At 43.3% G+C, this 72,089-nt stretch overlaps 1 protein-coding gene across 2 annotated transcripts; it reads right to left on the reverse strand.

Moving 5' to 3' along the window:
• Positions 1–29,555: 29,555 nt before the first annotated feature.
• Positions 29,556–41,308, reverse strand: LOC139998531 (synaptotagmin-4-like). 2 transcript variants are annotated; one of them, XM_038169682.2, is made up of 4 exons: positions 40,831–41,308; positions 36,271–37,079; positions 34,686–34,806; positions 29,556–32,404 (listed from the first exon to the last, which is right to left on the reverse strand). In XM_038169682.2, the coding sequence occupies exons 1-4, from the start codon at positions 40,862–40,864 to the stop codon at positions 32,097–32,099; spliced, it is 1,272 nt and encodes a 423-aa protein (XP_038025610.1). In that variant the 5' UTR covers positions 40,865–41,308; the 3' UTR covers positions 29,556–32,096. The 2 variants fall into 2 exon arrangements, with proteins under 2 accessions (XP_038025610.1, XP_071886714.1); XM_072030613.1 differs by having other exon boundaries at positions 36,265–37,079.
• Between the last annotated feature and the right edge of the window lie 30,781 nt (positions 41,309–72,089).

The raw sequence follows: 72,089 nt of genomic DNA on the forward strand, positions 1-72,089 counted from the left end.
TTCCCACTGACTTCAGAGATGCCTACCTGATTAAAGAAGAGCTGATGAGTTGAAGGTTTCCCAGCTGCTAAGCTTAGCCACAAAGTCATTGATGACTCCAACAGATGGTCCTGCTTTTAGACCATTGAGAACTTTATGAGCCATTTATCCTTCAGGCAACTCATAATCTGAAATAAGAAACAGAATGTACTAATGTATTTTGTTACAAAATGCTCTGGGACATGTCTTCTCTGAGTGGCATCCAAACACCCTCAACTTGAACACAATTGCCGTAGTCAAAAAAATCAGCAGAGTTTAAGTTTTGTTTGGTTGTTTTTAAGGATTAGTGAAACAGTTTGAACAGTATTATAGAATGAGAACATTTGTCTTCTCACATGAAAAAGTCAGGTTTAGAAAGGTTTTATGGAAGGAGCATTATGGAGCTTGTAAGGAAGCCAGCTCTCCCTTTGCACCCTCCTTTTAATTCCAGAGCCACAACAGGGCTATTCAGTAAATAAAATCTTTCTTCAAAAAGCATTCACTGGGAGTCAGAGTCAGCCTGACTACAGTTGTTCTTGTCTAGAATCAAGTGATTCAACAGAAACATAAGAAAATCTTTCATGTATTTTTTTAAAGCACAATTTTTTGCTGACATAAGACAAAGTTAATGAGACAAAGAACAAACTCTTAAATAGTGTATACTTTACTGTAATAAATGCTTCTCTGTGAAGGATGTACTTTCTGGAAAAAAAATTAAATTATTAAATTAAATTATTAAAGTAATATCTGAACATGCATTCATAAGTATATATATGTACACTCTATCATAATTTGTGGGATCACATCTAGTCTTAATTCTACCAAAGAGTTCAGTGAGGTTCCCCAGGCATGGCATTTTAACCAACAACCTGTTTTTCTAAACTGTATGAGTAGTAAGTCTCTCCAGCACACATAAAGGAGGACTGTGATCTGGAACCATAGTGATTAGGGAGTTGTGCCTAAGGGTTACTGAAAGAGAATTGAAAGAAGGTGGGAAAATCTTATTTTTCCATTCACTCATTTGCCATTACCATTACTACTTCTTCAAACTGTAAGAGTTAAATAATGCAATCAGTTTATTCTCACACACTCACTCTTTCTGTATGAGCTACTTGGTAATTAGCTACTTGGTAATTAGCTACTTAGCTACAGGCAATAAAAAAAATATTCTATATCCTGTACAAGATACTTATACTTTAAATCAAGTCTTAATTCATCCTTTCTTGTTGTAAATTTACCTAAAATAATGATGTTGCAAGATGATGAGCAATACCACAGAATCTAACTTGCTTTGTGCTTCTTTTTATTTTCTTTCCCCAAGCACTTAAAATGTATTTATATTATGATTTTAGTTTAGAATGACTGTAATTCTATTGCAGAAACATGCATTGTAAGTGTCCAGTTCTATACCATCAGCTGTTTTGTTGTGCTCATTATGACCTCTGCTAAATCCATTGCAATAACTATGAGTTGATATAGAGGCATCAAGAACTCTCAACAGGAAGCCTGAAACTTTCAGTAAAACCACGGAAGCTTGTTAGTTGTTGGTGCTAAAGTTGCTGATTTTTAATGGTGTATTGAAGTTGCAGGTCAGCAAGTTTACAAGTTTGTGTTTTCATAATTCATTTTCTATTACCGAGCATTTATGAACAAAAGAAAAAAGAAATCAACAGGGATGGCAATGTGCTCCAGTCTTGTATGAAAAAATTGCAATTATTATTCTCCATCTCTAGAGTATGTTTGTAATAGTGCAACCCTAATCAAACTTGCTATGGGGTTTATGACAAGCTATTTATTGCTTAATTATTTTTCTTTTCTGCACCAATAAAATTTTTATTCTAAACATTTTCTATTGAATAATAGAAGCCTGCTGTGAGATCATTCCCACTGATTGAAGTCTGATTATTTTCATATAGCAGCTGTCACTAGGTATTCCACTTCCTTAAGCTCTATCATTAGAGAGGAATCACAGATCCATTTCTTACTGTAGATCATGTCATTTTGGTAACTGTGAGCCTGTTGAGCTAACTTTCTACAGAAGGGGAGTGGGAGTTCAGCTTAAATTAAAAAAATAAACAAACTTGTTTTAACATTATTTAAGTGAACAGACAGTTTTGCAGGGATATTGAAATGAAGACTTCATTGGGGGATCACACTCTTAGAAAGAGTGGGACAGATCTATCAACTTATTTTGGTGAAAGTCCAGTTTCATTCCATTTAGTATGATGGACAATGTTTAGTAGGTCTTCTGTTCTGTACTTATACTTTCTTGGCTTGGATTTCTTCCTGTATTTCATTAGCCTTGTTTTCATTAGCCTTGTAAACATTCTGGTATTAAAATGATCACTAATGACCTACTAATTAAATTTAAAGAGGTACTTTAACCATTGTATATGCAGACCCTAGTATATCTTTATATCTTAAAAGGCTATAAGATTCAAAAGCAGACTTCAGGTTACAATTCCTACAGTAAAGAATTTCTGGCTCAGTATAAGTATACACATTATAAATCCCCATGTAGGTTAAAAAAAAAAAAAGTGCTTCTGTGCAATTAACCTGATGCTGTTCTCTAGTAAAGTGTCAATATACCTCTTTGAAAAGGATTGAAGTGGACAACCTAGCATAGTCCATTTTAACAATGATAAATGGGTATATATGGGTATATACATACTATAGAATCATAGAATATCCCAAGTTGGAAGGGACCTATAAGGATCATTGAGTCCAACTCCTGGCATCACACAGGTCTACCCAAAAATTCAGACCATATGACTAAGTGCACAGTCCAAATGGTTCTTAAACTCCGACAGGCTTGGTGCAGTGACTACTTCCCTAGGGAGCCTGTTCCAGTATGCAACAACCCTCTCAGTGAAGAGCCTCTTCCTGATGTCTAGCCTAAACCTTCCCTGACTCAGCTTGACACCATTCCCACAGGTCCTATCACTGGTGACTAAAGAGAATACATTGGCGCCTTCCCCTCCACTGTCCTATGGTAAAAATATAAGTTATAAAGTCTATAAGATATTTGTGAGACAAAAATTTGGTAGGTCATAGGTTTATGATATAACAAACTGAAAAGCTTAAATTATATGTCAACCTCCTGACACTAACATCATTTCAGATAGAAAGCTATTTTCAAGGCCCAAAGGAAGAAGCAAACAAATGCATCATTTTTCAGAGAGGTTAGTTCAATTTATTTTGTCAGGGCAGATAAAGCTTACCAAATATGGCAGGATCTAGACCAGAAATCTTGACCCTATGTGACTGGTAACAACTGTTTGCTCAGCTGCAGCAAGTCATGGAGGCCATGACTTGCTGCAGCTGAGCAAACCAAGCTACCATGACGACTATGAGGAGTTGCCATAACAATGTTCCATTATTGCCCGATTGAGGAATAAAAATATTGTTGCCAGCAGCAGGCTTCAAGGATGGGATCTACATGACTGCTAATCACAAGGGGGTTGTTTTCTTGCAGTTGTTTGTCTGAGTGCTTTTGGCCAATAATCTTGTGTGAGACACTAGCCACCCCTGTTAAGTTTGCTATAAAAGCCAGGCTATTCAGGTAATAAAGTGAGAGCATGATCTGACCATACTGGTGTGTGTCATGACTTTGGTCGTTGTTCCTGCAACAGATGTCTTTGTATCTTCATCTTTACTGTGATTGCATCTCTCAGTGCAACTAGTATTTAGATTTGGCTTGTCTAACTTTCCTCCAGTTGAAACCACTTATCCAGTCTTTCTTTTTAAGCAGTGGAGAAATGTAGCAAGTTTTTCTTAGAAATGAACTTTAGGATAGCGTGAGTCCCCTTTGTCATCTATGTTTTGACTAAAGGAAGTCCATCGTACATAGTGCACTGAGGTTCAGGTGAGTTGTCTGAGTTGTTTGTCTGAGTGCTTTTGGCCAATAATCTTGTGTGAGACACTAGCCGCCCCTGTTAAGTTTGCTATAAAAGTCAGGCTATTCGGGTAATAAGAGAGAGCATGATCTGACCATACTAGTGTCTGTCGTGTTTACGGCCGTTCTTCCTGCAACATATGGCGCCCGAACAGGCTGAGACCCAGAGACAGAGAGACGCTGAGAGACACAGAGAGACACTGACAGACACAAAGATACGCAGATAGCCTAGGAACAGAGACGCGGTTACATGCGGGACACTGAGAGACTTGGAGCACAGACCCGGACAGACGAGGTGAGACGCAGAGAAAGAGGTATCGCGGTGAGACAGAGGGATCACGGTGAGATGCGGAAACAGAGGTATCCCGGTGAGACGCGGAGCAGAATCGTGGTGAGATGCAGGACATCCGGGGTCGAGTTGCTATGGAAGATTGGAGGCGTCAGTGGAAACGGCAGACGACCGCCACCATGTGGTGAATTGGCACATAGCAGAGGGGTGGAGATCACGACCCTGCGGCTCGTCTGACGTAACCACGGAGGAGGAAGCAGCTATCCAGCTTCTCTCTAGTATTCTCTCTAAGACAGGTGTATCTTGCAATGTAAAAAAGATCAAATCCTTGGTGCACTGGGCTCAGAAGGAGGGTTTTCTGAAGGAAATCCCTTTAATGTTTAGCCCAGATGAGTGGCAGCATGTAGGAGATTACTTATGGGATAAAGCCATCTCAAGTGGAAAGCTAGATAAAGATGCAAGTGGGACGTGGCACACAGTGATTAATGTGCTGTGCGGTATGAAAAGCGAACAGCAGCTCGCTATGGCGGTGGCACAATCTTTGTCAGTACTGTCTGGGACTGACAGAACGCCAAGTATGAAACCTGAGACCTCAGGAACATGGCTGGCATGATCTTTTTCGTCGGTTCCTGCACCCACCCGTTCGGGGTATGCCCTCTTCAATAAATCAATCAGCGACAGAAATAACTACGGGACTATCGGAGCAGAGTGCTGATGGGGAGTGGGGGCTGCCCTCCCCACCCCCTGCACCAGAAAATCTTGATGAAGCTGTGCTGCCAGCATCTGTGCCGCTGCCAGGCAGCAATAAATCCACTCGGGATGCTTTGCCAATGAGAGGTGCAGAAGCAGCTTGCGAAAATCTACCTTCAGTGGAGGAGTTGTTCCAAGAACTGCTAGTGAAATTGGAGAACTTAAAAATTGCATATTCGGAGGAGCTTCTTCTATCGTCTGCCCCACCGGAGCCGACTCGCTCATTGTCCATCCCTACACCACCGTCGGCACCAAGGAGGGACAGGTGCTCCGATGTCATATGTGATGCCATCATAGAAGGGCATTGGCATGCTACATCCTTGGCCTGCCCTATTAATATCGACCCTGTGCAAGGCACTGGGTCGTGGCAGCCGCATGATTGGAAGCTTTCACAACAAGCTCCAAAAACGGTTATGGACTATGGTTTACAATCCCAGGTGGCTCAACAGATATTTCAATGGATTTTCCAGGCAGAACTAATGTGTCCACTTGACTCTCAAAACTTGTCATGCTCATTGTTAACTCCTTCCCAATTGTTATTGTTTGAAAGGGAATGGTTGCAGTTACCGCAGGGGGAAGTGGGTCAACTGCATCAACCGTGGGACCCTCTGTATGGGATTACTGCAGAGATGTTAATGGGGATGGGTCCTTATCTCAATACCCAGGTTCAGCTGCAGTTCCCTGTGATTATTCACCAAACAGCTGCGCAGCTCGCACTGAGGGCTCTTCTTAGTCTCCCAGGGGAAAAGAAAGCACCTCCATTCTCATCACTAGAACAGGGCCCTGGGGAACCATATGATAATTTTATCGATCAGTTGTGGGCAGCAATTCCTGATCATCCTGATCTAACAGCGGAGTCTAAAAGCAGTGTGTTCAAAATGCTTGCATTTGATAATGCAAACCCAAAAACTCAAAACATCTTAGTTACACTGCTGAGAACTGTAGCAGTAGAGGACATGTTGGTACAGAGAGCTGATCAGTCGAGGCAACCAGATGTGGTGGCACAGGACTGTCAGAGATTTGCTTTTACGGTACCCTCCATTAACAAACAGGCCCCGGCAAAGCACTATGAATGGCTAGTGCTTCTACAGGGGATGAGGAATTCCCCTACATTATGTCAATTATATGTGACCTGGGCATTAGAACCAATTTGGACAGCGTGGTGTGACATAATTATTTACCATTATATGGATAACATTCGGTTTGGTAGGCCAGAATGCTTCCAGGATTCAGATTTAAAGTTTATTAAGGATACTTTGGAAGCAAAAGGGTTGAAGACAGCCCCAGAGAAGGTTCAACAGAAACAGCCATGGCTATACTTGGGATGGAAAATGTCAGACTCTACTATTCGTCCCCAGATAGGTGATATAACTATGCTGTTACATAATTTGACAGATGTACAAATGTTCCTGGATAACATTCAGAGGGGTTGCCACATTGTACGGACTACTAATGACGCCTTAGCTATATTACTACCTTTATTGCGGTGCAGGAGTGCAGAGCCACAGATTACGCTAACAAATGACCACCGGCAGGCTCTTTCGCAAATAGCTTCTAAGGTTGCAGCTGGCACTGCCTGCAGCCATATAGCAGACATTACACTCTCTTTCCTAATAAGCAATCATGCGTCTCATCCATTTGCGGTGAATGGTCAGTGGCAAAAAGAAAAGGGAGAGAGTAAGGGACGCCAAAGATAGAAACGGTATCAGGAAGATGCCACTGACATTAACAGCACTGGGAATAGGAATGACATAAATGAAACAGGTGATGGCAAGGGTGGAATGATAGGGCAGCGTTTTCGAGTTCTGGAATGGATTTTCCTACCAATTCAGCCAAAAACGAGTGTTCAAACATGGGTGGAAGCTATCGCAGAGTTAGTGTGTAAGGGTTACTCTCGGAGTATTGAGATCAGCGGGCAGGAACCAGGAGATATTAGTCTTCTGATGACTCAGGATCATTTGGAATGGTGCTAACAGCAATCCATACCACTACGAGAAGCTGTGTTAGGTTACCCGGGATTGGTACATTCCCGAACTCCAAAGGGGCCTCCATGGCAAGTTATAAGATCATATAAATGGCAGGATAGTACCACGGCTTTCGTCCCGACCAGTGGTGGGTCGCACTGTATACACTGATGCAGGTATGGCAAGTAGGAAGGCTGTGTGTGTGTGGTACGAGAACGGAAGTTGGGAGAAATACATAATTCCGGAGGAGACAGGGGATTCATTACAAACATTGGCATTGTCTGCAGTTGTTTGGGCTTGTTAGTGCTGGATGCATGAGCCGATTAATATCGTCTCAGACTCTCTGTATGTTGTCAACGTGGTAAAACGGATAGAGGATGCCTTGATACGGCAAACTAAGAGGGACAGATTATTTCTGCAGCTGCGAGATGCCATTCAGGGGAGAACTGCACCTTACTGTGTTATCCATATACGTAGTCATCAGTTCTCGATTGGGTTAACAGAAGGTAATTCACAAGCAGACAAGTTGGTGAGTATAGTCACAAAGAGGCCTTAGAGTGATTTTGCAAATGCGCGAGTGTTGCATGAAATGTTCCATCAGAATGCAAAGGGTCTTTGGAGAATGCTTGGACTTACTTGGACAGAGGCGAAAGGAATAGTAAGAGTGTGACCTTCCTGTAGTCATCATGGACCAGGGTTAGGTTTGGGTATTAATCCACAGGGTGTTAAGGCACTTGAGGTATGGCAAATGGATGTAACACATGTATCGGAATTTGATACTGAAAGATATGTGCGTGTGAGTATTGATACTTTTTCAAGATTCATATGGGCAACGGTGCAGGGGGGAGAAAAAGCACACCATGTGTTTAGACATCTGATGGTGTGTTTTGCCATTATGGGAGGGCCAAAGCAGAGCGAGATGGACAATGGTCCAGCGTATGTTAGCAAAAGGGTTAGAAGTTTATGAAAATGTGGGGAGTAAAGCCTGTCACAGGTGTTCCATATTCTCCCACGGGCCAAGCGATTGTTGAGCGATCACATCAGGTTTTAAAAGAACAATTAGCGATATTAAAAGAAATCAAGGACATTGATGAGCGAAGGCATTGTTTGTCTTGAATCACTTATGTTTGACTAGTGACCGAGAAGACACGGCCCTCCTGAGAGTATTAATTCTCAAACAATTGGAACAAGTTGGAACAATTGGAAGTTTGGAACAATCGTACAGCTATGGCCTTACCTCTTGATGTCTTTCTGATTTGTGGGGATAGGGCCTGGCAAGGTATCCCTGCAAATGCTATCGGAGGTCCATGTTACTTAGGTAAACTCACTATATTTGCTCCTAGCTTGTCGCAGTTGCGTGAGATCACCAGACATAAATGGGCATTGCTTGCACCGGATTGCAATGATAATGTGGAGTTGCTTGGTGTTGCGGCTAGAGTGGCATTGGCAATTTTTGTGCCAGGAGTGGCATCTGTCACCGCAGTTAATAATTTAGGAATATTGGCATGCTGAGCCGAGAAGCAAGCCCATGCCATGACAGAGATACTTGAGGAGATGTTACCAGATCAAAATAGTCTGCGACATGCATTCTTACAGGATCGAGCTGCTATTGACTTCTTGCTTTTGGCTCAAAGGCATGGGTGTGAGGACTTTGAGGGAATGTGCTGTATGAACCTTTCTGATCGTAATGAGTCAATTCACAAATCCATTACTTTCCTGAAAGAGCACATGAGAAAGATTCAATATGATATCAATCCTTTCGATCAATGGCTCACTGATTTGTTTGGGACGATGCATAGATGGTTTCTGGGATTAATCAAAGAGGGATTAAGGATTCTGTTTATTGTGGTGTTAATCATCATTGACATATCATTGCTGCAAGACTATAGCTTTGACATATTGTACTGGGTTTACGTGGCAAGGTTTTGGTAGCAGGGGGCCATAGGGGTGGTTTCTGTGAGGACGATCTAGAAGCTGCCCCATGTGTGGTAAGGGCCCCACTGCTGACCAGAGCCGAGACAATAAGCGATGTTGTTTTGCGCCTCTGTGAGAGCATATTTAAGACAGGGAAAAAAATGTTGCGCCACACAGCAGCTGGGAGAGTGAGAGGAGTGAGGAACGGCCTTGCAGGCACCAAGGTCAGTGAAGAAGGAGGGGGAGAGGTGCTCCAGGCGCCGGAGCAGAAGTCCCCTGCGGCCTGTGGTGAGGACCATGGTGAAGCAGGCTGTCCCCCTGCAGCCCTTGGAGTACCAATGTGGAGCAGGGTTCCATGCTGCAGCCCCTGGAAGAGACCACGGTGGAGCAGGTGGACCTGCATGGACGGAGGCTCGGAGGCTGCCTGTGGAAGACCTCTGCCCGAGCATATTCTGGGCCAGACCTGTAGCCCGTGGAGAGGAGACCATGCAGGTGAGGAAGACTACGAGCCTTCAGCATGAAAGACCCCTAGAGACCCCCAGAGGAGACTGATGCGCATGCTCCAGTAGGAGGGACTGGACCCCGGAAGCTAATTATAATAACCTGTTTTTTTTAGAAGTAGTAATGAATATGTATTAGTCTAGGAGCATAAAAATCAGCTGCTTGATGTAACTGGTGTGTGTCCTGGTGGAGCGGAGACTCCCGGTGCACCCAGCGCTGTTTGCTTACCTCTATTCTTTTATATTCTTTTAATAAATCCTATTTTTTATTTAATCCTATTTTGAAGACTGAGCCAATTCTAACAAACGGAAACAGCCATGGCTATACTTGGGATGGAAAATATCAGACTCTACTATTCTTCCACAGAAAGGTGATATAACTACAGTGTTACATACTTTGACAGATGTACAAATGTTCCTGGATAATATTCAGTGGGGTTGCCACATTGTACAGATTACTAATGACACCTTAGCTATATTACTACCTTTATTGCGGGGCATGACTGCAGAGCCGCAGATTACACTAACAGTTGCACTAACAATTGACCACCGGCAGGCTCTTTCACAAATAGTTTGCTATAAAAGTCAGGCTATTCGGGTAATAAAGAGAGAGCATGATCTGACCATACTAGTGTCTGTCGTGTTTTCAGACGTTCTTTCTGCAACACATTCCAATAAATACTTATTAGATAATCCTCCATGTTGTTTTTTTTGTTTGTTTGTTTTCTAGTATTAGACATTCTTTCCAAATCTCCATTGATTTCCTTGAGCTTTTTCTTTCAAAGTCATAATTACACTGTTGTCACTTCCTCTGAGGAATCTGGTTAAGCATGACTGAATGTCATGCCTGTTCTGTTTAAAGGGGCTTTAGATAGAGGCAACCCCAATGACACACTCAAAGGGAACAGAAGAGCTTCTAGATCAGGTCCTGTGGTGTAATTGCCTGAAGTAACTAGGAAAATAAAACTAACATTCACATTTTTTAAGGAAAATGTACTGCATTGAAGAGGCTTTCAGAGTAGGGCATAGCTGCATTACCTGAGCATTCCTAGGCTCCCAACCTTAGATGCTATTGTGCTGGGGAAACTTGGTGTGCTAGCCCTAAGAAACAGTACGGAGCATAGAGTGGAGTGGAGACACCACGGCTAGGCTCTGTAACCAGGTGGGTACTCGACTGGTCTTGTGCACACCGAGACCAATAAGCTGCACTTTTGCCACCCTGAGCCAAGGACCTGTCATGTTTTGACAAATGCTGTACCCTAGTGTACTTTTTGCTCATTATAATATCATTATAATACCAAAACACACCTCCATCCCAAAAGCTACCCACCTCCAAGGTGCAACCACCCCTCACTGAGCATGCGCTCTGAATTTCTCTGAGCCTGTTACTTTAAACGGAGATGGGAGAACTTTTCACCAATCATAACTAAGATATGCTTGACTAGAGTCACTCAAGCTCCACCTAAAAGATAGAAAATAATATAAATTGGCCCAAGAAAGAGGGGATGTCAGGGAAAATGAGGTTTTCTAATTAAAATACCGTGTTATTTCTCATACTGAATGGCACTCAGTGCATCTGATACCTGCCTAGTATATGAGTAAGAAGATTCATCTTTCACTTGCAGAAGTGAAAAGATTTCATGTTATTTTTGATGCCTTATGCAGACTACCCTAACTATTCTGTCTGATGTTGGTGGCTGGGTTACTGCAGAATTTCTTCTCTGAGCAGGGGGTAAAGAATGAATAAGCTTGTAAAGGCATTGGTTAGTCCCCTGTGATTACTGGGAACACTTCAAATGTATAGACACTCCTATAAATTCAGGCAGAATGCCAGCAGAGAAAGCTGAGAAGTTTCTAACTTCATTTTAATATTGTACTTGTGTTTAAGTGATGAGATGCAGAGAAAGAATATTATTATCATGAATGCTTTCCTCTTCTAAAGCTCAAAAATAGAAGGCTTCCTACACCCTTTGTCTCTAAATCCTAACTTTCAGGCTTACAATTGCCTAATGCATTATTCTTCCTAAGGATCTGTTCCAATGATTAAAGGAAAGCAGTGTCCACAGTGAACTTCAGTAATGCTATCTTTCAATAATTGAGAGCTAAAGTTTTAGATTTGCCAAAGACCAGCCCAAACCACACTCTTTTGCTCTGCAGTGATCTTTCTTCTGTTCAGCTCCTGTTATGAAATCTGTAAGTATGGTAATCAAGAATGTATACGTTTTGCTCCTTGTGTAATGTTTTGTATATTGTATTAAAAGCATTGATGCAGCAAATTGAGACTCTGGGCATACTATCAGAAGTAAGAGCATAATATTCCATAAGTAAGGATTGTTTTTGGCAATGTGTGGATCTTATGCACTGTATATTGAAAGTGCAAAGCCTGTGAAACAAAAGACTAGTCCTCCATTATAAACTCTAAATCAATGCAGAACACACATGACAATCTGAGAGCACCACCTCAAAAGTTCGTGGTTATATTGTCAGATATTCTTCTAGTATAGCTCTGACAACTTCTATTCACATATTTCTAGTCATATTTAATGAAGTAGATGTATATTACTGCCATATTATGGGGAGGAAAGCTGATCAACAATTTAATGTTAACTGGAGGCTCTGAGTCCTATTTCATCCTCATGTTACAGGCCTGAACAGAGGAACAACTGACATCTTGTTAGGCCACTGGGCTGCAAGTCGTCAAGAGCCTACATTCAGAAGTCCCTGAGAATTTTGCAGAGTAATTTATGTCTCAGACCCCTTTGCCCATAAAGCAAACTAAGAACGGTTATGTTTCTTAACCCTGACAGCAAAACAAATTTGTGTTCAGAGACACAAACAGCAGTGTTCCAGCCCTGACCTCTTCAAGGGATCTCTGTCACCCCAGGAAACACCCATCAAAAGAGAAGCCCATAGAGGAATGATCTGTAATCACTAGTAAAAATCTGACTTTACCCCAAAAATCTCTAATCCTGTTTTTATTACCTATAAAATGATAGAAAATAATGCATTTAATTTGAATGCCATTTTCTTCCTTTCTAGATCGCAGTGCATTAATATGGAAAAATACTCTCAGAAAAGCCCTGGAAGCTAAGAAGTTCCCCCAGGCTCATTTACATCTATAGCCTGGGATTAATTTGTGTTACTTTAAGCACATTAAATTTGCACAATATAATTCCTAAAACAAAGCTGCTTTTTCTTGTAAAACAAATTATATTCTGAACAGCATTTCAAAACTTATCATCTGAGAATTCAGACTGTGCTGTAGTTTCAAGTCTTTACATCAACATCACTGTTGCAACAAATAATTAGAAATGTAGTTCTATTCACAAATACGAAAACTATTTGTTTACATATTGTCTAAATGATATAAAGCATATTACTTACTTACTGTGGTACACAAACACAATATTGAAAATTATGTAAAACCTTGAACCAAAACAAAAAACAATGAAGTTGGAATCAAATACCAACATCTCCACATTCTCACTTTGACAACTCAAATATTTTCAATGTTATTTACAAAAAAATATTCAAATTCTGAAAGTGTCAAAATTATGTTTCCCCAAAACTGTTTTTCCTGTGAGAACTTCATCTTTTGACTAGCTTCAAATGCAGATTCTAGTAGAACTCTGCTTTTCAAGACAAAGCTTTTCAGCAGGGTCCTGCTCCCACTATCTCACAAAGCACAAAGCTAATCAGAGATCTCTTGCCCTCACTGGCCCCACTCATTAGGCAGAGCAAGTCTCTGAACACAGCTCTCCAAAGCACTGCAGAGGTTATGGCCTAAGCATCACAGCATTGCCTTGGGTGTGTGTGCTGGGCGTGCTCCCTGTTACTTGCTATTACTGCACTCCCATTTATCTGAGAAGATAATCATCATAACATGCTGTTTTAAGTCTTCTAGTTTATACTGAAGTTATATAATTGATAACCTAGTTACTAGACAATAAGTTTTCATAAAGATCTGGTAGAAGCAAATACATCCACTCCAACAATAGCACCTGTATTTTCATACAGCTGGAACTGTCTGCTCTCAAAATCCATAGCTTTCCCCCCTCAACACTAACCTCTTCCCACCAGCTACTAAACTAGCTAAACACATCTGATAGAGCATGACTTTCCATGCACGCACAGAAGATGAACCAAGAAAGCAGTACATCAGCAGAGCCAGGCAAGGCATTTGATCAAACACTGCAGGAGCAATGGGCAGAAGTTAATGGCTCCATTTGCAGTATGACACCTACACAGCTGCTGGAGAGGAAACTACCTTTCATCAAGTTTTCTGTGGTTTAGATTTTCCTGCACCCTGATCCAGCCAGGAATTCAGGCTGACCAACAGGGCTTCAGAAGCTCTGTAAGATATTTTCACATGTTTTTGATCAAAAGGGTTGTAGTGGGTTTACGTGGCAAGGTTTTGGTAGCAGGGGGCCATAGGGGTGGTTTCTGTGAGAAGGATCTAGAAGCTGCCCCATGTGTGGTAAGGGCCCCACTGCTGACCAGAGCCGAGACAATAAGCGATGTTGTTTTGCGCCTCTGTGAGAGCATATTTAAGACAGGGAAAAAAATGTTGCGCCACACAGCAGCTGGGAGAGTGAGAGGAGTGAGGAACGGCCTTGCAGGCACCAAGGTCAGTGAAGAAGGAGGGGGAGAGGTGCTCCAGGCGCCGGAGCAGAAGTCCCCTGCGGCCTGTGGTGAGGACCATGGTGAAGCAGGCTGTCCCCCTGCAGCCCATGGAGTACCACGGTGGAGCAGGGTTCCACGCTGCAGCCTGTGGAGGAGACCACGGTGGAGCAGGTGGCCCTGCACCGATGGAGGCTGCCGCCTGTGGAAGACCCCTGCCGGAGCAGATTCCAGGCCGGACCTGTAGCCCATGGAGAGGAGACCACGCAGGAGCAGGTGACCTGGCAGGAGCTGCTGCCCGTGGGGGAGCCAGGTTGGAGCAGTTTTCTCCTGAGGGATGGCCCCCATGGTACGGACCCATATCTGGAGCAGTTCTGGAAGAGCTGCTGCCTGTGGGATGCCCACGCCGGATCAGTTCATCAAGGACTGCATCCCGTGGGTGGGACCCCACAGCACAGGGGACGAGAGTGACCTAGAAGGAGCGGCAGAGAAGAAGCGCTGTAGACTGACCATAACCCCCATTCCCCCTTTCCCCTGCACGGCTCTTGGGGAGGAGGTGGAAGAGGGTGGATGGGGGGGGAGGTGCTTTTGGTTTCTTTCCTTTGTTTCTCACTTCTCTAGCTTGTTAGTAATAAGCAATAAATCTTACTATCTCCTTATGCCGAGTCTGTTTTGCTCGTTACAATAGTTACTGCATGATCTTCTCATCCTTATCTCAACCTTTGAGCCCTTTTCACATATTTTCTCCCCATTCCTCTTTGAGGAGGGGGAGTGAGAGAGCGGCTGTGGTGGAGCTCGGCTGCCCACTCGAGCGGAACCATGACAAGGTTAGGAAAATGACAAGTAGCTAACACAATGGGGCAACATAGCATGAGTATTATAGAAAAACGTTTTTCTTTTCAGCTCGGATAGCAAACATCATTTCAGATAATATATATTTCATTTAAATTTATTGCACTGAATAAAAGTGACATGAACACTATATACCTTACTACAATTCTTTAATTCATTACTATAGGCCAGTTTCAGCATTTCACATAAACAAAAGAGAAAAAAAAAAAGGTATTATAGGCCTAATGACTTATCATAAATATTTTAGTTGCATTGCCTTTATTCTTGTTTCATATCAATTTTACGGACTACATTTCAGAGAGGATTCATATTGAGCATTGTCTGGTTTATAAAGGTACTATATATTGTAGATTTAGGCAAAGCAGTCCAGGAGGTTTCTGGAGAGTGTGGAAGATAGCTTCCTGACACAGCTGGTTGGTGAGCCTACCAGGGAAGTACGCTGCTGGACCTTCTGTTCACAAACAGAGAAGGACTGGTGGGAGATGTGGTGGTTGGAAACTGTCTTGGGCAGAGTGACCATGAAATGGTGGAGTTCTCTATTCTTGGCCAAGTCAGAAAGGGGATCAGTAAAACTGCAGTCTTGGACTTCCGGAGGGCAGACTTTGAGCTATTCAGGACACTGGTTGGTAGAGTCCCTTGGGAGGCGGTTCTGAAGGGCAGAGGAGTCCTTTAGCGGCAAGACCAGTTGTTCTCTGGATGTCCAGTACCCTGAGCTGGTGGAAGGGGATGGGGAGCAGAATGTGGCCCTCACTATCCATGAGGAAATGGTTGGCGACCTCCTACGGTACTTGGATGTACGCAAGTCGATGGGGACAGATAGGATCCACCTGAGGGTACTGAGAGAACTAGCGGAAGAGCTGGCCAAGCCGCTTTCCATCATTTATCAGCAGTCCTGGCAGTCAGGACCTCAGTGCCAGGGAAGTTAATGGAGCAGAATATCTTGAGTGTCATCACGCAGCACTTACAGGGCAACCAGATGATCAGGCCCAGTCAGCATGGGTTTATGAAAGGCAGGTCCTGCTTGACGAACCTGATCTCCTTCTGTGCCAAAGTGACACACTTAGTGGATGAGGGAAAGGCTGTGGATGTGGTCTACCTTGACTTCAGCAAGGCTTTTGACACTGTTTCCCACAGCATTCTCCTCAAGAAACTGGCTGCTCGTGGCTTGGACTGGCATATGCTTCACTGGGTTAAAACCTGTCTGGATAGCCGGGCCCAAAGAGTCATGATTAATGGAGTTAAATCCAGTTGGAGACCGGTCACTAGTAGAGTCCCCCAGGTCTCAGTACTAGGGCCAGTTCTCTTTAATATCGTTATCAGTGATCTGGATGAGGGGATCAAGTGCACCCTCACTAAGTTTGCAGATGACACCAAGTTAGGTGCATGTGTCGATCTGCTCGAGGGTAGGAAGGCTCTGCAGGAGGATCTGGACAGGCTGGACTGATGGGCTGAGGCCAACTGCATGAAGTTCAACAAGGCCAAGTACCAGGTGCTGCACCTGGGGCACAATAACCCCAAGCAGAGCTATAGGCTGGGAGAGGAGTGGTTGGAAAGCTGCGTGGCGGAGAAGGACCTGGGAGTATTGGTGGATAGTCGGCTGAATATGAGCCAGCAGTGTGCTCAGGTGGCCAAGAAGGCCAACAGCATCCTGACTTGTATAAGAAACAGCGTGGCCAGCAGGTCTAAGGAAGTGATTGTCCCCTGTACTCGGCTCTGGTGAGGCCGCACCTCGAGTACTGTGTTCAGTTTTGGGCCCCTCGTTACAAGAAGGACATGGAAGTGCTTGAGTGAGTCCAGAGAAGGGCAACAAAGCTGGTGAGGGGTCTGGAGAACAAGTCCTATGAGGAGCGGCTGAGGGAGCTGGGTTTGTTCAGCCTGGAGAAAAGGAGGCTCAGGGGCAACCTTATAACTCTTTATAGGTATACTAAAGGATACTGTAGCAAGGTGGGTGCTGGTCTGTTCTCCCACGTGCCTGGTGATAGGACGAGGGGGAATGGGCTGAAGTTGCGCCAGGGGATGTGGGAGTGTGGCCATGGGGGTCGACATGCCCCATAGTTGGTGATAACATTGGACTCCTAAGGATGAGAACATCAGGAATGTAAAGAGTTTAGAGGGAACAAAGAAGGGTGATTCAGGAGAGGCCTTTCTGCAAAAAGGGTTGCTTGTTCTCCAGCCGTTAAGTCATGGAAGTTGCTGGGTATTTGCTGTTGCCAGGCAAAGTTGTTTGACCAATGAAAAGTTAGTGGAAAAGGACAGCCGAGGGGTGAATAGTATAAGAAAGGATCCTGTCCTCAAGATGAAAATGCAACACGATATAATGAAGCTATGTCATCAGTAAAGAAGTAGAAAAAAGAAGTGAATAGGGACAGGCTAGCAGAACAGGAACCAGGACAGGAACAGGCACACTGATTGCCTCACGAAGATAGGTTCGGCCAAACTCAGCTGTCGTGGTTTAGCCCAGCCAGCAGCTAAACACCACACAGCCGTTCGCTCACCCTCCCCCCTCCCTCTCTGGGACGGGGGAGAGAAATGGAAAGTGAAGCCCGTGAGTTGAGATAAAGACAGTTTAATAAGACAGGAAAATAATAATAACAATAATAATAAAATAATAACAATAATAATAGTAATAATACAATGGTGATAATAGTACTACTAATAGTACTACTAATAATATGTACAAACAAGTGATGCACAATGCAATTGCTCACCACCCGCTGACCGATGCCCAGCCTAACCCCGAGCAGTCCGGCCCCCTCCCCCCGGCTAGCCACCCCTATATATTGTTTAGCATGACGTCAAATGGTATGGAATACGCCTTTGGCTAGTTTGGGTCACCTGTCCTGGGTCTGTCCCCTCCCAGCTCTTACTGCACCCCCAGCCTGCTCGTTGGCAGGACAGAGCAAGAAACTGAGATGTCCTTGGCTTAGTATAAGCACTGCTCTGCAACAATTAAAACATCGGGGTGTTATCAGCACTCTTCTCATCCTAAGCCAAAACACAGCATTCCACCAGCTACTAGGAAGAAAATTAATTCTGTGCTAACTGAAACCAGGACATCTATCCACCCCTTATTCCATACCATTTATGTCATGCTCAGGTTACACTCTTTTCCATACATTCTAATTAGTCACCTATAGTAGTCATGGTAGTGATAACATACAGTATTATATAGTAATTAACATGGTACAATTCAGTTCATGGGCTATTCTCACCCAGTATTAAATCTCCTTGAGGTACACACCGGACCTCCCCATTCTTTTGCATCACCTACCAAGTGTATCCAGGTCCCTGAGCGAAAACAATTCCACAAATAGGTTTGCCTTTTCCTGAGGCAGGAGTAGCCCAGACTGTTTTACCCAGCATATTTCTTACGTGCACTACAGGGACTTTATCCCCTTCTACAGTAAGTAACAGGTTGGATTGGGCAGGTCCAGCTCGGTTGGTAGATCCCCTAGTATTGACTAACCAGGTGGCCTTTGCCAAATGAGTATCCCCATTTCTGAATGTCCCAGCGCCCATTGTTTTCAATGTAGTCTTTAACAGTCCATTGTATCTTTCAACTTTCCCCGAGGCTGGTGCATGATAGGGGATGTGATACACCCACTCAATACCATGCTCTTTGGCCCAAGTGTCTATAAGGTTGTTTCGGAAGTGAGTCCCATTGTGTGACTCTATTCTTTCTGGGGTACCATGTCGCCATAGGACTTGCTTTTCAAGTCCCAGGATAGTGTTCCGGGCAGTGGCATGAGGCACAGCATATGTTTCCAGCCATCCGGTGGTTACTTCCACCATTGTAAGTACGTGGCGCTTGCCATTGCGAGTTTGAGGGAGTGTGATGTAATCAATCTGCCAGGCCTCTCCATATTTATATTTCAGCCATCGTCCTCCATACCAAAGAGGCTTTGACCGTTTGGCTTGCTTGATTGCAGCACATCTTTCACATGAATCATGAATAATCTGTGCTATAGTGTGCATGGTCAGGTCCACCCCTTGATCACGAGCCCATCTGTATGTTGCATCTCTACCTTGATGGCCTGAGGTGTCATGGGCCCAGCGGGCTATAAATAATTCACCTTTATGCTGCCAATCCAGGTCCACCTGAGCTACTTCAACCTTAGCAGCCTGATCCACCTGCTGGTTGTTTTGATGTTCTTCAGTAGCCCGAATCTTGGGCACATGAGCATCTACGTGGCGTACCTTTACAGCCAGGTTCTCTACCCGAGCAGCAATATCTTGCCACAATGCAGCAGCCCAGATGGGTTTGCCCCTGTGCTGCCAGTTGTTTTGCTTCCATTGCTGTAACCACCCCCACAGGGCATTTGCTACCATCCATGAATCGGTGTAGAGATAGAGAACTGGCCATTTTTCTCGTTCAGCAATGTCTAAAGCCAGCTGAATGGCCTTCACTTCTGCAAACTGACTCGATTCACCTTCTCCCTCAGCAGCTTCTGCAACTCGTCGTGTAGGAATCCATAGAGCAGCTTTCCATCTCCGATGCTTCCCCACATTACGACAGGACCCATCAGTGAACAGGGCATATTTCTTTTCATTCTCTGGCAACTGGTTGTACAGTGGGGCTTCTTCAGCACGACCCACCTCCTCCTCTGATGATATCCTAAAGTATTTGCCTTCTGGCCAGTCCATAATCACTTCCAATATTCCTGGGCGACTGGGGTTTCCTATTCGAGCCCGCTGAGTAATCAGTGCAACCCACTTGCTCCATGTAGCATCAGTTGCATGATGCGTAGAGGGGACCCTTCCCTTGAACATCCAGCCTAGTACTGGCAATCGGGGTGCTAGGTGGAGCTGCGCTTCAGTACCGACCACCTCCGAAGCAGATCGAACTCCTTCATATGCTGCCAATATCTCCTTTTCAGTTGGAGTATAGCGGGCCTCAGATCCTCTGTATCCCCGACTCCAAAACCCCAGGGGCCGACCTCGAGTTTCCCCAGGTTCTTTCTGCCAGAGGCTCCAGGTGGGGCCGTTCTCCCTGGCTGCGGTGTAGAGCACATTCTTTACATCTGGTCCTGTTCGAACTGGCCCAAGGGCTACTGCATGGACTATTTCCTGCTTGATTTGTTCAAAGGCTTGTCGTTGTTCAGGGCCCCATTCAAACTCATTCTTCTTATGGGTTACTTGGTAGAGCGGGTTTACAATCAGACTGTAATTTGGGATGTGCATTCTCCAAAACCCCACAACACCTAGGAAAGTCTGTGTTTCTTTTTTGCTAGTTGGTGGAGACATAGCTGTTATTTTGTTGATCACATCCATTGGGATTTGACGACGTCCATCTTGCCATTTTATTCCTAAAAACTGGATCTCTCGTGCAGGTCCCTTGACTTTATTTTGTTTTATGGCAAAACCGGCTTTCAGAAGGATTTGGACTACTTTCTTTTCTTTCTCAAAAACTTCCTCTGCTGTGTCACCCCACACAATAATGTCATCGATGTACTGCAGGTGTTCAGGAGCTTCCCCCTGCTCTAGCGCAGACTGGATCAGCCCATGGCAAATGGTAGGGCTGTGTTTCCACCCCTGGGGCAGCCGATTCCAAGTGTATTGGACTCCCCTCCAAGTGAAAGCAAATTGTGGCCTGCACTCTGCTGCTAGAGGGATGGAGAAAAATGCATTAGCGATATCAATTGTGGCGTACCACTTGGCTGCCTTCGACTCAAGTTCGTACTGAAGTTCCAGCATGTCTGGCACTGCAGCACTCAGTGGTGGCGTGACTTCGTTCAGGCCACGATAGTCCACTGTTAGTCTCCACTCGCCATTAGACTTTCGCACTGGCCATATGGGACTATTGAAAGGTGAATGAGTCTTCCTGATCACACCTTGGCTCTCCAATTGACGAATTAGCTTATGGATGGGAATCAGGGAGTCTCGGTTAGTGCGATATTGCCGCCCGTGCACAGTTGTGGTAGCGATTGGCACTTGCTGTTCTTCGACCCTCAGCAACCCCACAACAGAGGGGTCCTCTGAGAGACCAGGCAAGGTAGATAATGGTTTAATGCCCTCTGTCTCTAAGGCAGCTATACCAAAAGCCCACCGGAACCCTTTTGGGTCCTTGCAATATCCTCTTCTAAGATAGTCTATGTCAAGGATACATGGTGCATCCGGGCCAGTCACAATGCGGTGCTTTTCCCACTCATTCCCAGTCAGACTCACTTCAGCCTCCAATACAGTCAACTGCTGAGATCCCCCTGTCACTCCACAAATACAGGTGGGCTCTGGTCCTTTATAGCTCGATGGCATTATAGTACATTGTGCACCGGTGTCTACTAAAGCCTTATACTTCTGTGCGCGTGATGTACCAGGCCATCGAATCCACACAGTCCAATAAACTCGATTGTCCCTTTCCTCCCCCTGGCTGGAGGCAGGGCCCCCCTAATCCTGGTCAGAATCTTCTTCGTTTCTGTGTTTGAAGGACTGCCTGCTGGAAGTTGGAGCAGCAAACTTTTCAGAGAATCCCTTTTTCCTGACTGTTTTCTTTTGCAACTCACGTACCCGTGCCTCTAGGGTCGCGGTAGATTTTCCATCCCATTTTCTCATGTCCTCTCCATGGTCTCGTAAGTAAAACCACAGGGTGGCACGGGGTGAGTACCCACCATTTTGTCTTCCTTGTGTGGGTGAACGCCTACCCCTGACAGCTGAGACACTGCTTTGTACAGGTACAGAGGATAATAATCTCTCTTCAAGTTGGTGGACCTTTTCAGAAAGTTTCTCCCAAGTGTTCTCTTTCGGTCGGTGGACACTGGTTGGTTCAGGTGGGGAGGAAGATAGATTCTCTTAAAGTTGGTGGAACTTTTCAGAAAGTTTCTCCCAAGTGTTCTCTTTCGGTCGGTGGACACTGCTTGGTTCAGGTGGGGAGGAAGATAGATTCTCTTAAAGTTGGTGAACCTTTTCAGAAAGTTTCTCCACAGCTGAGACACAGGCCTGTAAGGAAGAGGAGAGACTTTCTTCGTACTGCCGGAGTTGTTTAGCCGCTTCATCCACTGTGGGTTCCTCATCCTCTTTCCAGGCCATTATTGCCAATGAGCTGGCATATGATGATGGTGCACTCCGTACAAACTTCCGCCACATGGGTCGTGTACACTTGACTTCATCTGGATCTTTGGATGTTTGTCTGAGGTCTGGATCCTCATAAATCACTTCCCGTATGGCTAATTCCCTCAGGTACTGGATTCCCTTCTCCATAATGGTCCACTTGCCTGGTAGACATAAAATTCTTCCTTGAAGGGATACCTTTCCCTCACAGCTGAGAGGAGACGCCTCCAGAGGCTGTGAGATTGTGCTCCATCTGCAATTGCTTTGTCAATGCCAGCGTCTCGAGCAAGGGATCCCAGTCGCTTGGCTTCCCTGCCGTCTAATTCCACACAATTGGCTCCAGTGTCCCAGCATCGGAGCAGCCAGGTGACAAGCTGCTCACCTATACAATGACCAAAATCTTTTCGCACATCTCGTAACTCACGCTCGTATAGGCTTCGGGTAGTTACTGTTGATTTTTCGGCATCCTCATCTTCCTCCTCCTGAATCCTTGATGGCCCAGCATCGTCGTCATCTTCGTCATCTCTATACCTAGATTTGGCAGAAGACTCTGCGTTCTAAACGACCTGAATCTCTATACCATTTTTTCACCTTCTCTACAGGGGCAGCTTGCACTGCTACTGCTCGTTTCTCTGACCTTGTTACAGGATCTGCCACAGAGTTTGGAATACCCTCTTCAGGGTCAACTTGCACTGCTACCGCTCGTTTCTCTGACACAGCCACAGAAGCTGGAGCAGTTCCAGGAGCTGGGACTGGAGCAGCTGCAGGAACTGGAGCTGGAGCAGTTCCAGGAGCTGGGACTGGAGTGGCTGCAGGAGCTGGAGCTGGAGCGGCTGCAGGAACTGGAGCGGCTGCAGGAGCTGGGACTGGAGCGGCTGCAGGAGCTGGAGCGGCTTCAGGAGCTGGAGCGGCTGCAGGAGCGGGGACTGGAGTGGCCACGGGGTCTGTCACTAAGTTGATAGCAGTATCCATGGCAGCTCGATAGGCATGAGCCAGGCCCCAGCATGTTACAATGATTTGTGTCACTTTGGAACTGCCAGAATCATGACACCTTTTTTTCAAGCATTCTGCCAGTTTTTTAGGATTTTGCAATTGTTCAGGGGTGAATTTCCAAAACACTGGGGGTGCCAACTGCTCTAGATGCCTGCCCATATCCTCCCATACTCCCTGCCACCCACAACTATACTGCCTCCGGGCAGATCTCCGGATGAGCTTCCTAAGTAGTTGTTTAACTTTAAGCAGAATCTGAAGTGCATTCAGGAGGCAGAACAACAAGACTATGGTGGTCTGAGTATCCCAAGGATATTCAATATCTTGGAGAGCTATTGTAATAAGCTCGGAGGATAAGAGGGTGGTAAAGGAGGAAGGGAGAGTGATCCAGGAGGATACAGGGGTGGTGAAGGAGAAAGGGAAAATGATCAAGTAAGAAAAAATATCTTCCCCTTTCCCCTCCACAGATTGACTCCCTAATGAAAAAAGGCAACAGATATAATTGCTAATAGTTTCCAAAATACAGTTTCCAAAGTATATAGTCGAAGATGTTACTGAGTACAAATACCAGGTTAGAGTCATGGCCAGATATTTCATCATCTCATAAGCCACTGATACAACACTCAGTACCATAATGGTCTGAAATCAGGGCCCGGAGAGGACAAACAACATGACAGAGAGCAAATACGGAAAATAACGTGCTATAATACTCAATTTGGAAAACAGGCGCAGCAGAGTTGAGATTAAAGCAATCAGCATTATGACAAGTGACTATTAAGCAGGTCTAATACTTATACCAATTTTAGTTTAACACACTCTGGTCAGATCTGCCATTATCTCAACCTTTCATGCCCCACGTTGGGCGCCAAAAAGACTGTCGTGGTTTAGCCCGGCCGGCAGCTAAACACCACGCAGCCGTTCGCTCACCCTCCCCCCTCCCTCTGTGGGACGGGGGAGAGAAATGGAAAGTGAAGCCCGTGAGTTGAGATAAAGACAGTTTAATAAGACAGGAAAATAATAATAACAACAATAAAATAATAATAATAATAATAATAATAATAATAATAATAATAATAATAATACAATGGTGATAATAGTACTACTAATAATAATATGTACAAACAAGTGATGCACAATGCAATTGCTCACCACCCGCTGACCGATGCCCAGACTAACCCCGAGCAGTCCGGCCCCCTCCCCCCGGCTAGCCACCCCTATATATTGTTTAGCATGCACCCCCAGCCTGCCTGTTGGCCTGAGATGTCCTTGGCTTAGTATAAGCACTGCTCTGCAACAATTAAAGCATCGGGGTGTTATCAGCACTCTTCTCATCCTAAGCCAAAACACAGCATTCCACCATCTCCTAGGAAGAAAATTTATTCTGTTCTAACTGAAACCAGGACATCAGCAAACCACTCAAAGAAGCTTGTATAGAAAGTCGCTGGAAGTAGGTGCACCGGAGCTGGAAAGAAGCTCAAGCTGAGAGAAGCGGACCCAGCACACAACTGCCCCTCACTGGCCGAAGGTAAGCAGTTGCGCATTATGGGGAATCATACGTCCTTAGGAACAAAGACTGTCCTGGTAACCTTACAGCTTATTCCCTTTATTAACAATCAGACAGTTTATGATCCTGAAATATGGGACCAAACTGAGGTCAAGGTGTGGGACTCTGCTATGGGAAACAACAAGGTTGCGGCAGGATTGCTCGGCCCCTGGCGAGCAGTCTCTGAGGCTTTAAAGAGACATGTGGGACCACAGTCAGAAACATGTGGTTTACCAGATAGTGAGGGAACTGAGGGCTCATCCACCAATCCTTCTGCTACATCATCAGCCCCCCCACCTCTACTGTCATCGCAGGCCTTTGCTGTTATGCCCCCTGGTGACTTGAACGTTTCTTTTGATCTAGGCCCTATTGACCTTGAAAAGGAGATGGATATATTTCCCTTCGATCCAGGAGGAATAGAATACATAGGTCCCTAAGGCCGAGTTGCTTAACAACTGAAAGCGAGACATATTGTTTCCACGACTAGCCCTGGAATTCTCTGGTGTTTGTAATCAAGAAAAGGAATGGAAAATGGAGAATGTTATATGATCTGAGAAAAATTAATGAAGTCATGGAAGACATGGGAGCACTTCAACCAGGATTACCAACTCCAACTATGCTCCCCCAGTCATGGACATTAATAGTAATAGACTTAAAGGATTGTTTGTTAAACACTTGCCAGAATTGTCGTGGTTTAATCCGGCCGGCAGCTAAACACCACGCAGCTGTTCGCTCACCCTCCCCCCTCCCTCCCTGGGACGGGGGAGAGAAATGGAAAGTGAAGCCCGTGAGTTGAGATAAAGACAGTTTAATAAAACAGGAAAATAATAACAACAAAAATAATAATAACAATAATAATAATAATAATACAATGGTGATAATAGGAAAGTAATAATAATATGTACAAACAAGTGATGCACAATGCAATTGCTCACCACTCGTTGACCGATGCCCAGCCTAACCCTGAGCAGTCTGGCCCCCCTCCCCCAGCTAGCCACCCCTATATATTGTTTAGCATGACGTCAGATGGTATGGAATACCCCTTTGGCTAGTTTGGGTCAGCTGTCCTGGGTCTGTCCCCTCCCTGCTCTTGCTGCACCCCCAGCCTGCCCGCTGGCAGGACAGAGCAAGAAGCTGAGACATCCTTGGCTTAGTATAAGCACTGCTCTGCAACAATTAAAGCATCGGGGTGTTATCAGCACTCTTCTCATCCTAAGCCAAAACGTAGCATTCTACCAGCTACTAGGAAGAAAATTAACTCTGTTCTAACTGAAACCAGGACAGCTTGCCATGTAAACCCACTACATTCTACCCCTCGCCTTACTGAAAAGCATATTTAAGAATAATCACAATATACTCTTTACAATTATCACAATCTTCACAAACTTCACTTCCAACAAAAAGAAAAGGAATTCCCCACACAAAAATAAACATAACATCATCACAACACCGACAAGGTGGACAGTTTACACACACCCCACCCCTCGTCCCTTCACCACACTAATATGAAACATATTCCTCACATTTCCAAGGGATGTGGTTACAAAGCTTGTTAAAGATAGAATTAGTACGCCTGGTAGTTTTTCTCTGTGTTTTAGTTTGTGTTAGTCGTGCTTTTTTATGTTAATAAAGAAGGGGGCGATGTGGGAGCATGGCCATAGGGGTCGACAAGCCCCATGGTTGTTGATAACATCGGACTCTTAATGATGAGGCCATCAGGAATGTAAAGAGTTTAGAGGGAACAAAGAAGGGTGATTCAGGAGAGGCCTTGCCACCTTGGGTTGTTTGTTCTCCAGCCGTTTAAGGCATGGAAGTTGCTGGGTGTTTGGGGGTGCTGGACAAAGTTGACCAATGAATAGTTAGTGGAAAAGGACTGCTGAGGGGTGAACAGTAATAAGAAGGGAGCTTATCCTCAATATGATGATGCATCAGGATAATGAAGTTAAGCCCTCAGTAAGAGAGAAGGAAATTATGTCATCAATAAAGTAGCAGCAGTTTGATCCTGAAAGAACCCTGATGTCCATTCACCTTGCTGAGGCAATCGGCTCCGGGGCAGACGCTTTCTGCAGCGGAGCGGGGGATTGGGATAGGCAGGGCTATTTTTTCCGGCATCGAGCACACTTGAGGGAGCCACCAGGACCCAGTAGCCCTTGCGAGGGAGGCTGACGAGGCGTAGGCGGAGCCAGCAGCGCCCCACCCCTGGCCGTTCAAAAGCTGCCCCTAGGGAGCGCGAGCGACCAGGATGGGCAAACAGGGCGTGGCACCTCAGTAAGGAGTGGCACGGCAGTTCACGCAGGAAGGGCGAGCAGGAAGGGCAGAGCGTTTCCCCCCTCTGCCCATACGAACAACTCCTCTAATGGCAGTCTACCGCTAGCTCAACTGCAATGGTGTGCACCAGGCACAGTGCTCTCTCTAGGAAGTCTGTACACACCCAGACTGACTGCCTGCTCAAAAATGCAGCAGTTCAGGTCTCTGCATGCAGGGAGTGCCTGGGCCTTATGTTACCACCTGCAGGGGGGGCAGAGAGACTGTGTGCGTGAGGTGCAAGCAGGTGGCTGACCTGGTCCACCTTGTCCGGCTAGCAAACATGACGCCCATCTACAAGAAGGTCTGGAGGGCAGACCCGGGGAACTATAGGCCTGTCAGTTTGACTTCAGTGCCAGGGAAGCTCATGGTGTACGCTTTGTTGGGTTAAAAACTGGTTGGATAGCCAGGCCCAAAGAGTTGTGGTGGATGCAGTCAAATCCAGTTAGAGGCCAGTCACTAGTGACTGGGCCTGATAGCCTGCTTGCCCTGTAAGAGCTTATCAGGGTGACTGCAGAGTGTGGGGGGCAGAGGTAAGATTGACGTGCAGAAAACGGACTCCACAATCAGTAAGATTGTAAAGTAGGTATGTTTATTCAGCGCTGGGCGGCACGGGGGGGGGGTAGCCCCACTGAAACCGTGCGCACCTGACGCAGCAACTTTCATTGGTTTTATGCAGTAAAGAGTTACATATGCATGAAGTTTCACGCTATGCCTATACATATTCATAACCTGTCCCCGCTTCATAACCTGTCCCCGCTTCATAACCTGTCCCCGCTTCATATTAAAATTAGTTCCAAGGAGTCATTTCCATAAACTCCTCTGATCTGTGCTTGCACAGTGTATTCTGGTGGTGGTCTTCGGGGGTCATGGGGATGAAGATTGATGACTCTTCCTCATCACTGCTAGTTGACCTCTTGTCTCTGTGCAGACTCAGTTGCTCCTTGACTCTTGTCCATCCACAGGACCAGTTTCTTAAGATAGGCTCACACTCTTATTAGGAGACTGACCTTGGTAAAGGGGCCCAAGGCTTCTTGCTTTAATTAATTTGAGCATCCTAGTTTCATGCTATCACTCTATCTCTACTTGATAAGATTCCCCTAACTTCCTCTCTCAAGGTAAGGGGCCTACATGGTGTCTTCTCAGGCCTGCTGCTGTAAGTACAAATGTAAACTTTGTTACTGTCACCTCTAAGGTCTAGGCTCAAGCAGAAGTGGATTCATCAGTGGACACAATCACACCTGGTTGTGTCACTGTTGGTATAAGCACAGCTTTTGCTTCTATGACCAGCCATTTTCTGGTTAAGTATGAAAGGCTTTAAATGCACAAAAGCCAAAATAACATAATAATGTAAACATAACAATAGTATAGCGAAGAGACTAACTCCTCCAACTTCTTGTCTTCCATTCTTACTTCTGAACTAAAAGGTGCTGCCATGCTGTACCTATAATCACTGCTTCAAAGCCTCTGGACCCGAAGTCATGTTGCATCTGTGATAGAAGGTAAAAGATACTAAGGAAAAGTGTATGAGAACTAAGAGCTTCTTGAATAAAGATTGTTGCTCAGGAGTTACCAGCAGAGCAAAACTAGTCATAGCAGCTGTAAGAGCACTCTGACCTGTTCAGCAGCTTCAGACCTAACAAAGCAGAGAGCAGAGGCTGAAAGGTAGCAGCTTACACAGAACATATATGAATCTTTTTTTGAGGAAAAGAAGTATTGCTCATGTGGTTATGCATTGCTACTGTGTGTGCAGCATGTTGCTATCCATGATGCTGTGTAAATGCAAGGGGCTTACAAAATAGAGTTATACCTTAGGAATCAGACCTACTGCAAAGGGGAGGGCATCTGTAAGGTCTCTTGTGAGGCCTTACAGGACTTGTCTGTTGCAATAATTTGAGATCCAAATAGCAATCAGGACAGTAGCCTTGAAACTTTCCCTGAGGCTCAACAGCATTATAGTCAAAAAAAAGCTAAAGATATTCTCCATGTGTCCTGAAGAAAAGGTCTGAAATATGACTCATGAATCACCATTGTTTGAGGAGAACTGCACAATGCAGGGAAGAAAAAAGAAAAGTTGCTGCACAGAACAGAAGAGAGCAGTCTTTCAGACTTGATACCCTTCCCTTGGGGACAGATTTGGCAGGCAGGTTTTGCCAGCTTACATCCATATAATATGTTCTGTGCCATTTTTTTGACAGTGTATCCTGTCATAGTTTTCACGCATCAATTTATGTGACAAGGATCAGGGATCCATTCCAGGGAAGCAGTTGTAGGTTTACACTGGGAGTCACTAAATGGCAATGTGTATCCCATGTGCAACTTCCTTCCATTCCCTTGATTTAGGTTTGTGTTGGTAAAATACCCTAATATCTTAGAGGTGACAGTAACAAAGTTTGCATTTGTACTTAACATTTGAAGGAATGTGTTCTCTATCCATCTCATCTGATGAGAAAGTGCCTGACATGACTATAAAGGAAGTAAGAGTGTTACAGCATGATTGTCCAAGGGATATTTTTTACTTCTGGAAGACAAAATGGAATGTCATCAGGATTCCAACAGTAATGTGACTCGCATTTTACTTCTTTCACCTAATATTCTAGAATTCATCCTCATTTAGTAGGACTCAGATTTTCCAACATGGGCAATGCCTCAAGTTCTAGCCTGAGTGTATAGTAAAATTCAAGAAAAATACACCAAGAATCTGAGAATAAAGAATATGTGATAAGCCTGGGTAATATTTGGCAGAATAACTCTGATCCACCTCTGTGAGAAGAGGAAGATTTTTTAGGTCAATTTTTTTTTTTTTTTTTTTTTTTTGACAGAAGCATGAAAGAGTAAACTGTGAGCAGAAATAATAGCAGAAGTCTCTGGAAAAGACACATTGGTGGTATAATTATTTTGGGATGGGATGAACAAAAGCAGCAGTTTATTCTTGTCTTACACACATGGCACAACATACAGAACCAGAACAAATAACTTACAAAATCTCATACACCATGCTTTCTCTCGAACAGCTTCTATTAAGTTACAACACGATAACAAATCAGGTATTTAGTTATGACAGATTTCCATACATGGATAGCCTCCCATTCAAGGAGTTATTGTTTTTGTAAACTACTTAGACAAACATCATTTTTTACATGTTTAATACAATACAGTATCTTTAACAGAGTTCAAGATATTCACAATGAGAATTGAATACTTTATAAAACAGCAGCATTTCTCATCTCAAGACAGGTCTATATTCACTCCTGCCTTGTCTGGTTTACAGATGTGTTACGAGTCTTCTTTACTCAACTTTCCAAGCTAAACATTGCTTTAAATGAAAAAAAAAATCTATTTACAGTTTTTTCAATTTAATAAAAATTTATTTGCTTCCCTTTCCCATTCCTACCCCCTACCCCCATCAACGACTGCCATTTAGCTGGTAAAAATATTAACCCTCAGGCTGCTATATAATCTTTTAAACAGTTTTGATGTTTTGATGACAACTTGTTAGATGCAAAATGAACAATGGTCATCGCCCATCATTAACTTTAAAGGGTGGATTTTTTCTCCCGATGTCAAAATTTGTGTCCATTGGAGACAGATGACACTTGTCATCTGATTTTTAGATATAATGTGTTATTTATGGGCCAATATTCAAAACCTCCTTTCTTTCTTTTTTTTTTCTTTTTTTTTTTTTTTGTTTTTTAAATTGCAGGCAATACCACTCTACCACTCTATTTGGTGCAATCACTTTCATTATGAATTTTGTTATGTCCTTACTAGAAATAGTAACAACTCTGGCCGCATGGTGCTGCCTTAAACTCTCTCAGACAATATTAAATCAAAGAGTGTCTCCCCCTATCTATGGTGCCATTGTGCTGTTGTCTCACAAGAAGAGTTTTGCTTTGTGATTCCACTTCAAACCCCACTGAAGCCTGTGGGCATCTTTTCTTTGACTTAGTGTCCTTGAATTATATCTACTTGATATAATTGGATTGGCAAACTCTAGCCCTTGAGCAGTTCATCAGCTTTCTAAAGAAATAAGCAAAAAAGATTCCTCTCCTTTATACATACAATACGCATTTTTTTACATTGAGTGTTATCATAGACAGCTTGTTTATGTTATTTTGAAAATGAATTTTTACAAAATTTATAAACAGTGTTATATCAAACATTCTCAAAAACTGGAGAAATTACTGACACAAAACATGAAAGACCCTCAATAGAATTCTTCCAGTACTATTTCTCTACTTGCATATTTCATATTTCAGTGTCCTTTACTGCAAACATAATTTGGCCATATGGGAACAGAGAAAAGTCAACAAATCTCCAACAGTTTTGAATAAGACCTGCATCCGTTGTTTAATGAGCGTAACTGAACATCTAAAACATTTTTTTTTCCTGGTATGCCCATTCTGTTACCTTTACTCACATTGAGCAATACCTTAATTCCCAAATAGTTTCATTCATTGTAGTGGGATTACATGTGACAAAATTATATATGCAAAAATACTGAAAACTGTTTTCCACTTTTAAAATCATTATTCAGTTAACAACTAACATCATATTCTTCTTTATATATAATGTAAAAATGACATAGGAGTAGTATTTGCAAACTTCTGTATCAGAAATCAGTGTACAAACTTTAGGAAATAATCTTATAGTTGTGCTATAGTTCTGACAGCCTAAAAATGTATGAAGTGTGACCAAGAGTAAATTTCACAGGCCTAGATGCTTTGTTTATATACTTGGGTTTTGACACTTTATATTCCCCTAGCCTGGCACAATTTAAGTTTAAGCATACATATGTCACACTAACAAGACATTATAAAAATTTTTCTTACCACCACCAATTTTCAGTACAATCAGTAATGGACATTAATGCATATCAGCTAAGTGAAATGCACTTTTCAAGTAGTTTGTCTAACATAATACTGTATAAATTATAATGATAGTTTGTTTTCCTATCCTGCAAAAGTTAAAAAATGCATTAAACTTCGTATGTTGTGAGTAGTCTTATTGACTGTAATGATATAACTCACAGCTCAGGAAGCTAAATGGCTGAAAAAGGTTTTGTAATCTGTCTCACTATTTTCTTTGTTTTTCATTTAATGAAACAATCAAGAAGATAGACTTCCTTGTTGAAGTTTATACTGCTTCAGAAGTTTTAGGCTATGTAAACTGCAGAAGAATATAAATTTAATCAAATTAAGTTAAAGCCTAATGAAATAGAAATTCCTTTATTTACTCTGAAAATTTAGTTACCTTCTATTTTGATAATTCAATCCAGTTTTTACTCCCCCACCCCCACAAAAAAAAGTCTTGTAGTTACAAGCCTGTAATTATACATAGCAAAGAAAGAAAACTGCTCCTTGCCTATGGAAATTATATATAGTTTTTCAAGTTCCAACCCCTCTCTGAGCTGCTAACCATCACACAACATATGCCATTTGGCAATTTGTCTCCTAGGATATTCGCAAATTTCCTTCCAGTGTTCTCCACCTGTTCCTTCTGCTGAACATCCCAAGGTTAACTGGCCAATGACCTCATTTCTTGACCCTCTATCTGAATCTAAAACCAAAAATTCAATGCTGATATCATCAAGGCCCTCACAAGGAATGTCAAAGACAAACAATTCATTGAACACTGCATTGGGGGTACACTTCTTCACATGGGTTTTCTTTTTAGAAATTCTTTTCTTAGCATGGTACAGGTTCACTTTGACATAAGGATCTGCAATGAAAAGAAAGAACACAGATAAGCTATTGAATTGTCATTTAGAAATTCCTTGATCTAGTTGATGGTAAACTTTGTAATATACCAACAGAATTATGTCCCAGTGAGGGATAGTTACTAAAGATGATTTGTCTCATTCTTTTTTTTTTTTTTTTTTTTTTTGTATTTGCTTCTGAATTAGTCTCTTTAAGCTCCTTTTATGGTCACCAAATATGTAATCAAGACAGTCAGTAAAGTTTAGGGCATAATTCATCTAACCAAATGCTGGTGACTCCTCTATGAGATAAATTCTACCCTGTAGTTTGTTAACGCTCATGTTTACATGTCTACTACCTCTAAAACTGGTCTGAAAGAACATAAAATTGTAATGAATTCTGACAAATATATATCACTATATATTTACATGTAATAGAAATCTGCTTTTCACACATTTTAGAAGTAGGGGAAAATCATTAGTGTTAATAAGGCTCATGGAAAGCAAAGCCTCAAAACCAAGAGAATAATCCCATGCTGAGAGAATGGATGCGATTCATTTCAGTTGTGGATCTTTCTAAGTCAATTAATTTGATTAAATTTCTCCCACCGATTTTTATTGAACAAATTTAACATTAAACTTTAAATGTAAGACTACATTTCTTGATAGGATATGTACTTGACTTTATGTCTGTACTGTACTATTGAAAAAGGGAAGAGAAAATATCCATATTTTAGCTCTGTTAAACAATTTTGAGTGTTTGCAATCCTCAGAATTTTTCAACTGTTGCAAGATTCCTTCGCTATTGTCTTCAACAATAGCTATACTTCTTCAGAGCAATTCTAAAGAACACTTTAGAAATCATCCATTTCAAGTATATTTATTTTGCATTTATATTTACACGTATTTCAGTGCAAATATGTACCTGTTTCCAAAATCTCACGGTGCAGAGATGCAATGCAAATTCATTTCTATTAAGTGAAGTAGTCTATGCAAACAGTCAGCTAATAAACATCAAGAACAGTTGAACTTCTTCTCTTTTTTTTTAATTTATTTAAGTGAAATTAAATTGACCCATATTTAAAAATTCTATGCCAAAGCTATCAGACTGAAATGGTCAGATAATGAAAAATTTTTTGTTTCCTTGGATTGACAATGGTTTGACAGGAGTAAGGTATGATAGAATACATCTTCACTTTCATAATCTATCATCATAATAAACATTCTAAAAAATAGCTTTATATAATTAAAATGTTCATTAGCTTTGGAATGAGAATATGCTACACAAGCACTAAAAATATCAAAATCAGTATCCATCAGTGCTTTCATGCCATTGTTCATTTCTTTTTAAATGAACTTTTCTGTTATTTCTGGCTAATAGATAAGGCTGAAATGTTCCTCTTGATTTTATTAAGACTACTAGGAGACCTCAGCACCAATATTTCTTGGTGTTAGAAGTAGAAAGACTGTATTATTGGCTGTAGTAATTATGATTCAGTAGTTCCAAAGGGTACTTCCTCTTTCCTTCAAGAAAATCCTGTGTTGAAAGAGTTAAGTCTTACACAGAATCAATAGCAGATGTGCTATAATTTGTATAGTCCTCTGCTGTGTACTGTTCTTCTTGTGTGTTTGTCTTATTCTCAAGTGGTTAGTATATTGCATTTTAAATTTTATTATGTTATTATATTATCTAGGATTAACATGTATTTAAATGCAATTCTAGTACTGACTTCAAAGAAAGTTTCACTGAATGCAAAATGGCACAAGACCAGGAGAAGGGACTGCAAAAGCTTTAGTATACCCCCAAGCAGTGGGGTAGTTCACCTTTTCACCTTGCCAAATAAATGTTAATGCTCAGTGGGCCAAATTCAGCACAAATGAAACTGGTTGCCTTTTTGGATGCTAAGCTGAAATATACCATAATATACCCTATGAGGATCTCACTCAATATTGATCGTCATAAATAAACTGATCTTTTGTCATAAATAAAAGCTTTTAGTATCTGCAAACAACATCCCATACTTATGTCAGATGGATTCTGTTCAAGACAACGACAAAACTCATTGGCTTCCAGTGCTAACAGATGTCATAGTTTTTCTAATGTGTTTGAAGAACAAATTTCTAAAATATATACTCTGCAAAATAAAGCATTGACCTAGATATGAATGAAATTAATAGGCTGCAAATAATACAGACACCACTTCTGCATTTCTGGGCTATTTTTAATCTTTGAAATGTTACATTTCAACTGTCTTCTATGTTTACTGTACATTCTTTGGCCTTATTCATTAGTAAAACCATTACCTGATAATCCTGAAACATCAGATGTAGGTAGGTGCCTGGCTTTTAAAATAACAAGAGTTAGCGTGTTTGTTGCAGACTGATAACAGAGAGAGATCAGTAATTCTCCACACCCAGATGATTTCTAAGGAAATGAAAGGGAAAAAAAAAAAAAAGAAAGAAACAAAGAAATAAGACTATTTACGAGCAATTATATTGACCATGCTTGAAAGTAGAGCTAATAAGATTTCTAAAACGTCACATAACTGTGCATCCCAGACTAGTGTAGAAGTATATAACTTATGAAGCTATGCTGCTTTGTCTAGCAAATATAATTTTCCTGTACTATAGTTACATAACTCTTCTTATCATTAGCTATTAGACTGAACAAAAGTAAATAAGTAAATAAATAACTAAATGAAAATATGGGTTGACATGGCATCATTAGCTTCACAGATTAGAAATGAAATCCTACATCCTGAAAAAAAACTCTCAGTGAAAGAAAAACACCTTAAGAAAAACAAACTCCTGTGAAAGCTATGTTGAAAAAAAAAGAATAAAGGTAATATACAAAAAATCTTCCATAAAATCTTTTTAGCCATTAGCTATTCAAAAGCAATTAGTGAAATCTCATCCCTGACACTTTCTAATGTAGTATAATATAAATGGAATAAAGATAAGATCAAAGACTTTCTCTATGATTATTAGATATGAATTTGCAGGAGTAATTTAGTTCACAGAAAGGAGGAAGTCAAGGGAAGCAAGCAAAAAGAATACCTTATATACCAGAAAACCCAGTAAATTATCAACAAAATATCAGTGACATAGTTATAGTTGTAACATAGTGATAGAATTGCAAAATAATGATATTAGTTAAAGGTATGTGTCTGGTAGACATTTATTTGATTTGTCAGCATGCTTGCACTTTGAAAACAATCAGATTGAAAGCCAATATACAGTCCACTTCCTTAGCAGAGATTAAAAGACGTGTGTGAGACATGTGCATTTCTGTGGTTCAACTATGATTGTGGTCTTTACATTCTGAAATGAGACAATTATTTTACATATTTTTAGTTTAGTGAAGTTAATATGCTTTGTCATTGACTTCAGTGAGGTTTTGGCATCTCCCTCATATCTTACTGTCCTTAGAAGTGCTACAGCCTCTACCATGGTTGTTAAGAGAGAAAAGGTAGTAACAGCACTGAAGTGAAAGAACGTGCTACTGCACCACCAGTAGAGTCTCAAAGAGGTTCCAGTTCCTTCAGTAAAGACTACCTGTATTTTTTAAGAACCTGCTTATCAACCTCTGGATATGAAATGAAAGATGTGCATTGATTTCAATACACTTTGAGAAAACATGATTTCAAACAGAAAAGAGGAGTAGTAATAATAATAATAATAATGTATAAATCTTTGCATTCTTTCCTGTAATGTTCTTTTATTTCATTTGTATAGCTACCTCCTTATGCTGCCATTATGGAAACATCTCAATAGCTTACATGGTAAACTTGTACCCTTCTCTTTCCAATATGCTAGCAGCATTGCACAAGAATCAGCTAAAACTAGTACAACACTTCTAAATTTTAAATAAGAAATATGTTACCCTAACATTTCTTTTGATGATCTCTCTGTCCATTTGCATCCTTCCTTCTGACAATTCAGTTCCTTCAAGGGGGATGAGGACTTCTCCAATGACATCATCTCTGGAAAACCTGTCAAAGCTCAGGATCATAAAGTGAAGTGTTAAGTCTTGAATTTGGCTGTAGGGGATCCCATAGAATGTGAAAGTCTCATCAAAAGCTGGATCTAAGGTTTTTCTCAGCACTCTGGTTTTCACCTTGTGCTTTTTTTCAGGCAGGATTGTCATTTTGATATAGGGATCAGAAGTCATTGACTGTTCATCCATTGCTGGCAGCCCACGTGCTTCCTTGATGTTCACTACAAATGCCTTTTTCTCAAAGTTGTACTCTAAAGAGAAAAAGAGTATTCCTAGCTTGTCTTGTTTTTCTTCAGATGAAAGGGATGTGATGGACTTTAAACTATCAGGGGATACTGAATTTTTCTTACTTTCCGAAAAGTGTTTCGGAGACACATTTTCAAGATATGGAGAGCTCTGTATTTCAGAGGTTGTTTTGGGGAAATTGCCATTTAGATCTCTCTTCTCTAGGTCTAGATGGAGAGAATTCTTAGGCATTGCCAATTTGTTCTTTGCTTCACTTTTATCATCTGCTCCAAACTTCTTCTTACTATTGAGATTCTCAGGATAAATATCAACTCCCTTCAGAATATGGACAAACTCATATGGAGGGGTCTTGTTGGATTTGGAAGATTTGCGCTGGCAGCAGATCCAATCAAAAAGGGAGACAGAGAAGACAAGGCCAAATGCACTGAAGAGCCCAACCACTGTAGGAATTTCATCTGCAAATTAAATAAACAGCAACAAGCACATAAGCGGCAATGCCTTGGACTCTGTGTGATATTTAATAAAGTAATAATTTAGTAAAACAAACTGGTACAAGATGGTAATAACAGCAGTGTCAATGGACTAAAAGTTCTTTGCATTGTACATACCACTCGCCACGTTCAAGCATGAATGTGCAGTCCCATACAAAGACAATTGCTATGTTAGTATTTTTCCATTTATTGGGTGTCTGGAAGGAAAATACTGTTCTCATCCTAACAGCAATAATCATAAGTAATAGCTCAACTATTTCATCCCTCTAGGTGTAGTTTCTGTGTTTATATGTCAGTGAGTAAAACTACTTCAGGTTTCAGCTTTGAATTTATGCAGCTTTGTTGGTTAGGTAGTACAGATTCTGAAATATGTGTTACTTATAGATACATCATCTGCTTTTCACACCACTTCCTAGAACACTTTGTACACTCAATTAGCTCATTCTTATGGTCTGATCCCATAACTGCCTAGAGGTATCTCTTGACAAAAATCTGAGTTTAACACGAAGTTAAAACACTCAGTTTCAATGGGATTTTCAATACTTTGCAGGAAAAAGGCTACTAAGAAAATTTAGGATGATTATATACCAAGTGTATTATACAGATGGATGAGACTCTGGGTCACATGTGAGTCCAAAGCTGAAAAAATTGCTTAAGTGTATCACTGATACCCAGTAAGCTTTGAATTTAAAACACTATGAATTGAAGCCATAGAGAGTTTACAGGAAGGATCACAACTTTTTAGGAATATATAAGAAAAACATTAAACCAGAATTCTCCTCTAGCTTAATATGAATCCTATACTAAAATACTGAATGAAGAAAAAACTGAGCAAGCATTACAACCTCAATTGTCACGTGGGATACATTAGTTACATACAGAGTATCATTAGCCCTTCACAAGTATGCATTGAAAGGGCAAATGAGCACAACTAATTAGAAATCCAATTTTGCCCATAAGTGTAGTGGGTTTACGTGGCAAGGCTTTGGTAGCAGGGGGCCATAGGGGTGGTTTCTGTGAGAAAGATCTAGAAGCCGCCCCATGTTTGGGAAGGGCCCCATTGTTTTCCAGATCTGAGCCAATAAGCGATGTTGTTTTGCGCCTCTGTGAGAGCATATTTAAGACAGGGAAAAAAACTGCTGCGCCACACAGCAGCCGGGAGAGTGAAGGGAGTGAGAAACAGCCTTGCAGGTGCCAAGGTCAGTGTAGAAGGAGGGGGAGAGGTGCTCCAGGCGCCGGAGCAGAAGTCCCCTGTGGCCTGTGGTGAGGACCATGGTGAAGCAGGATGTCCCCCTGCAGCCCATGGAGTACCACGGTGGAGCAGGGTTCCACGCTGCAGCCCGTGGAGGAGACCACGGTGGAGCAGGTGGCCCTGCACCGACGGAGGCTGCCGCCTGTGGAAGACCCCTGCCGGAGCAGATTCCGGGCCGGACCTGTAGCCCGTGGAGAGGATACCACGCAGGAGCAGGTGATCTGGCAGGAGCTGCTGCCCGTAGGGGAGCCAGGTTGGAGCAGTTTTCTCCTGAGGGATGGACCCCGTGGTACGGACCCATATCTGGAGCAGTTCTGGAAGAGCTGCTGCCTGTGGGAAGCCCACGCCGGATCAGTTCGTCAAGGACTGCATCCCGTGGGTGGGACCCCACAGCACAGGGGACGAGAGTGACCGAGAAGGAGCGGCAGAGAAGAAGTGCTGTAGACTGACCATAACCCCCATTCCCCCGTTCCCCTGCGCCGCTCGGGGGGAGGAGGTGGAAGAGGGTGGATGGGGGGGAGGTGCTTTTGGTTTCTTTCCTTTGTTTCTCACTTCTCTAGCTTGTTAGTAATGAGCAATAAATCTTACTATCTGTCTTCTTATGCTGAGTCTGGTTTGCCCGTTACACTAATTATTGCGTGATTTTCTCGTCCTTATCTCAATCCTTGAGCCCCTTTCACATATTTTCTCCCCATTCCTCTTTGAGGAGGAGGAGTGAGAGAGCGGCTGTGGTGGAGCTCGGCTGCCCACTCGAGCGGAACCACGACAATAAGTAACACTACTAAGTGAGTTTAAACCTTCCACAATGTAAGAGCTTAATATTTATTCTTTGCAACAATGGAGACCAGTAGAATATTAATGGAATGATATTGTTGATGCATAAAGGCAATTGTGTAACAATTCTGGTTCCTCTAGCAAATAATTAGCAGATCCTCCTGGATGAGAGAAGCAAAACTATCTCCCTCTGTGAATTACTAAATCAAGTTCATCTAGGTAAAATCTGGACAAATAGATGTGCTACCACCATAACTTTGCTTTTCAGTGAGATGAGTCAAAAAAAAAAAGAAAAAAAACAAAAAAAAACACAATAACCATCACAATGAAGTAGGACATAATGTTCCAGCAAAGAAGGAATCAGGCCTGGCTATTAATTGCTTCTGACAATGCTCATGCCACTTCACCTTTGCTTACAAACCATATCAGTCTACATACTTAATTATAAGAATTTAATGAGATGACTGAAAAATATATACGTAATCAAAGTATTTTTCTAAGTTAAGCACGTGGCTCTGAGTTTCAAGAATTCTCTGGGCTGCAGAAATGTAAATGTACATGGTATAAAGGTAGAAAGCAAGGAGTAACTGAAAATTAATTATAATACTTTAAATAGCTTTTAAGAAAGATCTGCACATTTTCAATACTTTTTCATGAGATTACAATTAAAATTTTGATAGTAATGGAAATTATGCAATATTTTTATTCTACAAATACTGAAAGCAGTTGTAGAATCAATTTATTATTTAAAATATTAATTAACTGCCTTAAATAAGCAATTAGATGAGGATGATGTCACAAGCTTAGTTAGAAACATCAAGTGGGTAGGGTAGGCAGGAAAGGTAACGGTAACTAAAATGTTTTTACATCTACAGCTAATTATAATACAACCTGAATTTTTTGCTGTTGTCATAATGTAAATCATTTAGTTAGCATTCAAGGCAGTGTATTAATAGGAAACATCACTTATTGATCCTGGGAGAAATTCTTGTTTCAGTTATGTGATGCAAATCTGGAGCTACCTCACTTAAGTCAGTGGAGTGATCCTCTAATTAAACCACTGCTAAAGCAAATAACATCCAGGCTAGAGTCAATATTTGTAAAGCAGAGTTCAAAAACATTTTTACTCACAGCTTTTCTGAGTAAAGCTATTTAGTTACCTATTTCATAAGTGCACGTTATGACTTTTTCTGAAACTTGCAGTATCACAGTTATTCAATGTGTAGAAATGCCACAACTGAAAAGTTCATTGTTATCATTGCTATTCTCAGTGAACACAGATTAATCACAACAGAGCTGTTTAGCCAAAAACACTGGGATCCTGTATTTTCATTCTCCTAGCAATGTTCTTTACAGGACTACATTTCACTTTAACTAACGGTTGACAAGTCTTTCTCTATGACAAGTAAAAAGGAATGACAATTATTCCAAGAATGACAAAGATTTTCTCTGTGGCACAAGATGCATTTACATCATTTAACTCTGAAGCCGTGCTACTTTAACCGAGACAGAGAAAACAACATCAAACCGCCGTCATCCAAAAATGCACCTAGTCAAACCTCTCCAACACGCCGCGTACTGGGAGGCGCCAGGGTGGCTCAGCAGAGCCTGCCTGCATGCTCTTCTCCTGGGGAAGGGAGCAGTCCCCAGCAACTTCCAGCCCCTCTGCCGGGATGGGGATGCGCTTACCGAAGTGCTGGCGGCTGGCCGTGATCGGAGCCATGTTGGCGGCGTGCGCTGCCCGTGGTGCTGGGGATGCTGTCACTGGACCTGGGGATGCTGTCCGCGCTGTTGGGGATGTGGCCCGCGGTGCTGGAGCTTTCTGACGGGGAACAGGAGCCTCCCCCCCGGTGTCCAGAGACCTGCCCGGAGCTCTGAAGCCGTCTCCCTGTCTCTCAAACCACTCAGGCAGACGGCTTTTCCAACGTGGTTTAAAAATAATAATAATAATAAAAAAGTAAAAAAAAAAAAAAGTAAAAAAAAAGAAAAAAAATAAAGAAAAAAAAAGCGGTGGGGAAGGTGGAGGAAGAGTATGCGAGGGGACTGGAGGAGCGGGGGGAGGGGAAGCTTCGGTCCTCCCCTTTTGCACACTGATATACAACCTCCTTCCTGTTTTGGCTCTTCTGTGTAGCTCTGCTCCGAGACTGAAGACGTGGCTGAAACCCAAATTGACGCAATCCTGACGCTACAGGGCTGAAATCAGCACCTTTCCCATGTCCCATCCCCCTCCATCTCTTTGTGTGTCCATGTATCCCGTAGCCCCCCCCCCCCCCCCCCCCCCCCGTCTTTCTGGGGATTGAACACTCACTCATTGATTATTTTAACTGCCCTGCTGCAGGAGCTCCCACCCTCTGTCGGACACAGACAGGAATGCTAATGTCTGTGATTCAATGCATCTTGTGGAATACACGGGTGTGTCTGTTTTTCTGTGGTAACATCTATTTATCTGCTTATTTATCTATCAGCTGGACAGGCTACAATGATGTGAAGTAGATGCCAGCTGAGATGGTCCAGATGCCTTGGCTCCAACTGCAAGGCAGTTTTCTCCTATGACTAATGTGATACACTTACTGGATTTGAGTCACGAAAACTCCTGATGTGTTCTCCCTGTCCCTCCTCCCTGATTCTCCCCACCAGCCATTCCAACATAAAACCCCAAGCCCTTGTAATAAGTGGTCAGAACCAAAACGACTCTCAGAATAATCTTTATCAGAGTCAAATTTATTAAGCAAGCATTCAAGCAGGCAAAACAGCGCTGGGTGGCCGGGGAGTCTCCGCTCCACCAACGGCGCGCACCTCACCCCCACCAGAGTCCCCCTTTTATAGCTTGGTTGTTCCGGGTGTACATGGCATATCCTGGTATGTCCTGCGGTTGCGCGTACTGTTGCTAGGGGGTCGTCTCGGACCTCCCGGTGGTTGTGAGGATGAAGGCTGTAGTCTTCCTCTGCGTTGCGGGTTGTGATCTTGCTGAGAAAACACTATACATGTTCTTATCAGGATGGTCAGCTGGAAACTTTACAGCTATACAGGGTTGTCACAGCCCCCACAAGCTTTCCCACTGGTTTGATTAACAAACTTATTATATAGTATTTATTACAATCCCCCCTTTTTGTTTTCACCATTTTGTTCATCAAACCAGGCAACAGCTTCTCGTGCAAGTGGGAGGATGGGAGTTTCTTTACTAATAACCTGGTCTCCCTCTAAGTGTTCATATTGTTTTCTTATTAACATTAGGTGTGCTGCTTCCAATCTGCTCTTTACTATCCCAATCGCTTTATTCAGTATACAGGGTCCAAAGGTTAAAATGAGTGTTAGAAGTACCAAAGGCCCAGCTATTGTCGACAGCAAGGTAGTTAACCAGGGAGAATGACTAAACCAAGATTCATACCATCCTTGTTGAGCTTCTCTCTCCTTTTTATTCTTCTCGAGCCCTTCCCGTAGTTTAGCCATGGTGTCCCATACTACCCCTGTATGGTCAGCATAGAAACAACATTCTTCTCCCAATGCTGCACAGAGCCCACCTTGCTGTAGGAAAAGGATATCCATCCCCCTTCTGTTTTGTAATGCTACCTCCGATAATGAAGTTAGTGACTTTTCCAATGCTGTGATCGACTTTTCTATTCGATCTAAATTCTCATCTACTGCTGCTCTTAGAGAATTAAACCCTTGTTGTTGTTTTATGAGAGAAGTTATTCCAGTTCCTGCTGCCACTGCTCCAATACCCAGTAATGTGGCTATGGTAATTGCAGTTATAGGTTCCCTCTTTATCCTGTGATGTGCTCCAGTATCCCAATAATCATAAACCTCTCCTTCTGTATGGTATAATATCTTCGGAATGATAGTGACTTGTATACAGTATTCCTGAGAGGGTTTGAACACATTAAGAGCTACACACGGGGTAAGTCCTGTTTTAGAACATATCCATTGGGTTCCTTCCTGCGGAATGATCCATGCTTTACTAGTTTGGTTGATAGTGAGTTGGAGAGAGCTGCAAAGCAATCCTTTAGATTTGGGTATGTTGCCTATGCAGGCTCCTGTCCCAGTGACGTGTTGCATGGTTATCTCTTTTCTCCTATCTCCCCAAGAGCACTGGGAGGGTGCATCTTCAGTGCTCAAATTATATGTATTGTTGACTCCTACCACTTCATAAAAAGGGGGTTGTATATCGTAGCACAGCCAGAAATTCTCAGTCAGTTCAGGCCTAGTTCTATTCAGGGTATCGCAAGCAGCTTGCATTACTTCTGGCACGTTAAACATTCCCCTACAATTCTCTTAGCAATTTCGTAAATCCCAATACACATACACTTAGTCCCAAAGTGGTCCACAAGCGCCTGTACTCCCCAGTGGGTCTGCCTGTGGAATTCTTTCATTATTCTCCACGCCATGATTTTAGGAATAACCTCCCTCCCATCGGGGAGTGCCCACCTCCCTTCCTTCTCAACGATTCCCATTTGTTGCAGTTTTTCTGCCTCTCGGGCAGTAAAGCTCTTGCTACCTCCTGCTGTTTCTCTGACCTGTTCTGCTTCTTTCATTACCAATAGTGCAGCCCGTTTTGCTTCCTCATCAGCTACGTTGTTTCCTTTTATCTGGATAGAGGTACCCCTCTGATGGCCTTTTACATGTACAACAGCAATCTGCTTAGGTCCTCTCAAGGCCTTCAGAGTTTGCATTATCAGAGCCTCGTGTACCAGACCCTTCCCTTGAGAATTTATTAACCCCCGCTCTTCCCAGATTTTCCCAAAAGTATGCACCACTCCATATGCATATCTGGAGTCAGTAAATACAGATCCCATCTTTCCTTTCAGCAGCTGTAAAGCCCTTAATACTGCAAATAACTCACATGCATGGGCTGACCAGGTCGTATCCAAGGGACCAAATTCTTTTACCTCCATAGTGTTCCCGTCTATTATGGCATAACCTGATTTTCGTTTCCCATTTATTACCCTTGATGATCCATCTACAAATAATTTCTCCCCATTTGGTAATTCCTCTTCCTCCAAGTCTTCCCTTATTTTGGTCTGGGATTCGATTAATCGGACACAGTCGTGTCAATTCTTCACTTGGTTCCCCATATAAAAATTGAGCTGGATTCTGTAAACTAGTTGTTTCAAGTTCTAATTTGGGGGAGTGTATTAATACTTCATACTTCAATAGTCTGGCATCAGTAATCCACTTATCTGTTTTCTTTTGTAACACCCCTCTTATGTTATGAGGTGAGTATACCTTTAATTCTCCCCCCAGGGTGACTTTTCTGGCTTCCTCGACTAAGAGGGCTGTAGCCACTATAGCCTGTAAGCAGGTGGGTCAACCTCTACTAACTGGGTCCAACAATTTTGAAAAGTAACCTATGGGCTTCTTTCTTTCTGCCCACTTCTGTGTTAAAACTCCAAATGCTGTTCCCTCTTCTGTGTTTACAAACAGATAGAAGGGTCTCCTAGTATCAGGTAGGCTTAGCACCGGGGCATTTACTAAGTCTGTTTTTAAATCCTCAAAGCACTGTTCATCTGTCAAGCTCCATTTTATTAGCCCTTCCCCAATCAATTTCTGATATAAGAATTTTACTGCTGTAATTTTCTATCCATTGCCTACAATAACCAAGTAATCCCAGCAATTGCCTTACTTGTCTCTTACTCTTTGGTGCCCGTAGTGACAGGATGCCATTCACCTGTTCAGGGTCTAATTTCTTAGTCCCCTTACTTAGCTAATGTCCCAGGTATTTCACCTCTTCTTCAGTGAACTGTAACTTGGATTTGGATACTTTTAGTCCCTTTAAGCTTAAAAAGTTCAGTAACCTAATACATTCTTTCCTCACAGCTTCCTGACTCTCCCCTGCTAACAACAGGTCATCTACATATTGTACCAGCTTTACTTCTGGGTTTAGTTCATAGGTGCTTAATACCTGCTCCAGGGCCTGCCAAAACAAGTTCGGCGACTCCATAAATCCCTGCGGAAGCTCGGTCCACCTTAACTGCTGTTTCCAATGGGTCTCAGGATCCTCCCATTCAAAGGCAAAGTAATCTCTGCATTCTTCCTTAAAGGGACAAGTCCAAAAGGCATCCTTCGTCTATAACACTGTACCATTTCAGTTCTGGGGAAAGCTGGCTCAACAAGGTATACGGATTGGCTACCACTGGGAATCTGGTGACTGTTCTCTTATTTACCTCTCTTAGATCTTGGACTAAACGGTAAGAGCCATCTAACTTCTTAATGGGTAGTATAGGAGTGTTATGGGGAGACATGTAAGGTTCCAATAACCCTTGCTTCAATAGCCTTTCAATTTCCAGCTGCAACCCCTTTCTACCCTCTTGTGACATCGGATACTGCTTTACTCAAATGGGGATTTCAGGATTTCTAATGGCAATTTCAAAAGGAGTGATGTCCAATTTCCCCACTGACTCAGGAGTGTACCACACCTCAGGATTGATTTTTGCCTCGTCTTCCACAGTGAGGGTACACAGTTTAACTACGATTTCCTCATTTCTTACTTCTAAAGTAATTCCCAGTTCTACCATTAGATCCCTTCCTAATAGGTTATATTCTGCTTCGGGTACCAGTAAAAAGGATCCTACTATACACCAAGATAGGGTTTCTATTTTTACTCCTTTTATTATCGGGACCTTAAAAGGTTCTCCTTTTGCTCCTATTACTTGCAATTTCTCTGGGGAAAGCGAACACCCCTGGGGCACAGCCTTTACAGTAATTCTTTCGGCCCCTGAGTCCACAAGGAATTCCATTTCTTGGTTCTGAGGACCTAATTTTAATTTTATCAAGGGATCCGTTTTCTTACGGGTCCCCAGCAAATAGAGCCCCTGAACCCCCTAATCTTCCTTAAACATCTGCTCATCCTGCATGCGCTTCCTGCAATCCCTCTTCATGTGCCCTTTCTTCTGACAATAGAAACACTCAACCTGCCTCATGTCCCTCAAATCACTCTGACTCCTGTGGGACTTTTCCCTGGGTTTTGAAATACCCGCTCCCCCTTTACGGGTTGGAGCTGCCTTTTGTCCTTCTCGGACTGCCGCTACCAAAATCTTTGCCTGCCTCTTCTGAATCTCCTCCTCTCTCCACACGTACACCTTCTGTGCTTCCCTCAGTAATTCATCTAATCCCTTCTCCTGCCAATCCTCCAATTTTTCCAATTTCCTTCTAATATCCACCCACGATTTTGCCTCAAACTGAGTTTTCAATAGAGCCTGCCCTACGGGAGTGGCAGGGTCTAATCCCGAATACAGCTGCAGATTCTTCCGCAGTCTCTCTAGCCACTCAGTAGGGATTTCATCCTTCCTTTGGTGTTTGCTAAATGCTTTATTAATGTTCTGTCCTCTAGGAACAGATTCCTTAATCCCTCGAACAATTATAGTGTATATCTACCATATGGGTTCTATGTTCACAGTTTGGTTGTCTCAGTTCGGTCGTTGTAATGGCCATTTTATATCTGTGCCAGGACCATGTTGGTGTTGTTGGTCCCAAACTCTCATGCCTGCCCTCCGAATCATTTCCCTCTCTTCCATTGTGAAAAGTATACCTAAAATTGCCTGCAACTCTTCCCAGGTGTATACATTAGGACCCAGGAACTGGTCCAGCCTCTCAGACACTCCCAGGGAATCCTCCAAAAGATTCCCCATTTCCTTCTTAAATTCTCTCACGTCTCCTGAACTCAGGGGAACAGATACGAACCCCATTCCCAGCTGCGGCCCTCCCATAGCTATTTCTCTTAGGGGGTAAAGCCCTCCTTCTGACTGCCCCTTTTTTCTACTTTGACTCCTAGTTACTCTTCGATTTTCCCCAAGGGAACTGAGGGAGTCCGGGTCGAGGTCCGGAGGGTTTGGAAGGTGCGGGGGGGGGAGGAAGGAGGAGGGATAGGGTCTGGTGCAGGAGCGGGAGGGACATAGGGAGGAGGGGACAAGGGGGGGTCCTCAGGACTCTTAGTCTTCCTTGTGGGATTCTCTTGACCCTTTTCCTTTAGGGTAAATACATAAGTCCGGGTATCTGATCTTATCCATAAGCTGGCATATTCGCTTTCCTCTGAATTGAAAGGTTCCTTGGAATTCACATATATATTTAGAGCTTGGCAAACCCAATCCTCAAAGGACCCAAAAACGGGCCAGTATAGGTGATCTCCTCTTATTTGTTTCCCTCCCCACACCTGCATACAGTAATATACCATCTTTTCTCTCATCTTGCCTTGTCTCAAAGGCCAGTCATCCCAGCGGGCAATCATCAACCCTAAGGGACTTTCTGTCGGTATATTGGGCAACCCTACCTTAGGGCCACCCATGGGGTCAGAAGGCTTGCTTTTCTTCTGCCCCATCTTCCAAAGTGCTTCCGTACACTCACACACACGTTCCCCTCGTTCATGGCCCACACCCTCGCGGGCAATGAGAACCGCACTACAGGAGGGTCCGCACTCACTTCGCTCCCCAGGAGCATCTCATTTAATTGCACTTTGGGATACCCACCCCCACCGAACGGCACCGCTTATCAATACTCACTCAATCCTGAGTCTTCGTTCGGATCTTCGTGCACAAAAATTATGGGGTACCGCGGGATTCTTTTGCCTGCTTGCCCAAATTTAAGGTTCGGATGTACAGCATTTGGACAAGGGGTCAGTAACCCAAGGGCCATCCAAAGATGGGGCGCCCCCCCCGAGCTCAGATCCCAGACCAAAATGACCTGCATCCGAGTCACAGCACCAGTTATAATAAGTGGTCAGAACCAAAACCACTCTCAGAATAATCTTTATCTGAGCCAAATTTAAAAAGCTAGCATTCAAGCAGGCAAAACATATGTATTAGCCTAGGAGCATAAAAAACAGCCACCTGATGTAACAGGTGTGCGTCTTGGTGGAGCAGAGACTCCTGGCGCACCCAGCGCTTTTTGCTTGCCTCTATTCATTTAATAAATTGTAAACTTTAATTGCAATCCTATTTGGGACTCAGTCATTTATTACATTCTCCTCGTAACTTTTCTTTTTGTCTGGGAAAGAGCTGACTTTACTGAGATACTTCTGGATTTTACACAATTTACATGTCTGTCTCCCGTTCTGGACTAAGAACATGTGGGGGGATGGAAGGGGCAGGCAGACAACAGGAGTGGAGGGAAACAGAATAAGAAAGCAAAGCTGCCTGTGTTATAAATGGCTCAGGATTCAAATTAGGATTAAATAAAAAAATAGGATTTATTAAAAGAATATAAAGGAATATAGGTAAGCAAACAGCGCTGGGTGCACCGGGAGTCTCCGCTCCACCAGGACGCACACCAGTTACATCAAGCAGCTGATTTTTATGCACCTAGACTAATACATATTCATTACTACTTCTAACAAAAATAGATTATTATAATTAGCTTCCGGGGTCCAGTCCCTCCTACTGGAGCATGCGCATCAGTCTCCTCTGGGGGTCTCTAGGGGTCTTTCATGCTGAAGGCTCGTAGTCTTCCTCTCACCTTTGTACTCACTCGGCACTATTCCAAGTTTATGGAACACTCTCTGCACACTCTCTGCAGGTCTTGTCTCCCAACCGTCCTTCAGCTTCTTTTTTCTTCCTCTTAATCTCTTGGCCCCCTGGCCAGATACCAAGGATCCTCATAGTATCCCATAACAGTCACTAGTTGTTATCAGTTGTTCTGAAACTCCCAGACATCAAACACAAACAGCTTTCTTATTTGATGCTTCACGAGTAATTAAAACATTCTTCCCCAGCCATTCACAGACACATCTATAGCAGTGTTAAGTTAATCTCGAAGAAGACAGGAAAAAAGGCTGTAACTGTTAGAAATAGAAGTCCGGAATAACAAAAGCAAACAGGTTCATAAATTTAAGGAGTGTTTTCTGAAGACGTGATAAATTGACTAGAATGCGGGGGAGACTGGGACACACTGCATCTGTGGTTCAAGAACTAAATTGCCAGTGCAGGACCCAGAGGCAGACAGGATTCAAACAGAATTGTTCTTTATGGACACGAATTGTTAACACATTCCTCACACCTGTAACTAGAACCACTACAGCATATAATAAACCAAGCTAAATCCTGGTGCAACAGAACTGCAAAAGCCAGAACCTGGTGAAACGTGGGATTAGAAATTAGAGAGTGATTGATTAAGAATGAATATCTAGGCAACACTCATTGCTTAATATGTGCTACATTTGCGATGTGCCTGTGCTGCGCTTAGGCCTCCAGATAACAGGAGCCCCTCAGACCCAGAGAAAGGGACCAAACGAACCTTAGGCCCAGATTGTGACCAAGGGCTCAGAGACCATGCACAAGGAGACGAGGTGAAAAGTTCAACCCTGATGAAGACATCTTACTTCATCTTCATGACCCTCAGTGCCCACCACCAGAAGGCACCACGCAAGAGCGGAGGGGAGGAGTTTATGGAATTTTAATACTAAGCAGGGACACGTTATGAATATGTATAGGCATACTGGGAAACCTCATGCATATGTAAATCTTTACTGCATATAACCAAAGCAAGTTGCCGTGTTAGCGGCGCATGACTTTGGTGGGACTACCCCCCGTGCCACCCAGCGCTGCATAAACATACCTACTTTACAATCTTACTGATTGTGGAGTCAGCTTTCTGTGAGTCATTTTTGCGAGCCAGCCAGGAGACACTCTGCTCAGCTGCGGGATCATCTGCGGAGCGGACGCCCCTAGGTGCACCCTGGGTATTTTGCTCAGAGGGGACTCCACTCTCAGCTGCTCACCACTGGAGCAGACAAAGACCTCCTGAAACTGTGGAAAAATGGTATGTTTTACAGTACAGGAAAGGCCTGTAAGTCGTACACGTGGCTGGGGCAGCTGGTAAATCGTGCAGAGACGTCTGGTGTGCAGCATAGTCCCCGTAAGGGGGAAGGGTACCCTACAGGCTGACCGATAGAGCGGTCAAGGGAGATTTGCTGACCAATAGAGCAGCCGCTAGTGATCTTGGGAGCAGATTGAGCAAATCCGAGGTTACCGCTGCATCCCGGTTTTGGGAGCCAGGACGGACCTGCTAATGACTGCATAAGAAGCAGGAGAAGGGTAAGCGGGCCTCTCACAATTGTGACAAGGTTACTTGGGTAATATTTTCATCTGCTGGAGGGATACTAACTGGAGTGTTAATAATTGTATGTCTTATTCTTAAATGTCCAGGTATTTTGTGTTGAAAGTATTTGTGTAAGGGTATGGTTTGAAACAAAGTGGAATAAGTCACTCCATGAAGAACACAGTCAGAGACAATACTTGTTTGGTAGGCCTATACACGAACTATATATCGTGTTTATAGTTCTTGTATCTTGCAAAAGAATGGTCTAGCAGTTTGTGTCAGTAGCGGGTTTGAAGGGTAAACCTAGAGACTCTAGGGGATAAGAGAACAAAGGAGTTTCCAAAGCTGTTGAGTTTTGCATGGGACAAGTCTCTGATATCTGGGATAAGAGAACAAAGGGGTTTCAAAAAAACTGATAACTATTGCATGGGGCGCTGCACGGGTCTCTGATATCCAGCTAAGAGATGAGCAAATAAGAAGGGGGGGGGGGGGGGAAGATGAAGAACGACCAAAATACAAAGCCTGGAAGGAAGACTACGAGCTTTCAGTATGAGTGACCCCCCCCAGAGGGACCACCGGAGACCGATACGCATGCGTCCGTGGGATGGTTCGGATTCCAGGAACTAATTATAATAACCCTGCCTTTTCCAAAAAGTGCTGATGAATATGTATTAACCTAGGAGCATAAGAACCAGCCGCCTGATGTAACTTGTGTGCGTCTTGGTGGAGCAGAGACTCCTGGTGCACCCAGTGCTGTTTGCTTGCCTCTATTCGTTCAATAAATTGCAAACTTTAATTGCAATCCTATTTGGGACTCAGTCATTTATTACAATCTTTTATTATCAGGACAGGAGAAAAGAGTTGTGAAGGAAGCTACTAACAAGCTATTCGACTTTCTGGGAAAGCAGGGCTTGGGAGTATGGAAAAATAAATTACAATATGTAGAAAAAGAAGTCAAGTATATAAGGCATCTAATGTCTGAGGGAAAACGAAGAATAAATCCAGAGAGGATTCAGGAAACTGAAAGAACTAAGAAAGAACTAAAAAGTTTTAAGAGAAAGATTTTTTTAAAGAATCAGGAACCACAAAGTCTGAGGGAAAAAGGATACTCCCTGATGGGAGAAAAATGCTGAATAAAGCACCAATGAGGCAAATATTAATTGTTTTACATCAAGAGTCATTGGGAGGTGCAAGCAATGTGTGATATTGTGCTAAGAAAGTATGCCTGTGTAGGAATAAACACTTTAGCGAAACAAATATGCAGAAGATTATTAGAGGATTATATGCAGAGAATATTGCCATATGGCAATAATAATATTCACAGAGGATTATTAGAGGATTATATGCAGAGAATATTGCTGTATGTCAAAAGGTGAATAAAAAGGTCATCCGTAACCTACCTAGAGGGAGACGGGAGCCAGGGATTTGACCTTTCCAAAGTATACAGGTAGACTTTACTGAGTTACTTGTTTGTCCTAATTGACCATGTGACTGGATGGGTGTAAACTTTACTGCAAGGGTTAAAGCAGGCCTTAGAGATTGAGTGGGATTTTCACACCCCCTGGCACCCCTCCTCTTCTGGGAAGGTGGAGCGAATGAACCAGACATTAAAGAAGCAATTAACTAAATTAGTGTTAGAAACCCAACTTCCTTGGGTAAAATGCTTACTCCTACAGGTTTAAACAGCACCAAGAAAGGATATAGGAATTTCACCATATGAAATGCTGTTCAGATTGCCCTATTTGGGCAGAAGGGATGAGATACCACAATTCAAAACAAGAGAGTTTTCTTAAGAACTGTATTCTGGGGTTGTCCTCTTCTTTGTCATCTCTCAGGACCTCTGGGTTGTCGGCTCAAACCCCACCTTTGGAATTCCCCATTTATCACCATCAACCAGGAAATTGAGTCCTGATCAAGACCTGGAAAGAATCAAATCTTAGGGATATGGTTTAGTGGGGACTGTTAGTGTTAGGTTAGAGGTTGGACTCGATGATCTTGAGGTCTCTTCCAACCTAGAAATTCTGTGATTCTGTGAAATCTCCGCCCTGAATGGGAAACACCATTCCAAATAATACTAACAACTGAAACAGCCATAAGACTCTTTAAACGACTTTAAACTAGAGTCGAAGGGGGAAGGGGCTAAAACCAGGCACGCCGGTGAAGACCTAAGTACGCTAGAATCAGAGGGGCTGTGTGCCAGTGAGGTCCTTCGGTTAGATCCACAAGGTGCTGAGTGTAAGGAGACGCACCTGAAATGCTTCTACACGAACGCATGCAGTATGAGGAATAAAATGGATGAGCTAGAAGTCCTGGCCCAGTCCCGCAACTACGACATCATCGGCATAAGCGAAACCTGGTGGGATGAGTCCTGTGACTGGGGTGTTGCGATAGATGGTTACAGGCTCTTCAGGAGGGACAGGCAGGGTAGGCGAGGTGGTGGGGTGGCGATGTATGTGAAGCAGGGGCTGGACTGTGTGGAACTCCAGGTCGGCGATGGCAAAGTTGAGAGCCTCTGGGTAAGGATCAAGGGACGAACGAATAAAGGGGATCTCGTTGTGGGAGTCTATTACAGACCGCCTGGCCAGGACGATAGCGCCGATAAATTATTCTTTACAGAACTAAGAGAGGCCTCGAGATTAACTCCCCTTGTCCTTATGGGGGACTTCAACTTGCCAGACGTTAACTGGGAGTGCCACACGGCTGACACGAGCAAGTCCAGGAGGTTCATGAAGCACCTAGATGGTAACTTCTTGGTGCAGGTGCTAACGGAGCCAACTAGGAAAGGCGCCCTCCTTGACCTGTTGCTGGAAAACAGAGAGGGTCTGGTGGGAGATGTGGTGATTGGTGGCCGCCTCGGTCATAGCGACCATGAAGTGGTTGAGTTCAAAATTTACGGTGACAGAAGGAAAAGTGCCACCAAAACCTCATCCCTAGATATGGGGAAGGCGGACTTCAGGCTGCTCGGGGAACTAGTCAGCAAGGTCCCCTGGGAAGCTGCTCTTGAAGGCCTTGATGTCCACCAGTGCTGGTCACTCTTTAAGCAATGCCTCCTAGAAGCACAAGATCAGGCAATTCCTAAATACTGCAAGTCAGGCAGGCGCGGCAGGAGGCCGGCGTGGCTGACCAGGAACATTCTGATGGAGATTAGGCGGAAACAGAGAGTGTTTCGCTACTGGAAGGAGGGCCGGGTGTCATGGAAAGAATACAGGGATGCTGTTTGTGTTTGTAGGGAGAAAATTCGTGTGGCTAAAGCACACCTAGAGTTGAAGCTGGCTGTGTCTGTGAGAGATAATAAAAAGGTTTTTTTTAGATATGTGAATGGAAAAAGGAGAACTAAAGAATACATAGGGCCGCTCCTTGATAGGGAAGGTCTTCTCACAGACGATGACATAGGCAAAGCAGAGACGCTTAACGCCTTCTTTGCCTCTGTCTTCAATGCCAATGATGGGCTTCGGGACCCAGGGTGCCCTGAGCTGGAGGACCGGGACGGTGGGGATGACAAACTCCCAACCGACCCTGAACGTGTGCGGGATTTGCTACTCCACCTGGATCCCTACAAGTCCATGGGTCCGGATGGGATTCATCCCCGGGTGCTGAAAGAGCTGGCGGACATCATCGCGGAACCTCTCTCAATTATTTTTCAACGATCCAGGGAGTCTGGAGAGGTCCCGGTAGACTGGAAGCTGGCAAATGTTGTGCCGATTTTCAAGAAGGGTCAGAAAGAAGACCCTAGCAATTACAGGCCTGTCAGTCTCACGTCAGTGCCTGGTAAAATCATGGAGAAGATGGTTCTCGAACGTATTGAGGCGCACCTGGGGGACAAAGCAGTCATTGGTCCCAGCCAGCATGGGTTTGTGAAGGGTAGGTCCTGCCTAACTAACCTGATTTCCTTTTATGATAAGATCACCCGTATGGTGGACCAAGGGAAACCAGCTGATGTGATTTTTTTGGACTTCAGCAAGGCTTTTGACACGGTTTCCCATAGGATCCTACTGGACAAAATGTCCACCATACAGCTAAATAAAAACATCATACGATGGGTGAGCAATTGGCTAACGGGCAGGGCCCAAAGGGTTATGGTGAATGGCGCTGCGTCAGGCTGGCGGGCGGTCACTAGTGGGGTCCCTCAAGGCTCCATTTTAGGGCCGGTACTTTTCAATATTTTTATAAACGATCTGGATGTAGGAATAGAAGGTATTTTGAGCAAGTTTGCCGATGACACCAAACTTGGAGGAGTTGTGGACTCGAATGAGGGTGGAAAGGCCTTGCAGAGGGATCTGGATAGGTTGGAGAGCTGGGCGATCGCCAACCGCATGAAGTTCAATAAGAGCAAGTGCCGGGTCCTGCACCTGGGACGGGGAAACCCTGGCTGCACGTACAGACTGGGCGATGAGACGCTGGAGAGCAGCCTAGAAGAGAGGGATCTGGGAGTCGTGGTAGACAGCAAGTTCAATATGAGCCAGCAGTGTGCCTTGGCAGCCAGGAGGGCCAACCGTGTCCTGGGGTGCATCAAGCACGGCATCGCTAGTAGGTCGAGGGAGGTGATTGTCCCGCTCTACTCTGCGCTGGTGCGGCCTCACCTCGAGTACTGTGTGCAGTTCTGGGCACCACAGTATAAAAAGGACATGAAACTGTTGGAGAGTGTCCAGAGGAGGGCTACGAAGATGGTGAAAGGCCTGGAGGGGAAGACGTACGAGGAACGGCTGAGGGCACTGGGCCTGTTCAGCCTGGAGAAGAGGAGGCTGAGGGGAGACCTCATCGCAGTCTACAACTTCCTCGTAAGGGGGTGTCGAGAGGCAGGAGACCTTTTCTCCATTAACACCAGCGACAGGACCCGCGGGAACGGGGTTAAGCTGAGGCAGGGGAAGTTTAGGCTTGACATCAGGAGGAAGTTCTTCACAGAGAGGGTGGTTGCACACTGGAACAGGCTCCCCAGGGAAGTGGTCACTGCACCAAGCCTGACTGAATTTAAGAAGAGATTGGACTGTGCGCTTAGTCACATGGTCTGAACTTTTGGGTAGACCTGTGCGGTGTCAAGAGTTGGACTTGATGATCCTTAAGGGTCCCTTCCAACTCAGGATATTCTATGATTCTATGATTCTATGATTTAAGAACTGCAGAAGAAGGTTGGACTCACTATACTAGAGTGAAAGCACCCGTCGACCCTAGACCCTAGCAGTTGTTCCTACGGAGATGTTAAAAGTTAAAATCAGAAAGAAAAACCTCATAATGGACTCAGAGCAGGATAAAAGTGCACCATCATCATATGCCAGCTCATTGGCAATAATGGCCTGCCTGGAAAGAAGATGAGGAACCCACAGTGGATGAAGTGGCTAAACAACTCCGGCAGTACGAAGAAAGTCTCTCCTCTTCCTTACAGGCCTGCGTTTCAGCTGTGGAGAAACTTTATGACAAGGTCCACCAACTTGAAGAGAATTTAACTTCCTCCCCATATGAACAAACCAGTGTCCATCAACTAAAAGAGAATACTTTGGAGAAACTTAATGAAAAGTTCCAGCAACTCGAAGAGAGATTATTTCCCTCCTCCCCACCTGTACAAACCAGTGTCTAAGCTATCAGGGGTAAGCGTTCATCCACACAAGGAAGACAAAATGGTGGGTACTCACCCCGTGACACCCTGTGGTTTTACCTATGAGTCCATGGAGAGGACATGAGAAAATGGGATGGGAAATCTACCGTGACCCTAGAGGCACGGGTACGTGAGTTGCAAAAGAAAAGAATCGGGAAAAAGGGATTCTCTGAAAAGTTTGCTGCTCCAACTTCCAGCAGACAGTCCTTCAAACACAGAAACGAAGAAGATTCTGACCAGGATTAGGGGGGCCCTGCCTCCAGCCAGGGGGAGGAAAGGGTCAATCGAGTTTATTGGACTGTGGGGATTCGATGGCCTGGCACATCAGATGCACAGAAGTATAAGGCTTTAGTAGACACCAGTGCACAACGTCATCAAGCTATAAAGGGCCAGAGCCCATCTGTATTTATGGAGTGACAGAGGGATCCCAGCAGTTATTGGAGGCTGAAGTGAGTCTGACTGGGAATGAATGGGAAAAGCACCGCATTGTGACTGGCCCAGATGCTCCATGTATCCTTGGCATAGACTACCTTGCCCGGTCTCTCAGAAGACCCTTCTGTTGTGGGATTGCTGAGGGTCGAAGAACAGCAAGTGCCAATCACTACCACAACTGTGCATTGGTGGCAATATCGCACCAGCCGGGACTCCCTGATTCCCATCCATAAGCAAATTTGTCAGTTGGAGAGGCAAGGAGTGATCAGGAAGACTCATTCACCTTTCAATAGTCCCATATGGCCAGTGCAAAAGTCTAATGGCGAGTGGAGACTAACAGTGGACTGTTGTGGCGTGAATGAAGTCATGCCACCACTGAGTGCTGCAGTGCCGGACATGCTAGAACTCCAGTACGAGCTGGAATCGAAGACAGACACGTAGTATGCCACAATTGGTATCACTAATGCATTTTTCTCCATACCTCTAGCAGCAGAGTGCAGGCCACAGTTTGCTTTCACTTGGAGGGGAGTCCAATATACTTGGAATCGGCTGCCCCAGGGGTGGAAACATAGCCCTACCATTTGCCATGGACTGATCCAATCTGCGCTGGAGCAGGGGAAAGCTCCTGAATACCTGCAGTACATCGATGACATTATTGTGTGGGGTGACACAGCAGAGGAAGTTTTCGAGAAAGAAAAGAAAATAGTCCAAATCCTTCTGAATGACAGTTTTGCCATAAAACAAAATAAAGGACCTGCATGAGAGATCCAGTTTTTAGGAATAAAATGGCAGGATGGACGTCGTCAAATCCCAATGGATGTGATCAACAAAATAACAGCTATGTCTCCACCAACTAGCAAAAAAGAAACACAGACTTTCCTAGGTGTTGTGGGGTTTTGGAGAATGCACATCCCAAATTACAGTCTGATTGTAAACCCGCTCTACCAAGTAACCCGTAAGAAGAATGAGTTTGAATGGGGCCCTGAGCAACAACAAGCCTTTGAACAAATCAAGCAGGAAATAGTCCATGCAGTAGCCCTTGGGCCAGTCCAAACAGGACCAGATGTAAAGAATGTTCTCTACACCGCAGCCGGGGAGAACGGCCCCACCTGGAGCCTCTGGCAGAAAGAGCCTGGGGAAACTCGAGGTCGGCCCCTGGGGTTTTGGAGTTGGGGATACAGAGGATCCGAGGCCCGCTATACTCCAACTGAAAAGGAGATATTGGCAGCATATGAAGGAGTTCGATCTGCTTCGGAGGTGGTCGGTACTGAAGCGCAGCTCCACCTAGCACCCCGATTGCCAGTACTAGGATGGATGTTCAAGGGAAGGGTCCCCTCTACGCATCATGCAACTGATGCTACATGGAGCAAGTGGGTTGCACTGATTACTCAGCAGGTTCAAATAGGAAACCCCAGTCGCCCAGGAATATTGGAAGTGATTATGGACTGGCCAGAAGGCAAATACTTTGGGATATCACCAGAGGAGGAGGTGGTCTGTGCTGAAGAAGCCCCACTGTACAACCAGTTACCAGAGAATGAGAAGAAATATGCCCTGTTCACTGATGGGTCCTGTCATATTGTGGGGAAGCATCGGAGATGGAAGGCTGCTGTATGGAGTCCTACGCGACGAGTTGCAGAAGCTGCTGAGGGAGAAGGTGAATCGAGTCAGTTTGCAGAAGTGAAGGCCATTCAGCTGGCTTTAGACATTGCTGAATGAGAAAAGTGGCCAGTTCTCTATCTCTACACTGATTCATGGATGGTAGCAAATGCCCTGTGGGGGTGGTTACAGCAATGGAAGCAAAACAACTGGCAGCGTAGGGGCAAACCCATCTGGGCTGCTGCATTGTGGCAAGATATTGCTGCTCGGGTAGAGAACCTGGCTGTAAAGGTACGCCACGTAGATGCTCATGTGCCCAAGAATCAGGCTACTGAAGAACATCAAAACAACCAGCAGGTGGATCAGGCTGCTAAGATTGAAGTAGCTCAGGTGGACCTGGATTGGCAGCATAAAGGTGAATTATTTATAGCCCGCTGGGCCCATGACACCTCAGGCCATCAAGGCAGAGATGCAACATACAGATGGGCTCGTGATCGAGGGGTGGACCTGACCATGGACGCTGTAGCACAGGTTATTCATGACTGTGAAACATGTGCTGCAATCAAGCAAGCCAAACGGTCAAAGCCTCTTTGGTATGGAGGACGATGGATGAAATATAAATATGGAGAGGCCTGGCAGATTGATTACATCACACTCCCTCAAACTCGCAATGGCAAGCACCATGTACTTACAATGGTGGAAGCAATCACCGGATGGCTGGAAACATATCCTGTGCCTCATGCCACCGCCCGGAACACTATCCTGGGCCTTGAAAAGCAAGTCCTATGGCGACATGGCACCCCAGAAAGAATAGAGTCAGACAATGGAACTCATTTCCCAAACAACCTTATAGACACTTGGGCCAAAGAGCATGGTATTGAGTGGGTGTATCACATCCCCTATCATGCACCAGCCTCGGGGAAAGTTGAACGATACAATGGCCTGTTAAAGACTACATTGAAAGCAATCGGTGCTGGAACATTCAAAAATTGGGATACACATTTGGCAAAGGCCACCTGGTTAGTCATTACTAGGGGATCTGCCAACGGAGCTGGACCTGTCCAATCCAACCTGTTACTTACTATAGAAGGGGATAATGTTCCTGTAGTGCACGTAAAAAACATGCTGGGTGAAACAGTCTGGGCTACTCCTGCCTCAGGAAAAGGCAAACCCATTCGTGGAATTGCTTTTGCTCAGGGACCTGGATGCACTTGGTGGGTAATGCAAAAGAATGGGGAGGTCCGGTGTGTACCTGAAGGGGATTTAATACTGGATGAGAATAGCCCGTGAGTTGAATTGTATCATGTTAATTATTATATAATACTGTATGTCATCACTACCATGATTGCTATATACCCTAGATGAAAATGGTGATTAATTAGAATGTATGGGAAAGAGTGTAACCTGAGCATGACATAAATGGTATGGAATAAGGGGTGGATATATGTCCTGGTTTCATTTAGGACAGAGTTAATTTTCTTCCTTTTTTTGGATTAGGATGAGAAGAGTGCTGATAACACACTGATGTTTTAATTGTTGCAGAGCAGTGCTTACACCAAGCCAAGGACTCTTCAGCTTCTCGCTCTGTCCTGCCAGTGAGCAGGCTGGGGGTGCAGCAGGAGCTGGGAGGGGACAGACCCAGGACAGCTGTCCTAAACTAGCCAAAGGGGTATTCCATACCATTTGACGTCATGCTAAACAATATATAGGGGTGGCTAGCCGGGGTGGGGAGGCCGGGCTGCTCGGGGTTAGGCTGGGCATCGGTCAGCAGGTGGTGAGCAATTGCATTGTGCATCACTTGTTTTGTACATATTATTAGTAGTAGTACTCTTATTATCATTACCGTTATTATTATTATTATTATTATTGTTATTATTATTTTCCTGTCTTAATAAACTGTCTTTATCTCAGCTCACAGGTTTCACTTTCCCATTTCCCTCCTCCATCCCAGAGAGTGAGGGGGGAGGGTGAGCGAACAGCTGTGTGGTGTTTAGCTGCCTGCCGGGTTAAACCACAACAAATTGTAAACTAACCTTTTATTTTCACTGGTAACTAATGAGTGTGACTTGTGATTGAGAGAAAGGACTAGCCTATAGGGAATTGAAGTGCTCCTGAGGGGTTTTTGTTCTAGTAGTAGTGTACATATATCTTATTCTTTGTATCGACAATTATTTGGAAACCTAAGCGTTAAAAATGATGGGGAAAATCAACTATCAGTTTTCTTTCTAGTGATTTTATGGCCTCAGAGAAGGCCTTGGTTAATTGGCAACTTGGAAAAGTCATGACCAGATAATAGTAAGACGTGATACTGTGGTGTAAATGCCTGAAGTAACTAGGAAAATAAAACTAACATTCACACTTTTAAGGAAAAGGTACAGCATTGAAGAGGCTTTCAGGGTAGGGCATAACTGCATTCCCTAGGCTCCCAACCTTAGATGCTATCGCGCTGGGGAAACTTGGTGTGCTAGCTCTAAGGAACACCACGGAGCGTGGAGTGGAGTGGAGACACCACGGCTAGGCTCTGTAATCAGGTGGGGCCTCGATTGTTCTTGTGCACAAAGCTGCACTTTTTGCCACCCTAAGCCAAAGACCTGTCATGTTTTGACAAATGCTGTACCCTAGTGTACTTTTTGCTCATTATAATATCATTATAATACCAAAACACACCTCCATCCCAAAAGCTACCCGCCTCCAAGGTGCGACCACCCCTCACTGAGCATGCGCTCTGAATTTCTCGGAGCCTATTATTTAAACGGAGACGGGAAAACTTTACACCAATCATAACTAAGATATGCTTGACTAGAGCCACTCAAGCTCCACCTAAAAGATAGAAAATAATATAAATTGGCCCAAGAGAGAGGGGATGTCAGGGAAGATACCATCGTCAGGGGAGATACCATCCCGAGGACATACAACATCCTTAGGACCTCCTGACTCCTGGGATCAGTCGACGGGCTGAGCCTCTCTTCCCCCCCCCCATTGGGACGCCTTTGGGTGAGATCTGAATATTTGCTTATAAATCTCTATAGAGTCTTTGATCCTTTTAACGCGTTTATTTCTAGGCTGCGCACCTGTAACACCTGTAACACCTGTAACACCTGTAACACCTATAACATCTATAACATCTGTAACATCTATAACATCTGTAACATCTATAACATCTATATCATCTGTAACACCTACAACACCTGTATAACATCTATAACACCTGTGTATTTCATGCATACTAGCTTGCTTTTGCAGATAGTCACTATCACCAGCAATCCAAAAGAACCTGATTACCTGTTGCTGTAATAAACCATACTTGATTGCATTGTGATAGCTCTCATTAATGCAACTAGGGTGAGGGTGGTTATCCGTGATAGTTCAGTGTTCTGAATCTAACCAGACCCCCAGACGGTTAATGCATTTTTGGTGAATGTCTGAGTGGACCCCCAGGCGGTTAATGTGTTTTTGGTGAATGTCCGACTGGTTCAGTACCCTGAATCCAACCGGGCCCGTAACGGTTAATCAGCTACACCCCTTTAACGCGACAGATACCCTATCAGAATTGGGGTGAATGTGACAGAGGGTTATGTACCACAAGCCGTCACGTTTGATGCTTGTGAGGTGTTAGCTTGTGGAGATTTAAATACCCAACGACAATTCAGCAGAGAGAACAAATAACTGGGAGAGACCCAACAGCCAGATTGAGAATGGCTGTATGGAAACGATCCTCTATTACCATCAGAGAAAGGGAGAAACTCAAGGAGAAAACAGGAGAGAAAACAGGAGGCCCTCTTTGAAATGCAGCCATTCAGACATTTGAGATTGAAACAGGGTATGGGGATGTGAATGCCTGGATAGAATGGGTCAAATATACCGTCCAGAGTCTCAACCATAGCTACTGCTATGCTTGTGCCTCGGGATGACCGATTGCCCAGATAGTGCCCTTCCCATGGGGGTGGACCAAGGATTCCCAGGGGATGCAATATATGATTACATTGTACCAAAAAAAAAGACTGCCTGGGAAAATGAGGCCTGTAAGTCTCTCTTTGCTGATTCTTGCATGATAACAATATCACGGTTCCCCCTGCATTCTCTACAGCTATAGGTAACCATACAGCTTGCCTCTCATGGCAGGCTGTGAGTGCTACCCAGCATCTGGGAGAATTTGCCTTGTGCTACCAAGGACTTGATGGGAAACTGCTCAAGACTAGAGATCCCCAGGGCAGATCTCTGGTGGTACTGTGGAGGGAAGACCTTACGGTCCACCCTACCATTTAATTGGGGAGGCACTTGTGCGCTTGTTCAATTAGCTATACCCTTCACCCTGGCATTTGAAAGAGAAACATCACAAATACCCAGAAGACGTAAAAGAGGCTTAGAAATATCATTTGATGATAGAGTATACATAGATTCTATTGGGGTGCCTAGAGGAGTTCAGGATGAACAGAAAGCCAGGAATCAAATTGCTACAGGGTTTGAGTCACTGTTCTGGTGGGTAACAATCAATAAGAGTATGGATTGTGTTATATATGGAGTGGTAATTCGTGTTGAGAAAATGGTTGATATTAATAAAGAAGGGGGAGATTTGGGAATGTGGCCATGGGGGTTGGAAAGCCCCGTGATTGAGATAACATTAGACTCTTAACGATGAGGCCATCAGGAATATAAAAGAGTTTAGAGGGAACAAAGAAGGGTGATTCAGGAGACTCCATGCAGTCTCCGGTTTCTTGTTCTCCAGGTGGTTCATTTGTTCTCCAGCCATTAAGGCATGGATGTTTCTGGGTGTTTGCTGTTGTTGTTACATTCAAAGTTGTCTGACCAATGAAAAGTTGTTTTGAAAAGAACTGCTGTGGAGAGAAGGGTATAAGAGGGGAGCCTGCCCTCAAGAAAGGAGAAGAAAAAAAAAAAAAAAAAGAAAAAGGCAACACGATGAAGTTACGTCATCAATAAAGAAGCAGGAAAAAGAGGTGAAGAGGAACAGGCTGGCAGAATGGAGACCAGGACGGGAACAGGCTCATTGATTGCCTCATGAAGATAGGTTCAGCCAGACTTAGCAAGCTGCTCAGAGAAGCTCGTACAGAAAGTCGCTGGAAATAGGCGCACCGGAGCTGGGAAGAAGCTCGATCTGAGAGAACCGGACCTGTGCACACAACTGCCTCTCGCTGGTAAGCAGTTGCTCATTATGGGGAATCATATATCCTTTGGAACAAAGACTGTCCTGGTAACCTTACAGCTTATTCTCCTTATTAACAATCGGACAGTTTATGAGCCTGAAATATGGGACCAAACTGAGGTCAAGGTGTGGGACTCTGCAACTAAAAATGACAAGGTTGCAGTGGGATTGCTCGGCACATGGCGAGCAATCTCTGAGGCCTTAAAGAGCCATGTGGGACCACAGTCAGAAACGTGTGGTTTGCCAGATAGTGAGGGAGCTGCGGGCTCGTCAGAGAAAGAGACTCCCATAACCAACAAAAAATCCAAAAAAATCCAAACCTCTCTCTTCGTTCTCTAGCTTTATTTCAACCAGTAGATGCCCCAGGTCCCTGTCATTCCTGCTCTGACTGTTGCAAGTTTATCCTGCAACCTAAGGCAATCCTTTTTTTCTTTTTTCTTTTTTCTTTTTTTCTTTTTTCTTTTTTCTTTTTTTCTTTTTTCTTTTTCTCAGTGTCCTTCCTTCTTCTTTCTTTCTCTTCTAGTACAGACACTGTTTGCCGAGGCTATTTTCCTGCCATTTTGCAAACCCTTAGTGCTTTATATAACATGATTGCTTCTTTAGCTGGAAAAGCTTCTAAAAATGTCATCCCACTAACAGAATCACACGTTAGAAGGAGGGAAAAATCACAAAATTGCAAGTCTTTTGAAAATTCTGCAATGTGAAGTTTACTGCTCTCTTATTGCTCTTTCACGAATTTCAGTAGATAATGTCAGAAGAAAAAGTGTGTGTATATATATATTACTCTCTTGAGGATTCCTTTCTGTCTTTTGCAACTTAACATATTCTGGCTTCATTTAAAGTAAAAAATTATAAGTGCCTGCCTTTCTACCCTATGTCCAAACTGTATTTCTCCAAAACCATTTGTTTTCTCCAAGGAAAGCATAAATCAGGGTATTTGATGTTTAACAAAAGGGGCCAGAAAGTCGTAGGGGATGCCCGTGCTTGTCTGGGGCTGCTGGTAAACCGCGCAGAGACGTCTGGCGTACGGCATAGTCCCCATGAGGGAGGACGGTACCCTACAAGCTGATCGATATAGTGGTCAAGGGGATTTGATAACCAATAGAGTGGTTGCTAATGATCTTGTGAGCAGATCGAGCAAATCTGAGGTTACCGCTGCATCCCAGTATTGGGAGCCAGGATGGACCTGCTAATGACTGTATAAGAAGCAGGAGAAGGGTAAACTGGCCCCACACAATTGTGACAAGGTTACTTGGGTAATATTTGCAGCTGCTGGAAAGATATTAACTGGAGTGGTAATAATTGTATGTCTTATTTTTAAATGTCTGGGAATCTCATGTTGAAAGCATTTGTGTAAGCGTCTTTGAGACAAGGTATTGTTGTGAAGTGAGTTACTCCATGAAGAACATGGCCAGAGACAATACAAACAAGTTTGGTTATTGTTTTAAGTGATATACTCTTGTGGTATGAATGAGAAGGTCAAGGCAGCCCCTTTTTTCTGATTGCATGATTGTGCTGTGTGAGTGAGATGCTGTGGGAGTGTAGCCATTGGGGTCGACAAGCCCCATTGTTGGTGATAACATTAGACTCTTAACGATGAGGCCATCAGGAATGTAGAGTTTAGAAGGAACAAAGAAGGGTAATTCAGGAGACGCCTTGCTGTCTTGGACTGCTTGCTCTCCAGCTGTTGAGGCATGGAAGTTGCTGGGTGTTAGCTGTTGCCGAGCAAAGTTGTTGACCAATGAATAGTTCATAGAAAAGTACTGATGTGGGGCAAATGGTATAAGAAGGGAGTCTGTCCTCAATATGGATGAAGTTATGTCCTCAATAAGAGAACGTTGAAATTATGTCATCAGTAAAGTGGTAGCAGTTACTGATCCTGAAAGAACCCTAGTGTCCATGTGGTCCTTATGCCACAAATGGCGCCCGAACAGGGACATGAAGAAAAGGAACAGGGACATGAAGAAAATGAACAGGGACTACCTAAAGAGCAGGGACAAGCTAATAGAACAGGGACAAAAACAACAAAAAAAATGAATAAACAGGGACAGGCTAACAGAACAGGGACCAGGAAAGGAATGGGGACATTGATTGCCTCCTGAAGATAGGTTTGGCTGAACTCAGCAAACTGCTCAAAGAAGCTCGTACAGAAAGTCGCTGGAAAGAACCACACCCAAGTTGGAAAGAAGCTCATACTGAAAGTCGCTGAATGGAAGCGCACCGGAGCTGGAAGGAAGATGAAGCTGAGAGAAGCGGACCCGCACACACAACTGCCCCTCACTGGCCGAAGGTAAGCACTTGCGCACTATGGGGAATCATATGGCCCTAGAAACAAAAAATGTCCTGGTAACCTTCCAGTTTAGTCCCTTTATTATGAATCAGACAGTTTATGATCCTGAAACATGGGATCAAGTTGAGGTCAAGGTGTGGGACTCTGCTACTAAAAACGACAAGGTTGCGGTGGGATTGCTCAGCACCTGGCAAGCAGTCTCTGAGGCCTTAAAGAGCCATGTGGGACCACAATCAGAAACCTGTGGTTTTCCAGATAGTGAGGGAGCTGCGGGCTCGTCCACCGATCCTTCTGCTATGCCATTGGCCCCGCTGCCGCTACTGCCATTGCAGGCCTTTGCTGTTGCACCCCCTGATGACCTGAACTTTCCTTTTGGTCCAGGACCTATAGAGCCAGAAAAGGATCCGGATCTGTTTCCCTTCGACCCAGGAGGAATAGGATACATAAGGTCCGAAGGCTGATGTCGTGGTTTAACCCGGCCGGCAGCTAAACACCACGCAGCCGTTCGCTCACCCTCCCCCCTCCCTCTCTGGGACGGGGGAGAGAAATGGAAAGTGAAGCCCGTGAGTTGAGATAAAGACAGTTTAATAAGACAGGAAAATAATAATAACAAAATAATAATAACAATAATAACAATAATAATAATATGGTGATAATAGGGAAATAATAATAATATGTACAAACAAGTGATGCACAATGCAATTGCTCACCACTCGCTGACCGATGCCCAGCCTAACCCCGAGCAGTCCGGCCCCGTCCCCCTGGCTAGCCACCCCTATATATTGTTTAGCATGATGTCAGATGGTATGGAATACCCCTTTGGCTAGTTTGGGTCACCTGTCCCGGGTCTGTCCCCTCCCAGCTCTTACTGCACCCCCAGCCTGCCCGTTGGCAGGGCAGAGCAAAAGGCTGAGATGTCCTTGGCTTAGTATAAGCACTGCTCTGCAACAATTAAAACATCGGGGTGTTATCAGCACTCTTCTCATCCCAAGCCAAAACACAGCATTCCACCAGCTACTAGGAAGAAAATTCTGTTCTAACTGAAACCAGGACATCTATGTTGCTTAACAACATAAATGAAGACATATTGTTTCCACAACTGGCCCTCGAATTCTCCAGTGTTTGTAATCAAGAAAAGGAATGGAAAATGGAGACCGTTATCTGAGAAAAAATAATGAATTCATGGAAGATATGGGAGCACTTCAACCAGGCTTACCAACTCCAACTATGCTCCCCCGGTCATGGACATTAATACTAACAGACTTAAACAATTGTTTTTTTATGTTTATGTTTCAATTGGTACCTTTTCTGATTGTATTTTTGCATCTGTCCATGCAGGAGAAAAGGCAAAGGATGTGTGTAAATCCTTTCACCCAGCTGGTGATGCCATCATAGAAGGCAACGAGGTTGGTCGAGCACGACTTCCCCTTGGTGAATCCATGTTGACTACTCCTCATAACCTTCATCTCTTACAGTTGCTTAGAGATGGCATCCAGAACAATCTGTTAAGATGGTATTCCTTCCTGTATATTCTTAGCAATATAATTTTCCCCCCCCCCTTATTTTTCAGGTAGTAAAAAGTAGACCCATTAAAGAAGAACAGAACAATGCCAATGCCAATTCATTTGACTAGTGCAGTCCACTATAAGCAGAAACCAATTTTTATATTTGTTTGCTTATGTAAAAATTACATTCAGACCTTCTGAAGTCTGAACAGTGTGTATCACTATGCCAGGCAGAGACCTGCTTGCTGAACAGGACACTGAAATAGGTCATTGCTGCAGTGTCCCAGACATTGAATATATTAGTGCAGTGCAGACACCCATTTCAGCTATACAAGTTATATACTACCAAAGGAACTCTTAGATGTGTGGAAACCCTGTGATAACAGCTTAAAATTTAAGCTAATGTAAGCTACCATTCATTTTCACTGAGACATCTTGAGTAAACAGAATTTGAAAACTTAACCTAGAATGACAATAAGGAAAAACATAAGTCCTTGAGTGGGTGTCAATGCCAGTACTACCACCAAACAGCAGGAAAAATAACACTCAATTTAGCTTAAGATAAATATTTGCAATGTAGATATGACTAAATCTGAGCCTGGTCACTCTGCATTTTCCTATTGGCAATTAAGAGAAATGGGAACTTTGTGGTATCTCATCTGAGCTATCTTAAATGTCTACTTTAGAATGAGATGAGTCCTGCACTAGAAATGCCTATATGTATAAGTTTTAACAATAAGGGGAATCTATAACATCTTCATTTTCATTTTCTGTGATTCTGTGATTTCAGCAATAGAAATCCACAGTACAGACAGGTGTCACTGGTATGTTAATGCTTGTATTTATTTAAAGGAATCCTCCAGAGTGAGACCATAATGACAGGCAAGTGATGCTTAAGCAAACAGCCCTGGTGATGTCAATCCAACTTCTGTTTTTTATCAGGTAAAGGCTACTGTGGCAATGAATGAGTCACTTCTGTCTTTCTATTAGACTGTTGACTAGTAACAACTTGTTGAGTAGCTTCAACTAAAGTATCTTGTCATAGCTATCTTCTTCTTGGTGCATATCATGAGACAGACTTATACACTCTGCCTGCTGTTCCTTTAGGATAAGAAGTCAAAAGGTATCTTCCATGATATATTCCTCCTGTAGGAAAAAATTATTCTGTAGTATAAAACTTGTCTGTCATGCTAGAATAAGATAAGTAATGTGATGGAGAAAAGAAGCTCTCCTACATGGTTTGTCTCCACTTCTTTATTTATTTACTGCTCTTTTCAGTTTTCTTTTTAATATATTGTGGCCACTATCATTTTGTTGCTTTAATAATAAATTCTCAGAATTGTATTCTGCCTGCAACCAGGTAGTGCTAGATGTACCATACATACATTTACCCTGTACTACCTCTGATATACCCTGGTTTATACTCTAGCTATTTGTGTCTAAAGAATAGGAAAATCTAACTAGATCTAAACTAGATCTAAAGAATGGGAACTAGATCTAAACTAGATCTAAAATATGGGAAAATCTAACTATTTTGAATATATTTGATACCAGCTATATTCTTTTGATCTTGTGTATTTTATTATTATTATTGTACTCACACACAGAGACAAAGACGAAAAATAATACACAGGAAGGCAAGATAGTGATGTGTGCTAGAAATTGTTAGAAGTTCACAAAAAGTATGGGAAAGAATATATTGATCCCCTACACTTAGTTTGTAACAATTCTCCGGATCGTGTATGGGTTTCATTCTCTGCAATCATATCCACTCTGAGAACATCCCTAAGCAATATTTGCTTCACAAGAGACAGGCATTTCAATGTTTTAGGTGAAGAACTCACTGTAGCCTTATGTGCAATAATTAGATCATTAACACAAATTGTATTTTTTTTGTATTTAAAACCTTCTCTTCCGTGTCCTTTATTTTTCCTAACAAATGCAATATTTTTAAGTCTTTTATGTAATATTTCTTTATTAAGCATGGATCTTTATGGTTTTTATTTTATAAACACAGTACAGGAAATTCGTTACAGTTGTACCTTGATATTCTGCATCAAATAAGTGTCCTGACTTATGAAAAGTTAAATATGTTAGAACAGTGAGTTTTAGTTTGTCTCCAAGGTCACAGTGAACCAATTCTAGAGTTAGAAAAAGCACATAGGAGGTTTAAGTAGTGCCTCCTTTTCTTAGCAGAATATATGTCAAGATTCCTCAGTCAGATGGAATTTTCTGATGAAATGAGGCTTATGCTGAAGATACTAACTGCTAAAAGAAAAATATGTCTTTTACAAAGCCTTTTGTCAAAGAATGAATGGATTCCTGTACTTCCCTTTTCTGCTGCCTGGTGACCTGTCCAGGAACTCCAACTTCCCATTTTTGTAACTTATCATCACCCTTTCATCCCAAAGGTTTTCAGACGCATAACGGACAATCAACCTTTCAGAAAGATACTTGAATGTGTAGGTAACAGCAGTAAAATATTTGGAAGTTCAGAGAAGTATAGTCTGAAGGCAGTAAACCAGTAAGAAACATTGCAAGAAATAAATATCAGCCAATGAGGAAGCAGCATATGAAATTTCACATAAGTAAAGATGCATTTGCAAATTGAAAGGAAAAAAAATCTTCCTTATGCCTATTAAGGGCAGGACAAGAAATGAGGAGATGGAAGGGATATAAGTTACAACTTTCTTTCTCTACTTCATTACCTGAATTTAAGGATACTGGAAATTTAGAACACATTACTTAAAAGGCATTGGATCCCCATTACTGAAGGCGTTTTAAAATAAGTTATACAAACACCTGGTTTGAGTCTTGAGAGTGGAGTACTTGGAACAGACTTCCAAAGATCACTTCCAAGCCTGGTAGTTTACAGTCTAATTCTATAAAAATTAATTATTTGTAGTTTTGAAAAAAAGAGAAATCATTACTGTCACCTTCCATATTCTTGGTAGATGCTCGGGCAGCCAAAAAAAACAACCATTCTTTAAGTTTTGTTCCTATACTTGATGTCATTACAAATTTATTTATATTGTTGCTGGAATCTCATTGACTACTAAATGTTTAGCCCAATTACCCCAGTATAGAGTCTAATCTTATATTTAATTAGATCCTTATTAGAGTTGAATCTTATGTTTAATTATCTCCTTGCATGCAGAAATGACTTAGAAAGACAGATGGTCTAAAAACATAACAACCCACATAGAGAAATTACAACTATGTTGTCTACTACTGTATATCAGGCTGCCTATAAATGTAAACATAATGCAAAGCTCACTGCTTATTGTCTGATCTTGACCTACTTTTCTGTCTATTCTTATTTCCAGCAAATATTTGATCTTTGATATGATTAAATGGTGAACATGAGGATGATAATATGTTTATCTGGAGCAAATGAATGGAAGTATACTATATTGCTGTTGGTATATAATCTAAGCTGAAATACAAAAATAAATACCAAAAAGCCATATTTGATGTTGTTTTGATACAGAGGACTCCATTACTGTGATATCTCCTAAGCACATTAAGTTTTCTTATGCCAAATAAATCAGAACATTGTAATTTAAGAATCTTGTTTTGTAAATTGAAGATTCATTATGCAGTTCTACTCACAGGAGTATAATAATGTTGCAGTCCACGTAAGGTGTTTCTGAATAAGTTTTTACCTCAACTTGAAGTGTTGATATGGATGCCAGAAAACATAAGATTGCTGCTTATAAAATAGATCTTCCTTTATTAATTGATGTTTCAATAATCATTTTCCAATGTTGCCTTTAGGAAAAAAAAAATAGGAATTATGTTGAAGGAAATTCAACAATTTCCAAACTTAATACAACATAATTCTATGAAGGAGAAAGGGAGAGTGAACAGGTAGGAAAAAATATCTTCCCCGTCCACTCCACAGACTGGCTCCCTGACAATAAAAGGCAATAGGTGCAATTGTTAATAGTTTCCGAGATATGGTTTCCAAAGTATAGAGTCGAGTACAAATACCAGGTTAGAGTCATGACCAGAAATTTCATTGTATCATAACCCGTTGTTACACCACACAGTACCATAATGATCTTAAACCAGGGCCCGGAAAGGATAAACAGCACGACAGGGAGCACATAAAGTAACGTGCTATACAACTCAATTTGGAAAACAGGCACAGCAGACTTGAGATTAAAGCAATCAACATTGTGACTAGCAACTATTAAGCAGGTCTAATACTTATACCAATTTTAGTTTAACACACTCTGGTCAGATCTGTCATTATCTCAACCCTTCGAGCCACACGTTGGGCACCAAAAAGGACTGTTGTGGTTTAACCCGGCCAGCAGCTAAACACCACACAGCCGTTTGCTCCCCCTCCACCCTCCCTCTCTGGGATGGGGGAGAGAAATGGAAAGTGAAGCCTGTGAGTTGAGGTAAAGACAGTTTATTAAGACAGGAAAGTAATAATAATAATAGTAGTAATAATGATAATAGTACTACTACTACTAATGTGTACAAACAAGTGTTGCACAATGCAATTGCTCACCACCTGCCGACTGATGCCCAGCCTATCCCTGAGCAGCCGCCCCCCCCCCGCTAGCCACCCCTATATTGTTTAGCATGACGTCATATGGTATGGAATACCCACTTTGGCCAGTTTGAGTCAGATGTCCTGGGTCTGTCCCCTCCCAGCTCCTGCTGCACCCCTAGCCTGCCTGCTGGCAGGACAGAGTGAGAAGCTGAAAAGTCCTTGGCTTGGTGTAAGCACTGCTCTGCAACAATTAAAACATCGGTGTGTTATCAACACTCTTTTCATCCTAATCCAAAACATAGTACCCTACCAGCTACTAGGAGGAAAATTAACTATCCCAACTGAAACCAGGACACCAAGATACATATACAGACTTAGCCTAGAAGACCAGTACAGAGACATAAGTATTACACAATGGTGTCTTAATTTATGCAGCTTGTCTTCATGTGTTTTTAGCTTTTCATAAAGTCATGCGGCATCTTTAATATGCAAATAGCATTTTTCCCCCTTATTTCCCATTCTTTCAAATGGAGTTGTGAACCTTTTTGACATTTAAATTAGAGCATCATAATTATGTTTTTGCTGAGTAAATGGCAGGTGATGAACTGCACACAGGTGTACATTAGAAGCAGCAGAAGATAAATTGCGCCAGGGGAGTTTTAGGTTAGATGTTAGGAAGAACTACTTTACCGAAAGGGTTGTTAGACACTGGAACAGGCTGCCCAGGGAAGTGGTTGAGGCACCATCCCTGGAAGTCTTTAAAAGACGTTTAGTTGTAGAGCTTAGGGATATGGTTTAGTGGGGACTGTTAGCGTTAGGTCAGAGGTTGGACTCGATGATCT

Source organism: Anas platyrhynchos, chromosome W (assembly GCF_047663525.1).
Source record: "Anas platyrhynchos isolate ZD024472 breed Pekin duck chromosome W, IASCAAS_PekinDuck_T2T, whole genome shotgun sequence".
Lineage (NCBI taxonomy): Eukaryota > Metazoa > Chordata > Aves > Anseriformes > Anatidae > Anas > Anas platyrhynchos.

What these genes read in the sequence shown, in the direction of transcription:
- LOC139998531 (XM_072030613.1), bottom strand. Translation starts at nt 40,864, where the DNA reads ATGGCTCCGATCACGGCCAGCCGCCAGCACTTCG. An exon ending in GGCCAGCCGCCAGCACTTCG is followed by an intron (nt 37,080 to 40,830) that starts GTAAGCGCATCC and finishes TTTAATTTGCAG; the next exon opens with ATGAAATTCCTACAGTGGTT. An exon ending in TCATCAAAAGAAATGTTAGG is followed by an intron (nt 34,807 to 36,264) that starts GTAACATATTTC and finishes TCATTTCCTTAG; the next exon opens with AAATCATCTGGGTGTGGAGA.